Genomic DNA, 72,089 nt, shown 5'->3' with positions numbered 1-72,089 from the left:
CAATGGCGCTCACCAGTGCGACGTCGATGCATTTCAAGCATTCCTGCAATCAGTGCCGCAATTCAAACGGAGCACATTCCACAGTGACTTGCGGTCGTCGTGCAAACTTCGAAGGGCTCTCCTTTGGACCGCTGATTATAGATCACCCGTGTCCTGGACGTACCTCATCTACTGGCCAGTACACGACAGCTCGCTGCCCAAGTAGAGGTGAGATCATAGCCGTCGATGGTGCTTGTGCGCCTGCTGCCGATGGACACGGATAACTGGTCACTGTCAGTGCCTTCTAAATGGACAATGGCAAGCCTGCCGCCAGTACGGCACGTAGCAGTGGATGCTGACTTACGGTGGATACAGTGGAACTCCTACTCGATACTGGCTTGCCGTTCGCGGAAAAGGGGGAGTGTTATTGCAGCCTTGGAGGCCAGCAAATATAGTCTGTCTTTTTCTGCACTTATCTGGAAATAATGTACATCATACCTGATGCACGCTGGAGACACTGTCGGGCCTGGATTCTGTCTACATTCCAAAAATGTTACGCTACGCCCCTATGGCGGGCACATTGCATTTTGTTTCCCCAAAAGTCTAGGGGCATCCCTGCTCTGCGAGATGCATAGAATTTCGATCCTCGATGTCTCAGCATGCAGCGCAAGCTCCGTACCGTAAGCTATTGCCATCCAACAAGTCCGGAGGCAAAGAATGCTGCCTCTCGTTATGCCGAATACTTGAAGTTGAAAAATAATCATACATCCCGCCATCGCCGAACAGGACAACCTGCGGGCTTTTTATCCGCCATTTATCCTAATCATCAAACGCCAAGGCCAGGGCTGTTACCCGTAAGCATCTCACAGAGGCTTTTCACTGCCCGCCGGCGCCAAAGGACAAAGGGTAGCATCCAGGCTCTGTCCAGCTTTATGGGCGTATCAGAGGGTGTTTACCATCCGGACCACTTTGCTGGCGTAATTGTGTTAATTGAATGCTGTGCAACGGTGCATTCATCACATCCAGTTAGCCAGCTTAAAAGTCTGCATTGTCACTTGTTTGCTACGTCTTACCACGCTTATGAATTATCCTATTTCTCTTCCAGGAGATGGTTGCGCATACATTGGCCTTGAGACTGGTCATTTGAAAGAATGCACAGGCAAACGAGTCCGTAAGACAAGGTACCGAAGTAGTGTTATGCTAATGCATTGCGCTGCTCAACCAACATGAGCTTGTCCGCCAATGCCCAGCGGTATGACATAAAAAACTTTCGTACAAAGCGTATAGAAATTAAGGTTGCCGCCGTCCAAGGGCCGCTTCGATGTAAACCAATGCAGCGTTGCTGCCGAACTCCCGTTACTCCGGGAGCCGCGCCTGATCCCGAGCGGTGCTTGACCTTGTCCATCCAGGTCAAAGCCGGGCCGCCGACAGCCGGCACGGAGATCACACCGGGCGCATTCAGATCGGGTCAGCCTGGAGAGAGGTGGATGAAGACGAGCTTTGTCTGATGGCCGAGGCAGCGTGCCAGCGGACGCGAGGCTAGAAGTTGGCGTCCAGAAGCACTGCAGAAGCGCGCGCTTCTCAGAACTGGGTAGTGCGAGATTGGAACGGAGTATCTGGCCCTATCCCCGTCATGCTCATAAGCCGTGATCAAAGACCGGCGGCACCCTCTCTACAGCTCTGTGGTCCCCATGAATCTTTTCCTTATCTACATTTGCGATGGCCCGCTTGACAACGGCTGACGTTCTTTGGAGGTCGCTACTGTATCTGGTATTCGGTGGTCGTTATGTTGTCATTTCGCATTTATCAGCGTTGGACTCAGCCCCCGCTATCTCGGGCCATTGGGCGGAACAGGGACCGCCCCCGGGCTTAAACGTGTGGATTCGGGCCTCCCATGGCGTCTCAGGAGCCGTACAGAGGGGCACACTCCGCGTGAGGGATTATTCAACAGTCTTGGGCCTGGGCACACCGTCGGTACCCTATAAGCAGACACAGGCAGCTGTGTGCATATCCTAGACTGAGAGAGGCCAGAGAAAATATATCGTGCGTCACATCTCTCTTCGCGTTGCTGTGTACACTTTGTTTGATCCTAATCATTCCTTTGTTTCGTTGCCCTCCTCCTCCTCCTACCTCCTCCTCCTTCTCCTCCTCCTCCTCTCCTCTCTCCTCCTCCTCCTCCTCCTCCTCCTCCTTCTCTTCCTCCTCCTCCTCCTCCTCTTCCTCCTCCTTTGCCCTCGTCCTCCTTCCCCTCCTCATCCTCCTTATCTTCCTTCTCCTTCTTCTCTTTCTCCTTCTCCTTCCCTTCTTTTCCTTCTCCTTTCCTTCTTTTCCTCTCTCTCCTTTTCCCTCTCCTTTTCCCTTTCCTTGTCCTCCTCTTCCTCCACATTCTCTTCCTCCTCTTTCTCTGTCTCCTTCTCCTCTTCCCTCTCCTTCCTCTTCTTCTTTCTATTCTTCCTCCTCTCCTTTCTTCTCATCCTATTTCTTCTTCATCTTCCATCTTCCTCCTCAACCTCGTATTACTTTGTATTTCTCTCGCTCTCTCTCTCTCTCTCTCTCTCCTCTCTCTCTCTCTCTCTCTCTCTCTCTCTCTCTCTCTCTCTCTCTCTCTCTCTCTCTCTCTCTCTCTCTCTCTCTCTCTCTCTCTCTCTCTCGGCCACCGAGTCTCAGCGCCCCGCAGGTATGCCGCGCCGCCGCCGGGAGAAGGACGCCCGGCCAGCCGCGGGGCGTCATCGGCGGCGGACGGGGACGCCGTCGGAACGGAGCGGGGCCAGCCCTCACCCGCCGAGCCGACCCTAATCACCAGGAAGTGATACACACCCGGGTGTTAGCCGCTCCCGCTATATCCCGGTAGCTGTTCGCCAACGAACACTGATGCAAGGCCAAGCCATGTCGAGCAAGTGATGATTCACACGGCCCTAGTGGGGCTCACATCGTGGCGCCAGGTTGGGAAGAGTGCTCAATGCCGGCCCTTTGCGCTCCTAATGTTTTTATCGGCCACCCTTTTCAGCACAGAAGCTCTTAAGAATTTATCAACCGTGACAAAACATCAATAATGAAATGACATTTATTTGTATTCACATCTCTAAAGATGCGAATCGTTGCCATGTCCCTGTCACACTTGTTGAGGTAAATGAAATGAACGTACTACGGTCCTTTGACTCTGAGCAAACAGGTCAAACAACCTTCGCCAACCGCCGCCCATTTCATGGAATATTTACAAAGATTCCTGATGCTCAGTTGAAGAGTCTTCAGCCTTAATGTGTTTTGTATTGGCGCACTTGGATCGTAAGTTATCATTTGGCCTCATGCAATGAACAGTCATCGCACCATCATTGTAACTTGTTTGCTTTGGTTTGAAGGTTTTAAGCATAATTTTAATGGTACGCCAGCTCGCCTCTGCGTGTTCGTCCAACCCTGGAAAATTTTGTTATTCCCGTTTGGCTTCGTGTGACACATGAGCATATTTTCCCATGGACATCGGTTGAAGGGAGCGTTCAACATTTGTATGGGATTTTGAACTGAAACATCCATCTTGAAGATCGTGCGGTGCAGTTCACGACCCCGCCATTCTGAAGATCTAACCCGCTCCCTCTTGTTTTTGAGCTACACGTCCGCGTGCAGACTATTTCGTACAGACTACTTCAAGGAAACACAGGCAACCGTGTCACCATAACGATGTCATTCAAATTTTAGTATTCCATTGGCCATGCGGCGATTAAAGCCAAAGCAAATGTAATTGTCGAATCGTTCAAATCTGGCATCTGTGAGCCCGATTTCTGAGTATAACAGACGTCAATTGACTCCCAATCAATGTTGTGCAAGGTACGCTGACGCAGCCAAGCAGTCACATATGAGGAGCCTATGTACCAAATAGAGATATTGTGATGTCTAGAGCAGTCTTTTTCATTTAAAAGCACACCTTTAGCTATGAGTGAGCTTATTTCACGGGATCTCATGCTTATTTAATATCTTCAAATGTGGAGCATTCCCTTCAATATTAAAGACTGATTACGCTCTGCACATTCTCGCAATGCTAAAGGGGACGGTATGACGATACTAGCATGCTTTTCTTCGGGTCACTTATTAAACATCACTAGAATTTAGTTATTTTTTGACGGCTCTTGTAGATTTCATAAGTTAAGGTGGCCAACATGATAAGAACCTATTTATATTCCTACGTTGCCCTGAACACGGAGATGGAAGCAATGTAAGTAATGTACAGTGCGTCAGATCCATGCGGTGAGAGGTTACGACGCGAAGGTCACTTCCAATTCACGACATAAGATGCATAGTAATAAGCATGCGTTTAACTTGCGTCAGATTATTTCCTGGTCTTGAGGTCAGTGTTTTATGTCCGGAGATGATCAGGAACTAATGGCGTTTGGTGCAAATTACATCTACGTGACGTTAAACATTGTGAAACGCGCCGATTATATGCCCCCGTGGCAGTCACCGCGACCACAGAAGTACAGGAACCGTTTCCGACCAGAGCCGCACGTTCTTATCGTCCCCGCACGTTCACATGTACGTTCTTATTAACATGAAGGCAAATATTTTGTAACCACTGACCAGTCCTTGAACGTCCTAAACCCATACCGCGTGATGAGCCACTCGGGAGTTCATCCAAATCTAGTGGGCTGACCCGCTCCTCGACCTCGAGCCGCCGCCGCCTGCGGCTGGTCCGGCGGAGAGGTCACGCGACGGACCGACCCCCATCGCTCGCACCTCCGCGCCTCCCGAAAATGGCCGCCGGTAGCCGGCCGCGCGGGCCAGCGCGGTTTTTAACGACGACCGTGCCGCCTTCAGCGGCACCATAAATGGAGCGCGCGCGGACAACAGCGGGCCGCCGCGGCCGGAGATGCGCACGGGGCCGACCGCCGGCGGCAGCACCTTGTCCTCCGACCACGCGCCGGCCTTCGGTGCGTCGGACAGCGACGGAATGTGCGCTCGGCTCGCGCGGCACGCGGATCGGCGTCGGAAGGCCGGCGCCGTGACGCGTCGTCGCACGTGATGGGCGTGTGATCGGCCCGGCATGACGCACTGACCTGGGGCCCCTGCACGCTACGGTGTCGTTTGCCTGGCATGACGTGGCGTCATGCAGTGTTCACTTGGCAATCTTTGTTAACTGTATCACGTCCAGACAGACAGGCGGCTGGCGACCGATGTAGCCTGGTTTAAACAGTGACTGACTGGGGAACCCGGCAGCCCGACACGTCCGTGAGTGGGCCGGAAACCAGGGATCGTAGAAGTGGCCAATGTGTCAGTGGTGGCCTTGTTCTATGCTCCAGAGGTTTCGTCTGATAATCATAACTGTGACAGGTGTGGGTGGATTAGTACAATCGATGCCAATCAAACAGGGTGATGCTTCCGGTTGGTGTGCTACTCATGGAACAGGTAACGAATACTAGCAGTGTGCGCCCGGTAGGACAAGCTCTCACGTAATTTTAGGCGGTTTTATAGGTAGTTGTGATCACACAAGGAAAACGACACAACTTATACTTTTCTTACTGATCGGGAGTGTCCGCGCTCAAGGTGGACTTGTCGTCTAAACGCTTCATGAGCTGTGAGTTGTATGCGTCACGCGCACGGGCGGAACACCTGTTTCATCATGCCATCGGCACGGCACGGTATTTCTAACAAATGCTTCATCACCATACATCATGATAACAATGACAGCACCAGTCAAAATACCCGATAATCAGTTACATCGTTCTTCACTCTTTCCACTTCCTAAAGAAGGCCGTTTTTAACGTTATTGGATCTCCAAAGTATGTTATGGGTTGCGTAAGTGCAGGAAATTCGTGTCACATAAATGCACTTCTACATCGGTAGTGCGGCCCGTGAGATTTTACACGATACAGTATCACGTCATCATACACGAAGAACACAGGCGCCGCGGCCCCGGTGTCACGATGCACATAACCCTAACAGCCGTAATTTAGCCAAAGCGGCGACAGCCCCTGGCTCCCCACGGAAACAGGAGCAGGGCTCTAGGTCACCGCTGCCCGGTGCGGAAAAACCGTGCCGTTCGCTCCGGGCGCCCCTGCGGCAGCTGCGGTAGCCCCGGATCATTGGCTCGGGTGGGGCCGGTCGACACCTGAATACCGTACGTCAGCATCCGTCTCAGGCTGATGGACACTTACATCAGCGTCTGTCTCAGGTTGATTGACGCTAGAGACGGGTTTGCGAGTTTGTGCAGGATGATAGCATCGCTCTCACATAAATGACAAAGTCCATTTTCTGTTATTCAACTGGGCCAGCAGTGGTGTTGTTTGCATGTGTCCTGTGTGAGGAGACTGAAAGCATCTTTTCGCTGTAGTCCGAAGTTTTCTGGTCACGATCTGTACGCGTTTCGTTGCAAACGCCTCACGTCGATAAGCAATCGAAGATGTGCGTGAGCATTGACGACTCGACGACAAGCTGTCTAATCGAACCAGACAACTGGTGGAAAATTTGATGGGTCTGCAGCCGTGCTTTAAAAGTGCAAGGAGCAGGAAGTTAAGGCTCTAACTAGCAAGAAGACGTGGCCCTCCCACCACATACCTGGGTCCATCATACCCAGTAGTTTTATCTTCTGGACGAGTTCACTACAGCGTCACAAAACCCAACAACAAACTTAGAGACGCAATTTGTCGTTCAGCTCCTAGTGCAGTGTACTCAGTCTTCCTCGGTTTAGCTTAAGACGGGTTTGAATAAATTGTAGGTACGAGGTTCCCAACCATACTTTCTAAGTCAGGAGCTGGGCACCAAACCTGTTTTGAGTACAGCTATCTTAAGACTGATTGTCGTTCGTGTACATCACCAACTTCCTACAACGAACATGGCATGGGAGATCATCTGCAGAAATTTGAAAGCAAACTGGTCTAATGACGGTTCTCTGTACTGCTTGCAGCTTACGAAGCCGGGCATAATTTAAAGCCACACTGAACCACTTTACAGCAGTCACAAAGCCAGCCAGAAAGCCATCAAATACCACACCAGCCCACTGCTCCAGGAGCCGTTCATGCCCAACTCTGTCCAACTCTTTTCATGAGTCTATCTCCAAAACGGGGATTTCTGTCTCTCATCCGTATTGGAATAAATGTAGCCGACATCGCCATGGAAGGCCGACTCCGTAGTGCAAACCAGGTGGAAGACGTGATGCCCACGACAAAAATGTCGCATCTGATAAGATGCCGTGTCAGGTGGTATCATGCAACGGGTTCGGCAAGGTAAGACGCGGTATATGAAATGGACATGGACATGAACATGGTATGTAAAATGGACACATTAATTCTTCATGACAAAAATATTTTTATCTTTTACACGGGCGTCATCGAAGCGGCATTCAACCTCACAATTAGCTTTAGGGAAACAGGGTAAAGGAAAGGAAAAAAAGAAAAAGAAAGTGAGAAGGAAGAAAGAGAAAGAAAGGGGAGCAGAAGATATGTAAACATATAGAAATAAGATAATGGCAATGTCACAATCAGCATGACAGCAGCTATGCCACCAGCAGCTGGTGTGCTTCAGCGCACAGGAGTGTCCTGGGGTAGTGGCGGGCTCCGCCTCGAACACACCCTGTGACGAGCGCGGGGCTGACGAGATGACAGCTGTCCGCCGAGAGCAGCGGGGGCAGCCGCCGTACCCAGTGACGCGGCGTGACTGGGGAGACTGTGAGGCCGTACCCAGTGACGCGGCGTGACTGGGGAGACTGTAAGGCCGTACCCAGTGACGCGGCGTGACAGGGGAGACTGTGAGGCCGTACCCAGTGACGCGGCGTGACAGGGGAGACTGTGAAGCCGTACCCAGTGACGCGGCGTGTCAGGGGAGACTGTGAGGCCGGACCCAGTGACGCGGCGTGACAGGGGAGACTGTGAGGCCGTACCCAGTGACGCGGCGTGACAGGGGAGACTGTGAGAAGTGTCGGTTCAACTCTTCGGCCCATGCAACGGGGCGATCGGCGACAGGCGTCTCTCTAACAGCACTACTGCCCTTCGTTGAGGTCATGATACGTTTACGAATTCTTCCCTCCGAACTGGTTTTCGGCCATTTTTAAGATGGAGCTGAGCGCGCTTTGCGCTGGTCTGCCTCAACAGCGCTGCAACCTTGTCAGCAACGGTTCCTAATCCCTCCATACAGACCACGGTCAGTTTCGGCTCGGGCCAAGTCCCGCACGCTCCTGACATCCCTGACCTCAGGGTTATCTGTCCAGGGGCAGCGCGGGGCAAAGATTGACAGTTACAACGGGCACGCGTCTGTCCACGTTGAGACCCCACACAGCCGATAACCGCGTCATTTATCGTGCACCCCCGGATCTGCCAGCGCCGAGGTCCTATACGCAGTGATAATGTCGTAACGCAGAGGTCTGGGTCGAGCCGCCACATCGACCTAACGGTCCCTTCCGCCGACCAGTGACGCTCTGTTGGCAATGTCAACTTAAAAAGAGCAAGGCCGCTGTTCACTGGAGCGGAACGGCTCACGCAGGGCCGTGGTGGTTACGTCTGAATCAGGGGTCACAATGCGATCTTACGCCGCGCTGTCCCGACCCGTTCGGTACCCGATCGCTTGTGTAGAGGATAGGCCGCTGAGCAGCTCTAGATAGGTGGCTACGCCGGGGTTTTCGCGCCAGAAAAGGTCAGAGTTCACTTCACCGAGCCGATGTGCAGCATAACCGGGGCTTGCCACGCGCGCCAGCTGACTCCTCAGACGTTCAAGGCATAGCGATGCAGTTGGCACCTGCCGTGGCACTGGCAGGGTATGGAGAGGGGAATAGATTATGCCTTCCACAAAGCGGTGACTCGCGCTGAAACCCACATCGTCTCCAGCTGGGACTGGCGTCTCCATATGGGAACCATCCGTTAGTACCTGAGACAGAACACAGCCCTTCACGCTATAAAATGCACACTTCGCCACCCCATCCACAATCTACGATGCTTCCCAACTTCAGGACTTCCTGTGGAGCATCCTGGAGCCATGGTTGAGGCACAGGGGGCCTCTCCTTAACTCAGAAGCCTCGATCAATGTAAACCGCGGTTCCAAGCCTTGTTCCTACTCAGGAAAGGGGCTCTCAGGGCCCAGGCCGACACGGAGCCAGTTGATGGCTACTGGTGGTGCCTGGCTAACGTAGAGGCCCTCATCGATTCGGTGGTCGTTGGGGCCTCATCGATTTATGCCCTTCGAACCCTTAAATCGAGACCTTAATGGTCGATTCCGATTAATCTTAATTCCGATTCCGAGTAGATGTGCCGATTGATTTTAAAGTTTTGGAATTCCAAGCATTCCTTCAGTCCAATTCGGAAATTAAACTTAAAATGGCTAAACCTTGAACTTTTTTACAACCAACATCATTCTGTCGTGTCGCTAAGTGTCACGCATCTTAACTTATTCAATGCTGCTCCTTAAAAAAATGATTTTGGAACACAAGAAGTTGTTGACGATGCACACGAGCAAAAAGCTTATTCCTAAAACTGTGCTTTAACGTCCACCGTTAAGGCTGGAAGCGAGCGTGGGCTGAGGTGCGCAATGTACTGCGAGTCCGGCTGGCCACTGCAGAGGCCCTGTCCAGCCGCTGGTGGCCCGACGAGTCTGGCCCAGGGTCAGCCGGGGGCGGCCGCGCCAGACAGCGGGCACCGGGGACGGCGGCCCACCCGCCCCACGCCCAGGGGCGCGTCTCCGCTCGAACCGGTACATGTTCGACCATGCCAGGGGCGCGTCCAGCTGGTGAGGCACGCGATAACTAGGTGAAAGCTGTGACCATGTTACAGATGCTGACCGGGTCGCCGGTTGGCCGACCCAGCGGCCCTTCTGCTGCAGTCCTCCTCCTCCCTCAGCGATTGCTGGACCCGCCACTGCGCAGCCGCACGGGCCGTGCCACGGGCGCCGTGACCCAGTTCCGGTCAGCTTGGCCGGCCGGCCGGAGATTCCCTGTGGAGATGATGGCTGTCGACTTCCAGTGGCTTGGATCGGACTTCGAGACCGGTAGATCTCTCGGAAAAAAACTGAAGCGCAGGCTGTTCGAACGCGCTCCTTTTGTGATCTCAGCAGCTGCACAGTGAAAGTCGACTAACGAGTGCAGTTTATCGTGTACCAGACACTACTAGTACCACAGTTAACCGAGCACACTTTCAGTTATATCTGTGAAGCGGTCATAGCCAGCAGCCTACATGCATCATGGCTTTATCCACACAAGGATGCAGACTGCCGAGATAAGTTGTCAAGCTGGGTAACAAACCACCAAATCAAGTATCTGTCAACGAGCAAATTACAAAAGCATGGCCCCTTCAGTGAAAGACGGTGTGACTGCTACCACTCCTGCCTTGCAACACCCTCCAACCACGACTCTGCATGGTCTACAAGTTGCAGGCGTTACCTGAACCTGGTTTTGACCGCAAGTGAAAATGGTTTGAAGCAATCGAAGCTTCTCCCGGGACAGCCATACTTTTACCTAAGATCATTGAAATATTTTCTTTCCTGTTGCTGCCGACAACTAAGCCCGAGAATTATTGTTTGGTCGAATGCCAAGAAAGTTACGGCATGTGCTCATCCATCTGCATCTTTCTTAATGCCAGGGGTTTGCCCATGCTCTGCAAAGGAACACAGTTTTCGTTTTAGTGCCCACGGGTACTTCAGAAAGCGAGCGCCGCTTAGCGATGCCCGCAAATATGGCAGCACTTCAGGTCGTAACATTCGGAAAGGTCAGCTGATGAAGGAGCACGCAGCTGGAAATATATCTGTTGGTGGCCATTTGTTGGCGTCGAAAAGATAATTTGAGAGCTAAAATGTCGTGATTTGATGCATTTGAAAAACTCACGGTGGACGGAAGTTTAACTGCGGGCTCGAACCTCTGGGTACTCCCACGAACCAACACTCATCGTTCGGGGCGTGGTGCACCACAGACGCCGGACACGTCACGCCGAAAAGTTCTGTTCGTGGTTACCTATAGCCGCTTGTCCCGTTTGCTCGGCTTCTTCCGCCGGAAACGTCAGTTATGAAATCTACCAATGGATTTGTACTGTGTTTGGTGGATCTCTCGGCATACCGACATGCCTACATTAACAAGCAACATTCTTATTCCTTTTGCACATATGCGCCTGTCCAATGAGCTTTACGCCAGATTCCAGAGTCTTCCATGGGCTGCAAGACGACATTTCAACAGGTGTGGTATTTCCGTTACACGTCGTCACCGAGGTACGATGAAGCAAGGGACCTCCGTGCAGCGGATGGGGACGAAACAATGCTTTGTCTTGGAGGTTACATGGAAGCTTAAATGATAGTCAGGCTTTCCGCCTCGTCAATGCAAACACGATCTCATGACAGGCGCTGTCTAACGATAAAAAGCGTCCCCAACCGGTGGGAAAACACCCGGATGAAGCAATGCCGCGTTCTCAGTAAACGCCTCCACATCCGACGCAGTCACGAGCAGTCTCACCACGCCTGACTGCACCGCGCCGCTGCGACCCTCTGTCCGATGAGACACCACTCTCCCCTGGACGGTCCTGCTGGAGCCCTGCCTCTGCAGCCGACTCCATCGCTCTGCCCCGGACCGGGACGAGACAGCAGCGGCCTTGCGTCTGCCGGCTGAGGGACGCGCTTCGCCGCCGCCGCCGCCCGCTGGGGCGTGGCCCATGGTTGCGAGGACCTTCCCAGGCCGCAGGCAAGAGGAGCCTCCGTAAATTTGGGTCTTCCACCAGCGCGGTGCACCCAGACAAGCAGTTTCATCGACGACGATGTGCAATTTGCAGCAGGAGGTATCAGGATCTCCGCTGGCGATGTTATTAGTTGTTAGCTGGCGGTTCAGCGCCTCAGAAGGGCGTGGTGCCCAAGTCTGGGCGACACGGTGCAGAGTGTTGGTACATGGGCGTGGAAGTGTGCCACATCACAAAGGCGAATCGTCCTTGCCAAAGAGCAGGCTGATTGTCTGGTATAAAAAGGATCAGGTGCTCTGTGGCCCACATCACTTGCTCGCTTGTGTCTGCACACATTACACCCAGCCATGAAGTCCATCGTAAGTAGAAGCTCCAGCATGTTTTGCCATCAGACTTCGACTTCTGAGCGTGCAGATGTATACGGCAAAAAGGACATTTTACGTTCGGAATGCCTCCATAACCATGGCTCATACTTACAACGTTGCGCGGTTCGCGAATGCATTTCTTAACTGGTGCTTCCCGCCCACATCACAGGCTGCCTCGAACCAGTGCAGTACGACGTATGCGTTCTTAAGACAGTGTTCTTCCCGTGTATGCCACATCTCGCCAGTGCTTTCTTCAGCGCTCGTGCCGCATTCGAGGGTCGGTCTCCCCACATGCTCCCCTGACCGACTGCGGGTGGCCGTGCCGCAGTTCGTCATCAGCCTGCTGGTCGCCGCCGCCGCCGCCGAGGACATCCTCAGTTACGACGCGGGCGACCACAGCCACGTGGCCTCTGGCGACCCCGGCGCCAAGGTCACCGGCTCGTACTCACTGCAGACGCCCGAGGGCGAGACCATCACGGTCGAGTACGTGGCCGACGAGAACGGCTACGTGGCCACCTCGGACGCACTGCCCGTGGCGCCGGCGCTGCCCGACGTGCCCGATGTGCCGGTCGTGCCCGAGGTCAAGGCCGCCGAGGTCGAGGCCGCCGAGCCCGTCACCGCCGTGCACGCCCCCGTCGTCTACAGCACGCACCCGTTCGCGTACTCGGCCCTGCCGCACACCTACGCCGCCACCCCGTACGCCTTCGCTCCGCTGCCTTACGCCCACGGCTTGGCGCCGTACGCCGCTGGCCTCCGATTCATTTAGTTACTGACGGTTCCCGACGGCCGAAGCATGGCTCGACAGCCTGATGACCAGAAGAGGGAAGTTCACTGGCAAGCTCGACGCGCAGCTGACTCCGCGCGCCTCGAGCGCGGGCTCAAGGGCGTGTCAAGGGAGGACGCATGCTAATCAACCGCCGCTTGCGCCTCTTTGCGTGTTTCACACACCAAGCGAGTTAACAAATACAGCGAGCTCTGTTTGCCGGCTGTTTGTAGGGCTGCAAGGGATGCTGCGGCGCCGGCGAACAAGAGCGCCGCGCGTCGCGAACTGGTTCTGCGCGGAGAGAATGTCCCTTCGATGCAATCAGGCCGGAAACCGGCGGAGGCCACCCTCGAGCCCTAATTATCACCCGCCTCCGTTTTCGAGCCGGCGTGCAGGCCGCAACTGGAACTGGCGCATTCCTGGGGTGGGACACGGCCGGGCCAGCCCTGGACAGCGCCCCACCGCCGACCGGAATTTCCGAGGCGTCACCGGCGCGGGAGTGGGCGGGCGACTGCCGACGGCTCTCACGCCCACAAACCGGGTGATCGGCGCCGCAGGGCGTGTCCGTCGGCCCCAGTCCATCCATCGATGGCTGACGAGCTGACGCAGCCTCGGTGAAGGCCGCTGGGACAGTACTTTCACTGAAAAGGATGTGGTCGGTGTGAGCAGACGACCACAAAAGTCAGGAAAATGCTCGGACACCTACGCAGGTTGGTGAGTCATTTATTCGCTGATTAGCAATATGACCTAGGGTTGCACCGCATAATGAACATTTGCGCCGTCAGCAATTCGTTCAGATAACTTGTATTTCAGCGACACATGAAGTATATCCCTACGAGCACCAGTGCGTAGCCGGTAAGCGTGCAAAGATGTTGTGCTCTTCACGGTAAAAGCCAAGTCAATGCAAGTGTGCGGTGAGATCGGATAAGTAGGGAATGTGAAAGGGTGGTTGGAGGACATGGCAGTCTGCGTTAACAGTGAGGATCCGAATATTTTCTGATGTTACATGCTCACATGTGTGCTAATGTGATGCTAGGTGCCCACACATGAAAGCTCAAGTTACAAAAAAGAAAAATCTCAGAGCAAATGGCCTTCAAGCATTGGCTTTTGCGGGATGTAGACCTAGCCGGCACCTCAGACGTCGGAACTCAGGGCACCCAACAAAGCCTTCGTTGGCCAGGGGAAGGTATCCAATAGTGTCCTTATATCGACAGGAAACCTCACACCTTACTCTGGATCAGACCATATTCTGTAATGTGCCAAACGCATGTACGCGAGGTTACGCTTTGATCCTTTTGCGATCAGAATCACACCAATTGCCAGTTTCTGTAATGAGGAATTTACGCTATGCTTGCCGTCTCTAAGCTACTAGATGGAAATAATTGTTGATCCGATCAGCATCAACGACATTATCGGTTCTTCTGCTTGAGAATAACCGGCCTGTAATAGACCAGGAGATAATGGTCCATCGACGCTGTCAACTACTGTGTTGGAAAACTGGTCATCTGCTAGCTATATTCTAATCAGAAAATTGCATTCATATGACAATGGCTGACCCGCTGCCACACGCACAATTTCGGCGAGATCAGTTGACAATCTTTTCCATTGTTCTCACATGATTCCTAACACAAGCTCAATTTAATTCAAAGTGCCTTAGCGGCAACCAATTCATAAGCCACATAAGACTGAGAAACAAGAGGTGCTAGGCTTGAACAGGCTGTCAAGGTAATGCTTTACACGGCGCGATGCATTTGCTCTCCAAAACACAAAATCGTTGTGCTAAAATAAATCTTTAGTAGACCATCTCAAAAATCAATTCTTTAAAGAAAAGAGTTTGCGAGCAATAGTGAGTTGCCGTGCCTGTAAACTATTTTGAGGCTTTTGACGGAGGCCTCAATCAGTAATGTAACCATTTGTGAAGTGCGAACGATTTTAAAATGGTCTAGTTAGCCCGTTTCGCGTTCCAGAATTCGTTGAAATCCGATTGGAATTGAAAAAATGCACTAATAATTAAGTCAATGAGTTTGTTCGACTATGATAATGACCACAACATGATACTTTCATTCATGACAAACGGAGGACTAAGTGCAACGTAGTTGTAACACACGCTATCCTTACTCTGGATATCTGCGTCTAATAGGTTTGGGGTTAAATCTCAGCAGCGATCATGCTCCGCCTGGCGTTATCGGCCATGATTTATCCGAAAGTAAACAAGATCTGGTCCATGGGCTTGGGATCATGCTCAAAGTCATTTCCCGTTCTTACGATCTGAACTCAAAATGTCTCCGCTGATAATTCAATAACCGTTGCCGATGATACGCGAGGTAAAAAGCATACGAAACATATTTGTACAGCGACCATATATTCTGCTTGTGCATCCGTCAGAAACCAAGAAGCGAATCGTTGAGAAGGAGAGGTTCGACTACCACGTCAAACGGCTTTGAAAACGTTTAACCCTTCCTACCTCTTCGGCACTGGTTACGCTGGGCGAAACCTGCATTTCCCTTGATTACGTCGTGTTAACTGCAACGTGTCAAAAGTAACGTCGATTTGTCATCTATTTGAGCTAGAGATGCAAAACAAATAAAAGACGGCCAGCGTCATGTACCTATAAGGTTTTGTCGTTTTAAAAGATTTTACCGCTCTTTGCAGCCACGCTAACGTAAGTTACTCGTAGCGCAAGGCTGTCTAACGTCTTCCTCCCTCACTCGTTACTCTTCTGTTACGCCCTCCTTTTCCCACTCCATACATAACACAGTCCACCTCATTCTCCCACTCCATATATAGCATAATTCACCTCATTCTCCCACTCCGTGCATAACATGATTCACCTCATTCTCCTACTCCATACATAACATAATTCACCTCATTCTCCCACTCAATGCATAACATAATTCATCTCATTCCCCCACTCCATGCATAGCATAATTCATGAGAGAAAAGGCAGTAACGGTGGCACATCTACCTACAAATGGAGTGGGTTAAAGCAACTGCTCCGTATTTGTATGGAGTTTTCAACTGAAAATCATCTTGCATATCATTTGGTGCAGTTTACAGCCGTGCCCTTCTTAAGACCTAAACCCTGCTAGTTTTTTAGCTACACGCCCACAAAGATGTGCAGACTTTTTTAGGAGACTAGTTCAGGGTCACTTCGAAATCCATGGCACCATAATAACACCATTTAAATCCTGCCATTCCATTGGCCTTGTGGCGATCAAGGCCAAGAAAAATATAATTGTCGAGTAATTCATATCTGGCGTTCGTGAGTGTGCTTTTCAGATATAACGACTGTCAGTTGGCTCTGAATCAATGTTGTGCAAGGCATGTTGACGTAATCAAACAATGACGTACTGAGCAGCATATTTACAGAACAAAGAGATCGTATTGTCTAGGGCACCGTTTCCCACTTAAAAACATACCAATAGTTAGAACTGAGATTATTTCATCACATCTGATGCTTGCTTCAGTGTCTTCAAGCTTGGAACATTCCACTTAACCTGCGCCCGGCCGGGGGCCTGAGACAACAGCGTCCGGCCGGTGGTGGAAGTTGGCGTCCCTGAGACATCCAACTTCCAGACACCGTATGACGAAACAAGGACACTGTTGTGAAGGTCTCGCCAAATCACTGATGAATGACACACCAATTTTTATCTTAGATCACATGTGAGGTCACTAGAGATCACCCAGGGTCAGATATGAATATCAGACCAATGCCAAAATCAACCTGTTTTATTAATATAAGGCTTGCTGTTAGGGTAGTTTCTGGGGCCCATTTCGAATTTATTGATGACGGGAATCGTATTAGACATCTTCCATGAACCTATTATAGGTCACAAAAGGTCACCGACCTAAAATGACCCAGATCAATATTTCGTTTTCTAGGAGCATACTGTCTAGCTTAATCTTTGTCGCGTATTCAAATGCAAAACTCAGAGCAGTATTCGATGGCTTTGGTCATCATGATCTTCTTAAGGTCAACCAAGGTCACTGACCTTGAATAAACATGCGACTTTTTGTTTGGACCAGGTATCTAGGTTCTGAGGACACTTTGGAAACCAACTTGGAGTTTTACTTTTTTATCCCTGATTGACCCGAAGGTCATGACCTAAGAGACTCAAACTTTGGCCTAAGTGAGTTCACACACAGGTCAATACACCCTGTAAATTTGGTGTGCCCGGACCTCTTAATTCCTGAGATGTCCGGGGAGTCAAATTAACCCCCACCCGATCGAAGGGTATCCAACCGGCCATCCGGGGACGCGTTATAGCTCCGCGCCCGTTCCGTATTTGCTTGAGTTTGTTCTATTGTCTTTCGTCCCGTATGCTACAGATTTCAACTAAACGACATATCATCTATAGTTGACCAAAGTGTGGTTTCGTACTATTGTTGGAGCGTTTTGGTATTATTCAGCGGTGTTTAAGGTTACAGACCGTAGCAAATTACCTTGTTTGTTACGCTTATCGGAAAATGAAACAAAGCGTTATAAAGGCAATAGCCGTCACAGTCAGAGAATCCTTGAAATGTGTCGACCTTCGCTTCGACATGAATATTCGATGAAGCAGTTGCAAGAACCTGACGATCGACACCAGCCGACCAAACCGATAGCGGTAATCGTCCGGCCATGACCACCAGCACAAGCCGTGTCGAGCATGCCTATTGGGAGTGACGCGCCTGCACCCCTGCCTTGCGGCAATAAGCGGGAATTTCCATGGCAGACATCATAAGTCGCGCAACTCAACCTGCACTATTTGCTCCCGAAGCCGTATACGTCCAACAACGTCTGAAGCCACATCACATCGACTCTACTGTCCATTACCGGAACCTGGTTTTGACGATCGACACCAAAAAATTGAGTCAAATCCCGGAGGAAACCTATTTTTTAGTGTCTTTGGCGAAGTTTTTTTTCCCGCTCAGCCTCACCAATCCTATTTTGCGAAACTCATTTCTATGGTAGAGTCTTAACGACCGTGACACGTGAAAGATTTGTCACCAGATTATACACCGGGTTCAGGTCTGGGACTTTGGGCCCATTTCCCAAGCAAAAAACAAAGCCGAGATCTGCGATTCACATAGGTCAGGGTCCTTACGTCAATGGGTGGCTCCTGCGTCAGTCAGGGGACCACAGCGCCTAACAAAATACAGTATCGACAAGGAGCTCAGATTCGGTCCGGGACAGTGTTCGAGGGGCCAGCAGAGAAGTCGAAGCGTCCCTCGGGACCGCTGATCAAGTACCTGATTGGAGGGCACGAAACAGGGTCGGGTCATTAAATGTCAGTTAGAAGGCTTCTTGCACCGATTGAGGACACTCTAAGACAATGCGGGTCTCTATTTCAGTCTTAGACTGTCAACACCGAATAGTCGGTTCCGTGTCGGTGTGAGCCCTGGGGGCCCATTTCCTAAGCATGGAAGATGTGGGAACCCGTTATTTGAATTGGTCGGGACCTTTGTTTGCAAGGGGCCTCGAGTCGGCCAGGGCACCATCAGTTGAAGAGGGACAGGGGCAGGACCCTGAAAGCCAGGGACCTCTTGCGTTGGTCGAGGCCCTCTGACGATGAAAGTGGAGATGGGACCTAAAGATGCGAGCCCACAGCGTGATAATGGAAGGCCCGTTGTCAGGCAGAGCACCGACACCGAACCGAGGGCTCTCCATCCCAACTGAGCCAGGGGTCTGTTGTGTCGAACGGTAGTATCCATGCCAATATTGGACACTTGCGAAAATAAGGGATCCTCTGTATCAATGGGAGCCCCTGTGTCTATTTGGGTACAATCTGCCGGATCAGGGGGCTCCCGACGTCAGAAAAGCGACCAGTGCATGATATATCCCTCTAAGGGTTTCCGTATCGACCGGGCGATCCTGCCCCTGTGTCACCAGCATGACTGCAAGCAGGCACCCTACGCTGTAACGGATTGGCCCTGCAGCCCCTGGCCGATAAATAGAATGTGCCATTTTTGGTCTACCCACTGGATTCATGACCCGGAGAAGAGAAGGGGGTTCCTTTGTGTTCAACAGGACGAACCAAACGAGGTCAAAAATGAAAAAGCAAACACAAACGAGGCGTCCATCGTTGTTCGGGATCATCATGTGAAACGAATTGCATAAAATAGTTTTGGGCCTGAGTGCTCACGCTCTTAGGGGCGAGAGCACCAATGGCCTGGGTTTCATTTTCCATGAGGCCGAGCGGCATTGGCCAGTGCAGCTGCCACCGGGTGGTGGGGTGGGCGCTTGGCGCCCGAGAACAGCCATCGTGAAATAATGCTATCAAAAGCCTTTTAAAATCAATTCGTACCGTTAAGAAATTGGACAGCGGCGTATATTCAGCTTGAATCATTTTGATCTTATCCCCTGAAGGAATAATCACCGACAGCAACACGAAAGTGGAAATTCTACCTCTACTTGTCTAGTTATACTATAAAATTCTTGGAACGGCTCGCGGTGTTGTGAATGCTAATCCGATCATATTAAAATTATAAGAATTGCACAGATAAAATATACTCTGGCAACAACTTCCAAGCGTTCCAATTGGCATCCTAAAGCGTTCAAAGATACGTCCTTCAGAAACGTTGTCGTTTTCATCCGCCCGTTAGCCACGACCTAATGTTAGGCACGGGACCGACGCGGCACGGCCCCTAGAGGCCGCAACGCCGGGCGTCGTGGTTTTTGTTGGAAGACTCGCGAGCGCGCATGGCCAAAACTGGGTCATTTAATTCTTCCGCTACTTGGTAGCGAACAAAGTCGAGCATTCTGTGATCAAAACAGGTTGATGTGAATGCAAATTTACGACCTTATTTCGATCCAAGATATACGTATACGCTGTCCCTGTACAACCCAGAAAAATTCTGGTACAGTCCGTGAGTGTTATCAGCTTAGGAAGGGTTCGCTGTAACAGCATGAAATGAATAACACCAGTGTATTTTCTTCAGTTTATCGACTTCAAGACACAAACAGTATCTTTTGGTGACTCATGGCTCTTAAGAAGGGCAGAAAATCAAGGAATCCCCGGGAATTCTGGGAACCAAGTGGGCCCTATCCGATGACTTCTTTTTTGGGGTAGGGGCCTACCCCAGGGGGAGGGAGGGCTTGGGTTCACCCAGCGCCCCACCTCACAAATGCCAAGACTCTGGCTGCGGCCCTCCGTCGGCGTGCTTATTGGGCATCGGGTATGCGTATTTAAATATCATCCCATGGTAGCGGGAAAGCCAGCTTAACTAGTAACGTTGTTGCAATCAACCTGCATTAAGCACAACATTGATATGACGGGTATTTCATTTTTCACACGCTCGAAGTGAAACGGGTGAGGGTTGCTTTCCCTTCAGAGGTACAATAGTTTGGAATATTGTCCCATAGACGCATAGCTGGCGTGCATTTCGTGTTTATTGAAAAGAGCGGAGGAAAAGGGATTCTTAGCAGGAGGATATCTGCCTAAATGCACTTTCGGAAAGGTTGAAAAACATGCTCTTAACTTATGCGTGGAAAGAGCATTAATAGCAGCACACATGAATTTGTTAACATTGACGTTTACTAAAATGCATATGCTGCATCGAAATTTTTTGGGCGCATTGAGAACCTGCACATAAATGGGTTATGATAGCCACATATATTGTGAACACTAGACGATTTTTGTGAACGGATGCATGAAAACAAAACAAAAAGTCCTAAGCACATGATGACAAATTATACTCTAATTTATTTTTTCCGTACGCAGGAGAGAACTGTAACTGCATCCATTCACCTTAAAGGAACAGGCATCTTTATAAGAAGCAGATGCAATCTGCGAGGCTCCCATGCGTGATAGTTGTGGCAACGCACATACGCTTAAAAAATATATCTAAGCATGGTATATATATATATATATATACGCATATAAATGTATATGTATATATATACATATAAATACATAAATAAATACATATATATATATATATATATATATATATATATATATATATAACTGACAACCAGAACATTCGGCACGAAATACGATTTTTTTACCCTGTCCCCCTTTGACGACTTCTACGAACCTGGCAACCTCAATCATTTTCAAAAATCGACACCCATGTTTGTGGCTGCATGTTTACGTAAAATATTCCATTGAAAACGATAATGGATCTGATCGAAACGTTGAGCGAATAGATGAGCTTCGGTAACATTCTGTATCGACACGGCGAAAACTAAAAATATACCATACAAAGACTTGGACAAACGGCCAAGAATGTCATATCCGTGAAATATGCTGTGGTGTACAACCAACATTGTATATATATATATATATATATATATATATATATATATATATATATACGCGTGTTTATGTATATGTATGCATATATGGGCATGCATATAACCATGTACAAATATGTAGCAAGTGAATGACAATGAAATTTACTTTCACTTACCTACACACTAGTCCTTTGATGCTGTTATGTGACGGCGAATGCAATAAAAAAAGGATATGAATGAACTGCGCCATTGATGTCTACCATGGTCTCCTCCAGCCTCCTCCGAAAAGCTTTTATAAAAGGGGAAGTAAGAAGAGGTTGAAGGCGAGTTGTGAGGAGCTTTGGGAGATCGGATGGGACACGGAACGATCACATTAGACTGGAGTAGCCATGCGCTTAGAAGAGTGGCAGGAGCAGACCCAGTGTCTCTCGCATCATGATGGATAACTATCTCAGAAAAAATAAGTTTCATGCAAATTATAATTAGACGAGGTCACCGTACATTTGTATACTCCATTTCACTGCCAATGGAACCACTTGCATGCTCGCTAACATACTGTCCCACGTCTAATGGTGTCCTGATACCATAGCCTATCGACGTGCGATTATCACGTTACACAGATGATCTTATTGTTTTAAGCAGATTGAACGGTTGCCTCGGTGATGAGAGTACTCAGTAAAAGCCAAAGATTTATTAAATTTCAGGTTGAACATGAAATGAAGAAAAAAACTAAATGTAGTCTTATAGGGACGTAGCCAAACACACCAGATCTTAGTCCTGCCTCGCTTGGCATTCGCTTGTTGACGAAATAAATACATTGAAAATAGCATACAGTGCCACGAAGGGAAATATAACCGCAACAAAAGTATGGAAACCTCGCTTTGAGCTACCTCAAAAGGAATAGCCCAATAAATGCGTCAACATCTGACGTCATTAGGAAGTATGACTTTCATCAACTAATTACTTTTGTCCAAACTCGTTCGCTTGTTTTTACCATTGTCTAACCTACAGTCAATAAAGGTTATCCATATTAAAAGCATGCTGCATGCATTTGTTTGGAACGCAAAAACTGAAAGGGTAAAACAATGTAAAAAAGCACAAAGATATCAGCAAGACGGCCAAGGAATGACAGATGACATTGGGTCATCGTTGGATCATTCATCAAAAGCACGGAAGCATCCTGGCCACAGTTACTTCGTAAAGGAAACGGTATCTGAATTAAAACGGCGAAAATAATCATTCCCGACTTTGAGGACTTAATTTGTTACTGTTCTTATAAACTAAAAAAAACGTAACAGATTTTATAAGAGCTCATTCTGGAAAGACGTCGTCTACTCTTGAGCCAAGTTTGGCGAGGCTTGAAAACACGACAATAATGAAATGGTGACAGAAAGCCATGGTTTTCAGACCTAGTTAAATGAGAAAAGCGTAGTAAAACGCCAAGACCAAAAATGAATTGTTTCTTTGCAGATGCAACAGATACAGAAAGGGAAGTCTTACATGAAAAAAAATATCAGTTAAAGAGCAAATTAGGATCAAAATTATTGATTTGTGTCATTCATTATTGCTGAAAAGATTATCATATTATGCCAACGAATAGAGTTCAAGCCAAACATAAGACCACGAGTATTTTCTTACCAGCTAGTATTAATAAATGGCGACATAACATATCCAGAATTGTACGTTCAACAATGCTATCATATTTGCACAGGAAACAAAGTCAAGCACTTAACAAAACAGAGAACAAATGGTTACGTGACATTGAGTTTATGATGACGGCGCGATGCCCGATATGCATGTGATAGCAAAAAACACGCTCTTCCAATCCATTCTTTTCAGTCTAATCTAACGAGTTATTGCAATTTATGTGTTCTTAAATACAGCTGATATCTCGGAGAACTCAACGTGTCATTTTTCATCTGCGTGTCGAGAGCATTGTACACCTTTTTGTAGCTGTGCCAGCATTCAACCATGCATCGATGCAAAACAACCCAATCTCTCCCAAACATTTACCGTTAAGTTGAACTTGAGTTTCTTCTAGCTTTACGCACCCTCAAAAAGATTGGCATTGGCATTATCACCATTACCAAGCTGGTCATCTACGGAGCAACATTAAGGAAACATATACCAACATTCAAACACTTTCTGGGCGCCACATGCCTCAAGCCCCAAAAAGGAGCATAGACTAACGATTATACGCAGTAAAGCTGATAAGTTTAAGGTGAGACTGGTCTGGACTGCTTTTAAGGTACCACAAGAAAACGCGTCATAACTACGCGCAGCTGCAAACACAGATAACCGTACAAAACATGCAATGCACACACACACACACACACACACACACACACACACACACACACACACACACACACACACACACACACACACACACACACACACACACACACACACACACACACACACACACACACACACACACACACACACACACACACACACACACACACACACACACACACACACACACGCACACAAACACACACCACACACACACACACACACACACACACACACACACACACACACACACACACACACACACACACACACACACACACACACACACAAACACGAGTACATGCAGATCATGTGCAGGTTGCGAATGCTGCGCAGATGTTTCTTTGTTTGTGTTTCTCCATTGATGTGCTGAGTACCAATGCATTGCCCAGATGGATGAGTGCCTGACATAGACCGTCTTGACCCATGCCGACCTGTTATGTGCATTAAACGTCTTCATGCCGAAAAATACCCCACGGAGTCCTATGGACATTGTATGAGGTGGGCAATTTAAATGATGCTCAGGCTACATATGCTATTAATTTTGGCCCCATAAAAAACAAAATACTCTCTTTTTGTCGATTTGTGCATCGCTTTGCATTGGAAATTTAGGTAATGCACCCTCACCGTCGCCACTTTGGTGTTATGTAGCTTGCTCTCCAATAGGTAGTCGCTGGCCCCTGGAGGGTCGAGCACCGAGCTTGTGATACTTTGCTCATCGGCCATGTACCGAATCAGTAGGGTGGGTTCAACGTCAAAAACGCCGTTAAACATTGCAGTTGGGTATTGGGCCCCACAGTCGTAATTCTTGCATGGCGCGTTGATGAACGCTCATTGTTACGCAACATCAGTAAGGAGTCAATGTTGCAAAGCAATAACGATAACCATCAAGCGCGCAATAATCTATCACGCGTTCTTTCCACGATTCCGTTACTAGTGTCCATGTTGGGCTGCCATGATGCGGCCAGCATGCCGCTGGTAAGTAAAACGTCACAAGCTCATTCTGTGTCAACGACAGGATTTTTATAGCAGTGTTTGCTAAGCCCTACTTCTTGCGGAGATCCTGAACCCAGCACAACAGGGCAATGCCACTTCGATCGACAGTTTTTGCCGACGAGTTCTAACGCGTTACCTAATGGCATGGTACCGTTGGCGCGGTTGCCGCCCGTCTCGACTAGTTCTCATTGGCTGTCAAAGACCAACTACGCTAGTTTTGAGTGGCATGGAGTAATGAAATAGCAAAACCTGGATCTGTGGACCAAACCGGCGTAGTCCGCCACGCGTTGTTTAGTGTCATGCCATCATTCAACTTAGCCACGGGCTTCGGGACGTTAACACGCATAAAATTTTATCATGTGTGGCGTTGGAAGCACTTGATAAACATGCACTGTATGCAGCCTAACTCGCGTTTTCGACAGCTCTTAAATTCCAACACGGACACAAGTGTTTTTAACATCGATCGTGGATGGCGGTCGTTCAAAAACAATGCAGTAATCGGGCTGATCATGACAAATATTTGCAACCTTGAAGCCTGATGAAATGACGTGTCAGAAATGACACGAAAGCTTGGACGCTCAATCGATGCTTATAACATCACGATGATGAGAGGGCAAATATCTCTCAGTCGTCCCCATCCAAATGGCCTTCTCCGAAACTGCGGCGGAACCCCCGCTGTATCTCTTTGGCGAGGACAAAACTGTCACGCTGGGCGACAAATCGACTCTGAAATCAGGGATTGACGGGCCGAGATTCTCCGTCATGTTTGAAGGCGTGACCATGGTCAGTGGTGTCACGCTGGAACGTGGTCCCGTTGTGGTTCGTGCGGCCCGGCGTGTATCTGACTGAAAGCAGATTCGTGGCCCTTGGACGTGTCTGCGGCTTATGTGTTCGGAACATTGTCGTTCAAACAGGACATGGTGCCTGGGACGTCAGCACAGTCAGCGACAGCTCGATTCATAGTTCGTCCCTCGCGGAAGCAAGTGTCGGCAGTGCGCAGAAAGATGTCCCTTTGACCGATACGCGGTGTGCTTACGTGATCGTGAACATGCCGTCAGACTGCCCGCAACACCTGCAAGCGCGTGCACGCTGTAGCGCTGTTGTCGCGGTCCAATAAAGCGTCGGGCGAAGGCCGCCTGGGTCGGGTTGTTGTGCCGCATGAACAGCATGTGCGGTGCAGAAATGTCCGTTGATGATAATGCAGCCAGCCGAGGATCTGGGGAGGCGTCAGGATACGGTACGTGAAGCTCCTCCGCAGGCTTTGGCCGAAGTGGACGGGTGTGCCGCAAATAAACAGGTCAAGACGGCTCAGGAAAATGCTGAACAGGTGATGGCCTCTCGGAAATTATTGAATAGCACACGACATCAACCGTTTGATAACGCTGTTGGTTCGCTGACACCGGCGAGAAAAATGTCCTTAGAAAGCCAGACTTTTACCTGCGAATAGAAAACACCCAAGGGGAATGAGACAAGACCATCCAAAGAAACACAGCCGTAGTACCAGCAAGCTTAGGTGCATGCATAAATGGGCAGGAGCTCTGACGATAACTTTGTGCACAGCATGCCGAGCATTAGTACGTCAGAGGCCATTGCGGACCGCCCATGCCGAAAGCAATACAAAGGTTCTTGTCACAACGCAAGTGCCTCGATTCCCCAACGATTTCCAAATGGTTTATTGGTTTACTCCACGCCCGAATACTATGTATGTAGTGTCGTCGCTGTGTATACATGCTGACATCTGATATCTTTACCCATCAAATATATATATATATATATATATATATATATATATATGACATTTAAGGACGGTTTGTTTCGTATTCGGGGCTTTGGTGATCTCATTATGTTGGGTAGGAGCTCTGTGTGCTGTCTAGCCTGCACGACTTACACGATGAGCGCGAACCTCCCAAAAACCCAAGGTGTCAGTACTGTAAAACTGGAAAATGAACACTCGCAAGGTAAACAAGCAGAATTCCCAAGCCTCCGGGCATCCGCCACGGAACAAGATAATTATCCGCAACGGCTGCAAAATCAGTGCACGGATCATCGCTATCATGCCTCCGGACAGTACAAATGAAATAAAGATTCAGACCCTGTATTATGTTAGTAGCCTTGAGTGATACATGATGCGGGTACAGACGATTTAGTGCGGCCGGCTCGGAATACTGATGAGAGCCGGCTGACCAGGCGGACCTCCAAGGTCGGTATATGAGGCAGAATTGTGAATGCCGAGATGAAAAGATAGCATCTGCTTTCCAGTTTGTCGTATCGCAACATCAAAATCAAAGCACACAAATACGCTATTTGCATAACACGTGACACACATCCGTCATGCCCGCAACTTTGTATAGCTTTCACAGGCAGCCGTGGCTGTCAAGAATGCTGTTTGGCGTTTTTAGGTTACCACGATCAGCATTATTTTCACTTTACCAGCAATGATGTTCGGAGGCCAGGTCGATGGTATGGTTCTTTACCTGTAACGCTCAGCATCTAGGGCGTTATTTCATGCATAACTCTCCAAATCAACGTAGTGTAGTGACTTTATTGATCTTACGATGTTAAATAAATTTGAAAACCATCGATGTTAACACGATGCGACAGCATCGCCATTCACTATTGCAGTACACCATGTTTTTTTTTCACAGTGCTGTGGTATTCGGTGATAACCTGTTACAAGTGTGCTACTTTAGCGAAGGTCTGAATCGTCACAACAAAAGATTGTCCGATAAACATCCCAGACGTTCCGCAAAAAGTAGACCAGGTTCAAATGCACTGATATCTCAGTTTACAAACACGTCTGCAGCGCTATCAGAGGTCTTAAGACGCGTCAAAAATCACAGTATCCATCTGCAGGCCATAACAATGATGCATCGATTGCTTGCTCTGTAAATGATAAGGTCGAGATACTTCATATCCTTTTTTGGTCTCATCTGGTTGCTCGCAACTGTGCTCTTTATGGTAAACTAAATCTTAATCTAAACCTTAAATATTAATTATAACTTTATGGAGAAGGTCTAAATCTTTTGCTTCCGGGAAAAGCTTAAAATTGATTTATTGCTGGATATTGGCTACTCCTCACCTGCATACAGACTGCATACAAAAGCTCTGGTTTCCAATGTAAGCGAATGGGTTTTTAATGCTAGATCACGTCGCATCAAGGTTAATGTGATACAGTGTTTTTTTAGAGACAATTACAAGTTATTTGTTTCTGTACTTAATCGTGTTGTGTTAGAAGCAGCTCTTGCACAGCTACTCGATTAGTCATACAGTAAAAGGTATTGCAAATATTTGTATCTTGCCTTCACTATGTTTGCTGACGACAAAATCACGTGCGTATTTTCTGCAGATTTCTTTACCTTTTGTAGCGCATTCTTCTCTGTGACATTGACGCCAATGCGGAAAGAATCGTGGTCCCCGTCGTTTGGTACTTCAGTGGAATAGAATATATGACTCCAATTAGAACTTGTAATGACTGCGGAATATTCGACACAGTCTAGCATGCATGTAACACCGCGTCTGTTGACGTACGCGTGCCACAGTGTAGCCGCACCCATTGAGTTCAGCATTTCCATGTTCAAGGCATCACCCAAGCTAGCCGGTCTTCAACATGACCTACCGAATATAGGTGGGAATGGGACTTGACTTCCAAGGCATCCATGGCCGGATCCCTCCAATATCAGTCATTCCACCCATTTGACTCCCGCGATGAACGATGAATGGTTAAAACATGAAAGCGTGAAATTATCCGTCGCGTGAGCGGGGAGAGAGAGAGAGAGAGAGAGAGAGAGAGAGAGAGAGAGAGAGAGAGAGAGAGAGAGAGGAGAGAGAGAGAGAGAGAGAGAGAGCAGAGAGAGAGAGAGAGGAGAGAGAGAGAGGAGAGAGAGAGAGAGAGAGAGAAGAGAGAGAGAGAGAGAGAGAGAGAGGAGAGAGAGAGAGAGAGAGAGAGAGAGAGCCTGTAGCGAACGCATTCTATTTTGCGCTGAAGTATTTAAAGGCATAACAGTAGATCAAAGTAGCTTCTTGAGACCCAGTTTTGTCCCCACAGTTCTCCGGTCATGAGCATCTGAAATTCTTTCCGAAAATGGAAAACTTTTTTAATTGAAATTCCAAGACCAGTTCCCGAGCACCCCTTGTTTTAAGCTGTCTGAGTGATGCTGGAAAGGCGTCTTTGGCAAGGGGCGTTTAAGCCTCTAAACATATCTAAACAAGCACCGTGCTTCAATAAGCATCTTATGACGCTTCAGAAAAAACGCCTATGATGCTTTCCTATCTGCACACCTGGGGTGCTATCCAAAAACTAGGTCTCCTAGGACGCTCAAATTTAAGCAATATGTCCTGGCACCAAACCATAGCACTCAGCAGGGAGCTTCTGATAAGCACGTTGCATTATCAGTGTAAACAGGACACGGCGGCTGAAGTGTTGACATCCATCACAAGCATATTGCGTGAGCTCAATACATGAATGCTTGCCACTGATTTTGACGTTAATCAGTCCAACTTTCTGCCAGCAGATGATGAAATGAAATAAAAACTTCTTTGCAGTTTTTTTTTTAGAATTCCTCAAAGCTGAACAAAAAGAAAAACACCTTGATCCGTATTCGCGGCGGCCGGAACTCCCTCACTTCAGCGCGGCCGACCAGCCGCTCTGGCACCGGCGACACCGGAAGCACGCCCCGGCCACGCTCGACGTAACGTGGTCAGCCCGCACCGTCTGGCCCAGCCGGCGGTGGCATCAGCAGCCAACCCGGCAGTCAAGTGACCGCGCTGACACCATCGGCGGCCACACACACAGACACAGTCCATCTCTCTCTCTCTCTCTCTCTCTCTCTCTCTCTCTCTCTCTCTCTCTCTCTCTCTCCTCTCTCTCTCTCTCTCTCTCTCTCTCTCTCTCTCTCTCTCTCTCTCTCTCTCTCTCTCTCTCTCTCTCTCTCTCTGCCTGTCGGCCTTGGTGCCGGCGGCGCCTGGACGCTGCGCGTCGCGCCACATTTATCACAGCCTGAGGTTCAGGGTCCCAGCCTGAGGTTCAGGTCCCAGCCTGAGGTATCACAGCCTGAGGTTCAGGGTCCCTATCGAAATTTAAGACCCTTCCGGGCACGCAACAGTCACCATCTATCCTTAGCATGTAATGCTGCACATACACCACCAAGGCGTTTCGGTTTTCGGGAAACGTAAAGTTGGAGATCGAATATGCTACTACGAATCGCAGCAGATGCTCCACAATAACATCGGTCTAAGCAATCGGCATTACGCCGGCAGCGACCTTGCTCTCCTCAATGGAAGATGCGGTGCTATCGGAGGGCTCCGTTGCCAGGACGAATCTCGGGTCGGTTCGCCCCAAATGTTTCACCATCTGGCGGATGGCCTCATTTGCGATTACGGAACCCACTGTCATGAAAAAGTCTCAATGGCGTACGTGACGGGACACAGAAACGGGATTCCAGAAGTGGCATAATTACTTAATCAGTTGTCGGTCTGGAATTTATTCGCCTCAACTTCTAGGATGGACTTTGCTGGAATGGCTTGTGGCAGCAGAACATAAGAGTTTGTTCAGGCCCCATACATGGTCTATGTCACTGCAGAAGTTCTACGCCCATAACCGTACAATCGTAGGACGTTAGATATGACCTGTGCAACGCACCGACATTTCGCCAAGACCGCATGCCAGTACACTGAGACAGCCTTGCCTGAAATATAGGAAAACAACTTTAACCTGAACACTCCGACCTTACCAGACCAGGACTGACTGAAGAGTGCGTACTGTATGTGGAGTGGGGGAGGGGGTGCTTGGACAGAAGTCCTTATAGGCACGTTACAAGTGGGCCGATACGTGCATATGAGTGTGCGTGCCTCTGTGTGCGTGTACGGGAGGGTGTACTATCTAATCCTGAAGATCATGGCCGAATGTTTTAACGCAAGCTTGACAGTGTAGACTGCAGCGATTACAATCATCGATGGACGAATTTCATGCCAACGCCTATGCCCGACACGCGTTCGACAGGTGACAGCATGACTTCACGTCAAGGTCAATAAATGTTTTCATATTCAGATCACTTGTGTTGTCCTTAAGATCTCTTTTAGAACCCCAATATTAAGAATATATATATATATATATATATATATATATATATATGCATCGGAATTGATAATCTTCTCTAAAAAACAAGGCAAAGGCTCTGCAAGTCAAATTAATATTTGGTTTCACTGTCTGAGAAATTACAACCCTTCAATTTCAGGTTAATACAAGTAAGGGTGGAACGATCCGTGAACTTGCATTCGTATGGAGCTTGGTGATTCACTGTACCTCTGTCCGCACACTCCGGGGCACGACTAAGGTTGTCGAGTTGTCTGAGACGGTTGCTACCTTCGACTTGAAAAAGTCCGGAACATCCCCATCCTATCCACCTCTCAGTAGCACTGAAAACGTGTGCCAGCTATTATACACGAAAGCCTAGACTGTGGCCCAATCTGAGATTGGGGAAAACGTTGGCCAGCATATGGTGGACACTTGGCCTGCTCAAATGAACTTAGTTATATCTGGGAATATTATTTTACATTTTAAGAGTACGGATCAGGCATGGGCGAGTCAAGAAACTTTAGTCAAAGTCCGGGTCCGGTTCAAGGCGTCCAAAGCCTGAGTCTGAGTCCATTGTTCTAAAATCTGCGAGTCCGTCTGCTTTTTCAACTGGCATTGTAATCACCGTTAAAAAGAAAAAGTCAGAGCTGCATTCCGGATCTGGCCGAGATCAGAGCTCTAAGTTGGGCGTTTCAACGGGACTTAACTCACGCGCCGTGGTTGGAATTCCGTTTTAACACTCGCTCTGGTTCGCCGTTATTCCTAACTGAACGGAAGGGGTTTGGGGATCCATGAGACCCCCTGCCGTTTCCAAACTAAAAATGACAGAGCCCCGCGACTTGGTGCAAGGAATATCAAAAAATGAAGACAAAAGAAAATGGTGGATGGGTCACACAAGCTCTCATTTTATTCCGTTAGCTTCAGGATGATTAAAAACACTTTAACACGCGCTCGGGCGGGGGTGGGGTCAGATTGCCCACCCAAAGGTTTGTCCCGAATGGTTTCCGAACATCGCAGCGTAGCCACACCGAATTTTGCCTAGCTGTAGACTATTAAATAGCAGATCGTCTGGCATCAATGAATTAGATACACCTTTAACGCTGCTAAACTATGGCAGGTCAAAGTCAGGCCATGGTTTCAGCGAAGGCAATTTCTGGGGAATCGTTCAATCTGATCCAACAACGGAGTTTTAGACGGAGCCACACATCTCTGAGATACTTTCTGGGGCAACACAACAATTGAATGAACAAATTGCATTGACCTAGGGTCAGGTATGAAGGTCAGACCAAGGTCAGAACCAGCCTGTATTATCACTCTAGGGCTTGCTGTATAGGGTAGTTTCTGGCGCCCATTTAGAATCTATTGGCAACAGGACCGCATTATATGAACCGCATGGTCAGAATAGGTCACTGACCTAAAATGACCCCAGAGAACACTTGTTTTTAGGAACATATAGCGTAGCGTAATCTTTGCCGATTATTCAAATGCAAAACTCAAAGCCAGTCTTGTACGATTTTGGTCACCATGGCCTTCAAAAGGTCAAACAAGGTAACTGACCTTTAATGAGCATAAGCCATTTTGCTTAGAGCAGCTATTTAGGTTCTAGGAACTTTTTTGAGACCAACCTGAAATTTGGCATTGTTTGGCCTTATTTGATCTGAAGGCAATGACCTAGAAAACTCATACTTTAATCTCAGTGATTTTACGTGCAGGTCAACACACCCTGTGAATTCGATGTCTCTAGCTCTCTTAGTTCCTGAGATCTCAGCAGGGGTCAAACTAACCCCCACCCGAGCGAAGGGCATACAACCGGCCACTCGGGCGCGTGTTAAAGCGTAATGGGGGGGGGGGGGGGGAGGACTTCACCGATTTTCTGATTCACGGACCGCAGAAGGCAAACATGCTTAGCAGGAGAGCGTATCATGTATCACGGAACAGCAAGGTAATCGAATGAGACCGGGCAGAGGCACTGCTGGGCTCTGCGGACGTGCGACGGGCGCCAGTAGCAGTGCGTGTAGAACAACGTGCAACACAGGTCGACTTTACAAAAATTGTGACCACGCCATCGCTATCTTTCTTCCACGAGATTACCGCCGTGTCATAAGGGCTTTATGGCGCACTCATCTGCCGGAGCTATATGGCGCTGCCAGCCTCTCACCCTGGTGGGAAGGGCGGGCACCATGGGGAATCGAACCCGAGTTTCCCAGAATCGCACCTGTAGTTTCCCAGGCGCGCAATGGTTAACGCAGGCGCGTGAACCACTACACTGTCAGCACCCGACGCGCAAGCTCAAACATTTCGATGGCATTTGTTTCAGTAGTCGATTCTGCAAAATATTGAATGTTCTCAGGGAACATGGGATGGCCTTGTGCGCTTTGAACTCATTTCAACCCACCTCATTCAGCATTAATGAGACCATTATTTCCGGTAAGGGGCCCACTTGAGCACAGCACTACGGGGCACATTGCTGTTCCCGGTAGAAGTTAGAACTGAAGGGCTATTCTGCCCCACCGCGGTGCATTTTCCGACCGTCATTCTGGTGACACGGGGCGACATCCACTGGCCGATTCGGAGGCCGTCTGAGGGACACATCATATCACACTGGTCCGCTCCCTGACGCGGGAAGCCTTCTGACCCGCGCAGTTGACCCTGGATTGACGCATGACCGTTATTAACGGAACAACATCCTTGTTCACCGCAGGTGGTCAAGTAATTGTCGCAAAGACGCCAGCTAGGTTTAACAGACCCATGCTAGAAAAGTGTTGGAGGGCCCACCATTCGGTACTGGGAACACTGACTGGCACAGAGCATTTCCATCACCTCAATGTGAGCGCTCATCATAGTCCTTGATTTCTGCAGTTGTCAGAGGGCTCCGATCAACGCGAGAGACCCCCTGCCGCTCGGGCTCCCGTTCCCGTCCCCGTTGAGCACATCTTTCCTGGCCGATTCGAGGCCCCTTGTTGACGCAGAGCGGCCGCGTTAGGCACTGTGGGCCCCTGAACGATACAGGAGCCCGGCCGATGTCAATCGCGGGCCTGGCCTTGTCCCTACTTGGGAAATGGGCCCAGAACTCGGACCAACTCGGAGATGATTGCTCGTTGCTCGTGATCTCTAGTAGAGGTAGAGGAACGCTCTGTCTCAGGGATCCCTTTCGGTGCAAGAAATCATCTTACTGACTTTTAAGATCACGGCCCTACCGGCCGAGATTCTTTATGTGACTTACCGCCGGTCCTTCGGGCCCTTGTGCCCTCTAACCGGGCCTTTGGTAGTCGGTTCCGGTGGGCCACCCGGACCCCTCTTCGGGCCTCATCAAACACTTTCCTTGGTTGGCTCGAGGCCCTTACAAGCACAGGGCCCTCTGTTCGACACTGTGGGCCCATGACAAATACAAGGCTCCCGACCGGCGTATATCACTGGCCCGGGCTTTTTAGCTGATTGTGAAGTGGGTCCTCAGGCCCATGCCGACACCGAGCCGACAATGTGGTACGGTGGTACATAACCGACATATAGGCTCATATCGACTCAGAGGGTCTCCGATCGGCGCAAAGAGCCCTCTGACCGTTATTTGAAGGTCCGACTTCGCAGATCGGGGCCCCGAACAAGACCCCGACCAGCCCTTCATGCCCTTAAACACTCCAATCGGGCTCTTTATCGTCGGACCGGGTGGACCATCTAGGCTCTTTAGGCCTCCTCGAATACTGCCTCTGGTCGACTAGGGATCCCTTGTCAACACAGGGCCCCTGCTAGGCGCCGATGGCCCCAGCAATGTAAATCGCTGGCTTCGGCTTAGCCCGTGCTTGAGAAATGGGCCCTTAGGCCCATGCCGCCACGGAGCCGACTGTGCATTACTGGTGGTGTCTGACCGAAATAGAGACCCTTTTGACTCAGTAGGCCCCTGATCAGCGCGCAGGAACCTCTGGCTGACAGTTGAATGCCCGGCCTTGCCTGCCAGGGCCCCTAAATGAGACCTTTGGATGGCTTTTCGGGCCCTTTGGGCCCTCAAAGCTGGCCCTTAATCGCAGATTTCGAGCGGACCTAAGCGAGGCGGGGGGGGAGGGAGGGGGCACGTGCCCCTTGTGCCTTCCCACCTTCGCTACTGCCTGGAGATATAACGTAATTTTTTGTTATGTTTTGCGGCATCTTTACACCTAACAGTGTCGTCACACATGTACCACCGTCAGCTGAGCTGCGTTCGGACCAATGGGCGATGTTATATTTTGTACCGCTGCATTACCTCAACCAATCGTATCCACCCAACCTCATTCTGTTCCAAAGGTGCAACGGGAACAGACCACGTCTTGTGTTGAAACTCAATGCGTCAAAGAGCCTAAGGGTCGTCCATAGACCTGTATTCTTAAGGCTTCCTACAGCTGTACAGAACACAGTGGGAGTAAAACCTACCCATTATTACAAGGATGAATGATGCCTGTGAGGGTGACAGCAAAGCGATCCATGTCAGTTTTCAAAACAACACCGATAAGCATCGTTACTTGTCAGCTCTTCTGTAATCGATCTCAGAAAAGGTTCGGGATAAAATCGCAGAACGCCTACAAATGACCTTCGGAGGTAACACGTGTCCTTCTTCAGAACTGCTGGCCTGTTTTATCCGACTTTTCATCAAAATAAAGCATAATTCAATGCAGAATATGAGTCAACTCTTCCAATGAGTGCGCACCATACCACTACCACATCAATCGAATATATATATATATATATATATATATATATGTATATAAATATATATATATATATATGTATATATATATGTATATAAATATATATATATATGTGTATATATATATAAATATATATATATATATATATATATATATATATATATATATATATATATTAGGATGCATCATCAGTAACAAAACTAAGTGAGACAAAGAAGGTACTTGGCGCAGGAGTCCAAAAATACACGGCGTGGTAAAAGCTCTTCCCAAAAACTTAATTCGTTAGGCGCGAGTCGATCGAAATATCACCGTAAAACGACGCCTGGCGCTGCAGTCACCCCATGCTATGCGGCGTCTGCCGCCGCAGGTAGCACCACGCCGTAGGCAGCAAGCGGCACAAAGTACCTTTGCGTATAGAAACGATACTACCGAGCGCTCCTTTAGCCGTCGTGCAATAATGGCCCGGTCTAAGGTCTAATATGCGGATGAGCGGATTAGACATTGCCCGATTGATTGCCATTTGGCGGAAACTTTATGTGCTGTTGAATATGAACTTGTAAGAGCATGCTGGTTAGTATTGCTTTAGACTGTCACTTCTCCGTTGCAACTCACGTGATGCAAACAAAATTATGTATGACATATGACTCAGAATATATTGTCCTGTGTACAAGTAATAAATACACCAAATTCTGCAGCCTGTGCCACGGACGTAGGGTGGCGGGAGGCGGTAAGGTGACCCCATGCACATCTTGCTCCTTGCCGGGCCTGTGTATTCGATGCACCGGCCCAAACAGCAATTACTCCCAGAAAGAAAACCTAAAACGTGTGTTGGCAGAGATCGCACGGTAGCAGAACTACCTTCGCAGATGGCCTCCACATATTGCCGCAGCTCCATCTCCAGCCGCAGACGTCCTCGGCGAAGAGGCGCTGCGTCGCACTCCTAGCGTGAACCAGATAGGGCAAGATGGCCAGCGGTGCCTGCACTTTGTTCCGCAGCTCGCAGTCACTGAGGTCTCGCAGTGGAGGCTGTGTGACTGGTCCGCGCCAGGGAATCAGTTCGGTGTACCTCGCGTCCCCGAAATTTACCGCTGAGATGACGAAGACCCTGGGCAGAAGACCCTCGGTTTGCTGCTCGCGAGCGGCGCGACGACCGGAACTACCTGTTCACGGACCATGTGGTTCTCATCCTACACCATGTCCAGCAGCAGCTGTTCCGGACGGACCCAGTACCCACTAAGCTGGAGGACTGGCTGCACCGTGGTCTATGTGTGCTGCGGCGGGTCGATGAGCAGCGCGATGCTCCGAAACAAGTTGCGTAAGCCAAAGTCGCAGCAGGTGTTTTGCCGGATGGCGGACCATACCGACACATAGTGGCCGATCGCGCACTAGACGAGGTCCTTGAGAGCGCTGCTGGAGGTCTCGATAGAGATGTGAACTAGGAGCAGACGAGCGGCCAGTGTCAACCATCTGAAAACAAAAGCGAATATATTACAACAATTCGCTACGAACTGAGCATTAGATCATACAAAAATCATTGCGCCTCTTTAGTGTATGTAATCATGCTGATATTCAGACTCCTTAAATGTGACGGAATGCATATAAACAAAATTTGCTAGTAAACATGAGCCAACCAGCAAATGATGCGACATACTACGGCACAAGGTATGATAATAAGAAAATGCTCAACAGCGAGCACATGAAATATAAATTGATACTTGATGAACTTTAAACACTCATTGCTATAAATCCAAAGATAATGCGTGTTCCTATTTACCTGACATGGTTCGATGGTCCGATTCGCCGCTGAGCTGCCACGTTTCGAACAGATCCGTTTTGAACGCTGGAGGCCAAAAGGTACAGGAGCTGCTGTTTGGTGTTCAGCCGCTGAATCAGGTCGCCCGGCAGGTTTGGCACGTGCCCCGACCTAGGCTTGAATGCCACAACGTCCCTTTCCCAGATCTCTCCGGCACAGGTCTTGCCGATGAGTCCAGAAAATTTTGGATCCCGTGGTCGTGCCGTCCAAGCTAAGCAGCAGATGGAGGAGGTTCAGCTTGTTGCCGTGCAGCTGGCAGATAAACCAGTGTACGGGTGACTCGGTGGCCAGCTCAAACAGTCGGAACACGTCGCCTATCGTTTCGGTGTTGACTGCCGGGCCATCGCAACCGAGCACATTGATGTTACCGTCGCACTGCGGGCTCATGGAGTGTAGCCCGTTGAACAAGTGCAGGGCGCGGCCGAACTCGGACGTAAAATGAGTCACGTAGCGGCTGCCTGCCCCAGTGATATCACGTGGCGGCTGCCTGGCTCAGTGATGACAACCGCGTGTTTTTCGACGGCATTCGTCTGGCTCCGTTTGGCTCATATAGCCCCTGCCTTCGCTGCCGTCGGAGCAGAAGATGGTCAATCCTGTCTGGCGGGTTACTTCCAAATTTAACGAGCCATCTCCTTTCTCGCTCTGTCTCTTGAGGAGTAGATCTTCTTAGAATCTACTATATTTGATTTCAATCAGCCAGTCCGTCTCTGCTGTCTTCTCAAAAAGCATTGATGATAGCAGCAGCGGCCCGGTTCGAGCCACCGCAGCTGTCAACCGCCAGAGCGGTGTTAGTCAGATCGTAGACGTTATACTCAACAGTGACAGTGGTCTCAACCGGAACGAACAATCGGCGTCGTCTCCACCTTCTACCATGTACGAAACCGTGTAATAATCCGTGCTCTCGGCTGGCTCGCCAGCGATGAGACCACTTGGTCCAAGAGTAGGCTCGGAGTAAGCACCAGCAACCAGCGCTGGCTCAGCAGGCGGCGCAGGCTCAGCAGTCGGCGGGGAAGACGATTCAGGTTCAGCAACAGACACCGCCTCAATGGTGAACGAGCCACGACGCCCCTGGAGTTGTCTGGCCATACTCCGCACGTCGCGAATTTCCCTAATCACAATCGTATCCCGGTCATATGACTCCATGGTAATCTTCCGGTGCCTGCACTGGTCCTTCATGGCAGCATCCTCATACATTGTGCAGGCAACTGGGCATGGAAAGCTGCACTGAGGCTTGCACTTGCATTTCGCGACATCAAGAAGCTTGTTGAATTTCACGGCTGCTGTGCCACTCTCTTTCTCTCTTTGATTTCTTGCTGATACCTCTGTTGAGATAATATCAATTCCTCTCGATCAATTTTGTCACGTATTTTAGATCATGAACAGTGATCGCTCCCTTGGTCCACAGTACCCTGATTTCTATCGTCGCGGTCTTGAAGAAAGTATTAGTGAGCTTCCTCTTCGATTCGCTCAGCCACCTGCTTTAGCTCAATGCTTTTTTGTAGTCGGCAGTTGGTGGTGGGACAGTAGAGCCGGGTGGCCTATCACAAAATATGTTGTGCGCAACCGTGTGGCCCCCGGTGTGATTATACAAGTAATTGCTGGAAAGAAATGTTTCAGTACCGGCAAAACTTAACTAATAAACCCATATCTCTCGCACAAAAAGCAAGTTAATTGCAAACCAACATCACATTGATGCGTTAATAATAGCAAATTTGACCTAACCCGGTCTAGTGAAGCATTCTTATAACTGCACAACTTGGGTTTTACCAAAAATTAATGTTATTTTAGTTAAAAGTCAGTATAAGAGCTGTTTGGCAATGTTTTGCAGCTGCTCTTTATTATATCTATTTCATACTTAATCCACCAACTACCAGTAGTGTGGAAAGTGGCAGCTTTGGGGTTTGTTGGAGGTTGATCCCAGTGTGTAAAATAGGTGGCGCTAGCATCGCATACGGTTTTCTTGGCCTCTCACAGAAAAACTGCTCTCGTCTCACGAATATCAACATCGGTGCGGTGCGACAGACCTGAAAGTTTATCATTGATCCGTGTGCCAAGGAAAAACTTTGTCTCAGCTGATTCCAAGAGATTTACCCCCTCGATGACACACCCTTATATATATATATATATATATATATATATATATATATATATATATATATATAGAGAGAGAGAGAGAGAGAGAGAGAGAGAGAGAGAGAGAGAGAGAGAGAGATATATATATATATATATATATATATATATATATATATATATATATATATATATATATATGTATATATACATATCACCACGTATAGTGCCACATCAATGGTATGCAAAATACGGGAATATGGAAGACATAGAATATGTGCAAAACATGAAGCAATGCAAGATCTCAACCAACCCTTCCCATAAGCGCGTTGGCCAATGCCGACGAGAACGCCAGCTCCAACGACATGATGGTGTTGTTGGGCCTTCTCCTGTTCCGGTAGCGATCTCCCAGGCTAGACAGGGTGATATGTAAGTTATTCAATCTCATCTGCGTCCTTCACTTGTTTTACTGGCGTTCATTTATCGCGTGGTGACGTAGGCGAGCACATCATTCCATTTGGTCCGTTCCGGCCTTGATCATTTTTTATCCGATGTTTCGTGTCCTGTGTCATGGCCCTCCAAACTGGCCACATACGTCAGGTCTTTTTTCCCGCCCTGGCAGCTGTCGCCCGTACCTGGGGCCTCCGCAGGCCATCCGGGTACGGTCCGTCGTCCTCCCATCCCCCGCCCGCGGGCGGAGAGTGCCCCCCCCCCGCGCTCCTCCTCCCTCTTCCCGGCCGCCAGCAGTAACTGTAACATCCCGCTCAAGGTCCTGACCGCGGGCGGCTGGAGCGGTCCTCTCCCGACTCCTCCCCTCCCCCCGCGCCGGGTGCCGCGTCCGGCCGGCCCTCGGCCGCCCATGACGCGCCCGGGGCGGTCTGACGACTCTTGCAGCCCTGGCCGGGCGTCAGCGGGCCCGCCCAGCGGCGCCGCGGGCCGTCCGCGCCGGAATGCCGCCGCTCGTGCTCCATTGACATGCGGACGCCGTGCCGGGTGATGGCGCCTATTCAGCCATTCACGCCCAGGGCGATGTGTTTGAGCGCGCTGACCTTGCTTCACATCTTTCTATCGGGATTTTTTGTCGGCGCGCGGATCAAGAACTGGTCGCATGGATGGGAAGATTAGTCCCCTCGGAGTCGGTAATAGCCTTCGGGTTTGGTCAGAGTCACGATTCCGGCACCGGCTGGCGAGAGTCCAGCTGACCAGCAACACCGATTTCATGCGACTGGCCGGGTGCCGCCGATGGCTCAATGGGTAGGGTTAAAAATGGCTGAACAAAATTGTGTAAGGTTGCCACTTAAAGGCAGCAGCACCGTGCCCGTGATTTGCGCAGTCGATTCTGGGAGTACGGAATATTTGGAAGCTTTTCAAGAAGACCATTTAAGGATAGCATTATACGTTTACTGGAGTCAGGGAAAAAGGAACAAGACAGCAATTATTTGGCTATCGGCAAGGAGAGTGGAATTGGAGAGTAGAGCCGGTAAGTCTTTCGCTATAAGGCCAACAGCTTACAGGTTTTGCTCGACTGAAAAAACAAATCCAATATGCTAGGAAAATCCTACTACTTGCATCGCTTTAGAATTAAAAGGGATGCTTCATTTATGCACGGTGTTTTGAAATGAGGTGACAATATTGCTCAATGCGGTCAAATCCAAACTTAGAAGATAGCTCCCAAATGCAAAAATCGTTCTTCCCTTTTGGGCGTACGCAGGCTCGACATATATTTCTGTTCGAGTGAATAAGATGAACTAAATGGCTGGATTTACCGGTCCCAAAGCGGTTTTCTCGCCATCCGACGTGTGACAAGATCCCTCAACCACCCGGTAATACCGGTAATCCGGCCGGGTTGCCAAATAGTATAAACTCGCTTTTTCTACTTTGTGATTTGCAATACACACATCTGTGCTTACACGCATCTCTTTTTATACAGCAAAAGCACTGCAAAATGCTGACTTTCTGCCATCATGGTAGAGTCATCAGGGATGTCGGCACAGGAAGAAACACTGTTGTTGTCAAACAGGATCAGGCGCTAGAATATGCAGTTTTCTAAATCTCCTTATTTGAAGTGAGTTGGTATAACAAGACAAACTCTTCGGCAAGACAGCCTTTGGAAGGAGTCGTGCACCTTGCATAGGTCTTTGGGATAAACAGACTTGTTTAAAAGCCTCAATCGATCCTATTGCGACTGAAAAACTGTCCCCTGTAACTGTAATGACTGTAATGAGATCACAGGATGTGGGAAGAAGTGCCCAGTATGGATTTCAAGACTTACGGCCTCTCGACTCAAATAAAAGTTACCGAAGAGATAATGAAAATGAGTTATGGCCCATGGATCAAGCTTGAATGCTCTGCGAGTCATTGCTCTAGTCTTACAATATGTGCGTTGTCGGTTTATCTTTCAGTTCTTTTTGTTTTTGATAGGCTGAACAAATGTGATCATCAGCAGATGTCTTATTATGTGCTGCACTTTTTGCTACAGTTCCTCACATTAGCAGACCCCTGACTCTTGATCATCCTTTCCACTCCTTTTGATGATTGTTACGACCATTCATTAAGGAAAAGCTTCTCTTTGGCTGTTGGAATAAACACCTGTATCGATCCGCGAACAAAACCGATTGTCATGTTTACCGCGACACAGCTGTAATGTGCCATGAAATGTCACGACGTTCGGTACAAACGCTGATGGCTACAGTTACGAGGTGGCTTACGTGGACCCAACCGCAGCATCGCTCTACGTATATTATGCAATGATTTCTAAAAACTCGAAGCATTCGACTCAGGCCATTTCTCACCGCACGCTCCAGCGATCGAGCCAGTCGCACCCGCCGCCCCGACACCGATACGACGAACCGCCGCTGGCCTCTCACCGCACGCTCCAGCGGTCGAGCCAGTCGCACCCGTCGCCCCGACACCCGATACGACGAACCGCCGTTGGCCTCTCACTGCACGCTCCAGCGGTCGAGCCAGTCGCACCCGTCGCCCCGACACTTGTATCTTTTACCTCCATAATTTTGAGATTGTCCTCTGAACAGACAAAAAAATACAGCAACACCCAAAATTAGAGATTCGCCTTTCATTCTTCAAATTTCACCAACAGACTCCATCTCCAGCTCACGGCGCTGCCTGAGTACTAGTCCATTCCTAATATCAATCTAAAAATATAACAGGTGTGAAGTATATGCCCAGGCTGCATTCTAAAGATAGGAGTTGATGAATCAGAGTGCCCACAGATGCTTACTTCAGCTGCGCTATCATTTTCCTCCGCCCGATGGTCGCCGTCTAGTGTAAGTCGCAGAGTGAGTGACATGCGACCGAAGGGGACTGCAACGCAGGTAATAGGGGTTTTTGTTTCTAAGATTCGCGAGCGCCTTTGTTAAAAACTATGCTAATAATTGTTCTCACAAATCAATTCTGAATGAAAACTTAATGTTCCGAAAATAACATGGGTAGGCCGCGCTGATACAAATTTCTGACCTAATTTCATCAGCAATATGCGTATACGATTGTCTAGGTTTCACTATACCATATCCACAATATACCCAGTAAAACCTAGGCATTCCTGGAAAAGTCACTAAGTTCAATCGGCTTAGAACGATTTCTCGGAGCCATTGTAAATAGAAAAGGATCGGCGGATTATTTCATCCCGTAATTGAACACCCGCATTCACTGCATTGACTTAAAAATGCAAACATAATTGCATCTGCAGGCATCTCTGGCTTTGGTTCGAGTCGAAAGATGTAAAAATCAAAATAAAACGAAGAAAAGCGTGTCCTTCACCATCAGGGAGCTGTTTGTCAACCTTATTCCACCATATTACCAAGAATGTGGCTACGGCCCTGGCAGCGACCACGCAGGTCCGCGGACAGAAGCCGATCGGCTGTGACGGAGTGTACCGGCGGCGTACGCGGTGGATGCGTGAGAGAGCGCGGCACCCTCAGCGATACCGGATAGCCATCGTGCCACTACGTGCAAACTCGTGAATGAAGAGGGCCAGACGGACACCGGAAGCATCGACTCTCACCCATGACAAATAGGTCGCTGGCCGCATCAAACTGTTCTTGCCTATAAGCTACGAGCTGCATCAGCTGAAAGGCATCCATTCCACAACCATAAAATGTGCACGCAATGCGGGCCTGTCCGACTGGAGGCTCTCGACTGCCTCCGTTCGTTCATCCAGACGAAGTGGTGGTGTGGAACACCGGGCGTCATCGCTTCTTCCGTTCTCGGATATCTGCAGCGCGACCCAAAAGAGAGCGCAGTACAAACAATGCCAGAAAACGGCTCCCTCACAGCCCAGCGAACTCATGTTCGACCCACCATGCCTGAATTCGTGGTTCATCGTATCGGTGTCGGGGCGACGGGTGCGACTGGCTCGACCGCTGGAGCGTGCGGCGAGACGCCAGCGGCGGCTCGTCGTATCGGGTGTTGGGGCGACGGGTGCGACTGGCTCGACCGCTGGAGCGTGCGGTGAGAGGCCAACGGCGGTTCGTCGTATCGGGTGTCGGGGCGACGGGTGCGACTGGCTCGACCGCTGGAGCGTGCGGCGAGAGGCCAGCGGCGGTTCGTCGTCGGCCAGTGCTTCTTGCCGTGCTCGGCGATCTGTATGGCCTGTAAAAACTGGAATTGTCTAGAAACCAAAGAATAAGGATTAGACACGGACATTCATTGATTTTTGGTAATCCGGGCTGCAAATATTTACGATCATTCATGTTTGAAGAACGCCGTTTCCGTAGTTTGCTGAGCTGGGTTCAATGACCTCAACATGAGTTCCGTGGGCTGCCGCTGAAAGGTCGCGTAGCATTTCTTTGGACCGAGGACGGGACCACACCTCGTCGGCTTTGGTCGTCCTGGACTGTCTGAGAACGTGCCATTGGCTCCGGTACACGCGGACTGCGGCCGCTACTATCTCAGCCAGTCGCCCCGCTTCACCTAGCTCATTCACGCCACAGTTCCCCGCTGATGGGCCAACTGATCCCCCAGCTCTCGCCTGCATACGACGAGGACCTCATTGCGAATCTGGCCGCCTGGAGCAGTGTCGGTCGCCGGCCTCACAGCGGTCCCACTGAAACGGGAAGAGGTGCCAGTCTTCAACGCTGGGCTCACAGCAGTCCCACCGAAACGGGAAGAAGTGCCAGTCTTCAACGCTGGCCTCACAGCAGTCCCACCGAAACGGGAAGAGGTACCAGTCTTCAACGCCGGCGTCAGAGCAGTCCTACTGAGACGGGAACAGGCGTCAGTGTTCAACGCTGGGGTCCAGGAGACGTTTAGCGCGTAGACTGTTCGCCCTGGTCCATGCCGCTGGGCTTGGAGCAACATGTAAATTGACTCTTTGTCAGGGCGATCTGCACAGTGACACTTATACTTTCAGTTGTGGTGTGCTGTTGACCACGTTGATCCAATCAGGGTAATCTACACAGTAGTACTCGCATTTTCCGTTGTAGTGTGCTGTTGACCACGTAGATCCAACGACCACGCCATGCCCGCTTATGGTTTGGGACAGCCCATGTAACGGACGGTGCTGCATAACCATGGAATAAGCAGCTGCATTGAACCGTGAACAAGGTTAATTATAATCTTCACCAAACGCTGTCATGATTTGCTGTGATCAGTTAGCGCGTTCAGCACACGCGCCGACTATACAAGTTCCCTCGCACATCCCATCCATCACCCTCTTGGGCGAAGCCCTGTATAGATCAGCGGCCTCGGACGTCCAAAAACCCATCCCGTCCCCGGTATTAAGCGCCGGACCGCTGCGTCAGCGTGCCGTCACTCGGTCAGGTGGGTCCCGCGGGAAGGTTTGGTGTTTACGCAAGGTGCCTGCCCGGCAGGTGACGATGAGCTCTTTCGTCCCAGGATGCGAACACTTACAGACGATCCTCTGCACCCTGACTTCGTGAGCTTTATGGGGCTTTCAGTTGTACTTTAACTGCATCAGCAGTGTACTTGCTGTGATGGATTATCAACAACGTGGTGAAAATACGACCCACAGTCGAAAGATTCATGGTTAAAAAACAAGCTCTCATTTGGAAAGCATTCGCATTTGAATGTCTCCCATTCCTTACTCGCAAATTTCAGCCCAATCAGCCCGAAATCACTGCTTTGAGGATGCATTCATAAAGATGCTGGTACGCTTGATGAGGTGAATATACGGACTCAAAATAGTATCGCTTTTAGGAAAGAGCTAGCAACATTTAACAGCCCTTCGTCTCCGGTCTGGTGCACACGCTCGTCTACACTCTTGCATCCCCCTGTTTCCACTCGTTCATTCCCGACAGCATCCGTGCAGAAGGCATTCACTGCCGTCCTTACGTTAGCCCATTTTCATTTATTGAACTGGAAGTGCCGAGGTGAGCTAAATACACGTCTGGCGTAGCCTCCCCTTCGGCGAGCCAGACAAAGTAACATCGGCAGTTCCACCAGCAAGCATACGATAAGACCACTCAGGAGGCCGATTTGCACCGTAATCAGCGTCATAAGCATACGTCGACCGACCTTGTGGTGATTGGGCATTGTCAAGGTGTTTATCTTTTCTTCTCATCTGTCCTCCATTACGTCAGCTGTATAGCGAACACATGCTTGCACGGGTTTTCCACTGTATGTTGCACGAACTACCGTTAGGGATAATTGAATAGGTCTTATTATTATTTGTGGCGTTTTAATTGCGGCTTAGTTATTGCGTAATAACATGCGCATTGCTTACTTTTGGTTGCTCGCTTTTAATTATGGAATTAGGGAACCAGGTAACAACAAACGGCATAGTTTCTGACAAGTCCGTCATAAAGAATGTAGGCCAGCATTAGCAGTAACATTCGCCAAGCGCAGCTTTGCAAAATTCTCGGAACTCAATATCACTAACGACTTACCCGGACGCTCATTGATTAACGTTTCAACAGCATTTAGACTGAATGCAATGCATAAGTGAATAATGAGTTCATCCATCCTGATAGCTCAGTTGGTTAAAGCGCCTGCCTTCCGATCTACCTACACATGGCGGGGTAAGTTTGAGTCGCTTTATACGATTGCTATTTGCCTCTGATAGGGATGGCCTGCGACCTTTGACAGCGGCCCCACTAAAGGTCAGGTGACGTCAGAGGGCTGGATGGGCCGTACCGAGAACTGCCAAGTGTTTCATTTTTACCACAAAACTATGATGCTGACCTAGTATGCCGCGATCGGATGATAGGGTTCAGGACTCTGGCAACAAACACGGCTTGGCGTGACCTCCAAAGTCAATATTTCGGCCCCATACTCAAAACCGTTTAGAAGTGAAGGACATGAGAACTGTGAACAACCTCACCGAGCATGGTGTTGCTCTCGTGCAGGATTTCAACAAGGCCCCCACCAAAAAGGAGGGCCCGGGACAACTCTTCTAATAAGCTTGTAGCAGGGGCTTAGGAAATACTTGAAGCAGCGGCTTAGGATGCGGACCTGAACCGGAACCATCGCCACCTGCCTAACGCCTGCAAGTTCAGAGTGATTGCCGCGAAGTAGGCGACTATGAGCGAGGAGAATGGATGCCAATGAGATCCTTCCACGAAGACTAATATTCGGTGAGGGTGCGACCTAGCACGCATACGCTACAATGTGGTGTACAGCATACTGGGCGTCCATTTTGAGCTCGAGAGTACTTGAGTTGGAAAAGAACAAGAATCCTACCAAGCATGCCACTGTTGGGTATAACACGAGCTACGTAATGAAAATTTAAGACCTCTGCGCGTTGTACAATTGTTATATTTGTAACAAATGCACCAGCCGTTTTTTGACCGACGTTACATTTTTTGGAAGTCCAAAACAATTTTGTAAATTTAATATTTACAGCCTGTATAAGTGTCACACCCATATGGTGATAGGGCATTCATCGTTCCATCTGTATCATGGGAAGTACTGCACTAATCCTGGGAAAATATCGCGACACAAAGCTGTGATGCCTTACGTCAGCGGCATTTGTGACATCAAGTTGGTCGCCTTTGTCAGAAACAAGTGCCCTGGATGAATGATATTTGAGCTCGAAAGTACTTGAGTTGGAAAAGAACAAGAATCCTACCAAGCATGCCACTGTTAGGTATAACATGAGCTACGCAATGAAAATTTAAGACCTCTGCGCGTTGTACAATTGTTATATTTGTGACAAATGCACCGGCCGTTTTTTTTTTTGACCGATATAACATTACTTGGAAATCCAAAACAATTTTGCAACTTTAATATTTACAGCCTATATAAGTGTCACACCCATATGGTGATAGGGCATTCATCGTTCCATCTTTATCATGGGAAGTACTGCACTAATCCTGGGAAAATATCGCGACACAAAGCTGTGATGCCTTACGTCAGCGGCATTTGTGACATGAAGTTGGTCGCCTTTGTCAGAAACAAGTGCCCTGGATGAATGATATACACAATATGACACGTATTCAAATGCACTGAAGGCAGCAAAACCTATCTCGTGTCTGTCTCCACGATGCCGGGTCCCCGAACCTCGCCTAAGGCGTCATCAAATCACAAGGCTTGCTACAGAAGGAGCAACGTTTAATCGCATACGCACAGGCACGCACGCTGGTCTGCTTGTATTCCGGTTAATCAGCATCAAAATTTTGTCAGTTAAACTCTTTGTAATTTGTGGCATGTTCGAGACGAATAAATTAGTACCCAAAGCCTTCTCTCGCTTCTAACTTATGCGTTACTAAGCCGTGGTTGAGATGACGGTAGCACTGTTAGATGGCGGTGAGGGCATCTTCTTAGCGACCACGCCGTGTGTGGCGTGCTCATCAAAGGCCCAGTGGGATACACTTTGGCAGCAAATCCAGCGTGTGGCCGGCTCTAGACATTACAAGGTCATCAGTCCTTTCCGGACTGAGGAGGTGGGCCGCACAGGGACACGGTTTCGAAGAAATGGTTCCCAGGTGGGGCCCACCGTACGGGCTTTGACCCTCAGACATGCTCCGATGGGTGACCTTGACGTGGGATAGTATTCTCGATCCTTCGCAAACCCGGGATACGGGCACACTGGGCGCTGATACAGATCAAGTGTAGGACGACCTTTTTCAATGACATGGGACGCCAGCCAATGAAGGGAGAAGCCGGGCTGTGGAGGAACGACCGCGTGTGATTGTTAGAAACGTGCACTCAGGCTCAAATTGAATAGATTTCCCGCGATGTCCCCCATGAGCCATATGCTGAATCGCTGGAATGTGTGCTTGTTTGGCCTAGTGATGCTCATAGCTTACAGCTTACATAACTCTTCACAATCGCATGGAACAGATTTTACATGCTTGCTATGTCTAACGTTCACGGACTTCAATCTTGAAGCTATGGATCCAGTATGCTAACGACCCTGTGCGCGTAACTGTAGGCCCCACAATATTCCAGCCATGCACTTTTGGATGACTTATTTTCTCTTCCTGCCTGTTACCCTTTTTCTTTCTCCTGTTTCCGTCTGTTTTTGTTTCTTCGCTTGACGGAACATCTATCTAACTTCTTCTCCGCACTGTCTCCATGCATTCCCGAACCTGTTTTGAAGACTACTAAATATATTAGATCCCGACGAGCGTGCGAAACGAAACGTTCAGTACAACAGACAGTTTCTTTATTTGGATGTTTCGCGCTCAAACAAGACTGTTGTTCATGTTAAGCCGCTTCTTCCCCGTTTCGGTGACAACTTTGGAGCGAACTACCTGGTATGGCTCTAATGTTTACAGCGGACATTTCGCACAATTTTCTCATTTTCATCATCAAGATTTATTGACTGGACTTATGGCCCCGGCTGAACCACAGGTTACACCTGGCCTGACAGTTTTTGAAATGCATTCTGCATTAATGTCGGTGATTCCAGTGGAGAGCCTGATTCCCACGCGTAGAAATGTAATATAATAATGAATATAATGGTAGTTGCTCGAAATGAATTATTTATTTCACTGGTTCTTAGGTGTCCAGAGTTTTTCTTGTAGCTGCAGCGGTACAGAAGTCGCGACATGAATTATTTTCTGATGCCCTTTAGACAGCTAACACGTGCTCGGGTGGGGGCCAAATTGACCCCCCGAAGGTTTTTCCAGAATGTTTTTCCGGACGGCACGGCGTAGGCGCGCTAAATTTTGCATAGCTATAGACGACTTAATAGCAAATTGTTTGGCATCACCAATTTAGATGTACCTTGTAAGGTCGCTGACCTATGGCGGGTCAAAGTCAGACCATGGTTTCAGCGAAGGCAATTTCTAGGGATTCGTCCAATCTGATCCAACAACGGAGTGTTAGATGAAGCCATATATCCCCGAGATACTTTCTTAGGCAACACAACAATTGAATGAACAAATTATGTTAACCTAAGGTGAGGCGTGAAGGTCAGACCAAGGTCAAAACCAGTCTGTTTATTACTGTAGCGCTTGCTGTATGGGGTAGTTCCTGGTGTTCATTTCGAATCTGTTGATAACAGGAACCGCATTATACACCTTCCATAGATTTTTCGAAGGTCAGAATAAGTCATTAATCTAGAATAGCCCAGGTCAACATTGTGTGTTTTGTAACATACTGCCTAGCGTAATCTTTGTCGCTTGATTAAGGCCACCGTGACCTTCAAAAAGCCGAACAAGGTCGCTGACTTCGGATGGGCGTGTGACCTTTTACTTAAAGCAGTTATCTAGGTTCTAGGGGTCCTTAGGAGACCACCCTGGAACTTTGCCTTGCTTGACTTTATTTGCCCTGAAGGTCATGACCTAGGAACCTCAACTTTGACCTAAATTAGTTTACGCGCAGGTTAACACATCCTGTCAGTTTGGTGTCAATTTGGTGTCAATTTGGTGTCTTTAGTCCCCTTAGTTCCTGAGATCTCAGGGGGTCAACTTGACCTGCACCCGAGCGAGGGGTATCCCAGAGGCCACCCGGGCGCGTGTCATGGGCCGCGCACGCCATTGAGCCAACTTCTGAAGTTCCGCGACCGCTGCATGGGTCCAACTGACCGACCACGGTCAGTCAACGCCGGGTCAGAGGCCAGACAGGACAGAGATGGTTTTGATGTTAGAGCACGATGTGAGCCTTCACCCACCACAACTTTTCCGGTACGGTTTTTATCATTATGAGTACAGAGGTGACCACAGAGATCCCACACACAACAATGACCACAATGGAGACCAGGCCCCTGAGCTTTGCTAGATGTTAACAGACCTTAAGGAGGAAGCCATCCAGTGCCCAAAAGCTTTTTTGCCGGATGGAGCGTTCTAACTGTCGCCGAAAAACGGAGCCTCAGGCGGTTTAGCTCTGAGAGTAACACTCGGTTGATCTTCTCAGCTTAAATCCTGACTGGCAGAGTTCTGTTCCTCAACAAATTTTTTTCTAACCGGTAGTCAATCTGGCAATTTCTGCACAATCAGCAGATCTGCTTACCTCTGCGCACCACGCAAGTGCATAATGACCCGAACAATACATGCCATGTCATGTCCGCCCGGAGGTGCAGAGAGCTGAGAGCAAATTGTGCAGTGTGCTCATTACCTGCAGCGTCAGGATCTCAGCTCTTCGCTTATGACTCACACTTCGCCAGCGGCAGTTCGTCCATGGGGAGGAAGGATGTCATCACTGCGAACAGGGTATTGTCTCTCGACAAAGATGGCCGCGATGGAGACCATGCCTCCACGGTTCTCCTAAATCTCTGAAAGAGCGGCGTTTGGAGAAATGCTTTGGAAATTAGTGACGAAAGACGGGAGTGGCACACTGCAAGAGCCCTGTTTTTGCTTGCATGCATCTGGCCACTTGACTGAGAAGCGTCCTCCGGCGGCGGACCGCGACGCTGGAGCGCCGCATGTCGTGTTGCAGTATGGCGTTCGGCGGTGCAGTCTACATTGCTACTCGCAGGGGCCGCTTTGCCTCGGACATGGATGGACGCGGTAGACCTTTCTCTGCTCCAGAGCTCTGCATCGCGATAGAGGAAGACAAGCATCGATAAGTCCAACGTAATTTCAAGGACGCTGGACTAGCACGGGGATGGTAACGGATTTGGACAGTTACAGGACCCGGAGGTGGTCTTGAGGGGGTGGGACGAATGGTTTCGGAAATGCCAGACAGTCGCGGGGAAATTCCTCCGAGCACTGCGGTAACTGATGCTTAAAATATGCGAGGCGTGTAATTATTCATAACAGACATTACAGTCGCTAGAACTCTACGTTGCATGGCGGTCCATGGAGTCGGTTAAAAATGACGGCAAGGGAACACCAATTAGTTTAGTAACGGACTTCTTCGTTGTAGTTGCACGCTGCTGGACGTCAAGATAATCCTACGCTTAGCGTAGTATAATCAATATTTGCCACAGAGAGAAGATTTGAAGACGGCAAATGGTAGGCAATCCCACACTAGTGGCGGAAATAAAGTCAAAATAGATGTGAAACGCGCGCTAAACCAACGAATTTGGAGAATTAAGGCGACTTCTGACGCAATGCGTGGGTGAGTCAAGTTCCGGGACAGATGAATAGCATCATGACAGGTTGCGCAAAGCGTAAGGCATCTTTTTGATTGAATTATGGCCAAGGCATGTGGTGTTTGGTAATATATCGAAGAAGCACGCAGCAATTGCTATTTATATATTATTTTTGGAAGTAATTCAGCCCATCGGATTGCATTTCCCGACGGCAAGCTATTTGCTTGGTCGAGCCTAAGGAGATATGAAGTAATTATCATGTTTTTATGAGGATGAGTCTGCTTTCGGACGAAGTAATCGAGGTAGATTTGTTGCTTTATTTTCACCACGTTAAAAATACGCCAATTGAAATTACTTTATTCAAGCGGGAGAAGCATCTAGCAGCTTACAAAGCCACAAAATGATGAGTTCCACCAACACATCATGCGGCCTTCGAGGCACATCGGTAGCTCTTTCTTGTCAGCTATATGAACAAAGGCTCGCATTAACTAGTGACGGTGTTGCACTCATGCACACGCACGGATCAAAGACCCCGCGGCCAGTAGCTATGAAAAACATTTTTATTTTCTAGTCTTCAGAATTTGCGGTAAGATCATTTTTAAATTCTTTGTCTTGTCGCTCATATTTGTTCTGCGACGTCATCCAAAACTCCGCCAGTTTAAGAAGGAAATAGTTGTAATCTGGCATAGCAAAAGCCGGTTTACTCACGCAGGTCCATTACGTCGCATAGCTATATTTGCAATAAGCTAAACTGCCATCGTACAAGCTACTGCCCCAGGTTTACAAAGACACCGGAAGTCTCAAGGAGCAACGTATAAAAATAGCGCATCTGTTCATCACAAATAAAATGGAAAAAATTACAGAACCGTTAAAAATACAAAGGTTAGCATTTTCAAGCCAAACCAGGTTTGTCACACATGCCAGCATGCAATAAGCTACATTTCACACATTAATGATCAACCCAAAATTTGCACTTGTTGTTTCGTAATCTGTTACTTTTTTTAAAAAAAAAATTCACGGTGGGCAAAAGGACATGCACGAAGACGGGGAAACCAAAAGGTCAAAGCAAATAAAGCTTAGATGGACAAGGTATTTCTATAATGATCGGTACATCGCCCCAGGCCATTTCCTGGCACACACACACACACACACACACACACACACACACACACACACACACACACACACACACACACACACACACACACACACACAGACAAGCGGTGTTATGCCCACAACAGTTTAGAGTGTGGCCCGAGAAGAAAGGTTGGTGGAAGCCAGTGGGTCGAGATATTCGTGAAGATTCCGAAGGCACTGGTACTACATTGGTTTAGCACATCGGTAGCACCGTGTTCCCTCCCCTCCCCCCCCCCCCCCCCCAACAGTCCGCGTTATGGAAAACGGTGGATCAGGGCAGGACTTAGAATGGAATAATTTCCGAAGTCAAATTCCGAAAGTCAATGTGTGAGTCAAAAGTCTGTCTATCATACTGCCTAGCAGTAAACTGATCGGTAGTTCATGTCGAGGTTTGGTGCTCCTATGTATGTTATGAGTGCACCAGTCCATCGGGGCATACATCCTGAAGGAGGGTTTGTTTCGCAGGTGCATACCAATTAGTGCATTAACTGTCACAGGGACGGCCTTGTGTTTATTCGAGCTCACCTCATTATAGCTCTATTGTTCCATCGCATTCACTGCAGTTCGTGGAGTCGCTTACCAGGCCCATCATGGTAATTATATTAGTTATATCGTCTCCTCCAACCGCACCCGCAAGGCAGTTATGCCAAGCGATGCGTGCAATAATACGCCATTTGTGCTGTTCTTGAATATCTACTATGATGACTGACAGGGAGAGGACTGGGCACGTCGCCACATCGACACTCCGTTCTGCTAAAATAAGCTTACGTGGGAACGGCAAGGAAAAGACAACACAGCCCCAAAAGACATGAAGCGCCTCCCTGCAGAGCCCCCGAGCCCCCTTAGCCGGCCCCTTCCTATCCTCGACGCCGGAGTCCGACCGTCACGTCCCGGCGCCGTCTGTGGAGGGAGTTCGAGTGGTCACGTGTCGCCCCCAGCGCGCGGCCTGGTAACTGGTGCAGCGAGGCACCGTCCGGCCGGTCCGGTCCGCCGCTCCACTAACCGTCCTTGACAGGGAGGAATACTCCTCGGCACGGCGCCGCGGGGCACGGCGCCGGGCCGCGCGCTATATAAGCGGCGCCGGGCGCACCTCGGCATCACACACTAGTCACACGATGGCGTCCGCACGTCTGGTGAGTGACGACGGGCGGCGATACTGTGCTGCCGGGCAGCCAACAGCTCGCCGGGCTGCTGATACCGTCGGAAGACGGTTCCAGTGATCTCCGCCCATTGCTTGCGTTTCAGCTCTCTTTAATTTTGTACCATGTGAAAATATTTAGTACCTCTCTGGGCTGTTACTTCAGTGACATTTGCGTGCTTGGGTATTAAAATGTTGTGCATCATGTAAATCAGCTGTTGAACTTAAGAGGGCTGTCTTGATAAGTTCGAACTTTTTTATTCCACTTTCCATGGCATCTTGCCATTGGAGTCGGCCTGACCCTTCCCTGCTGTTTGTACTGATGTTAGGATAAACACACCGAGCTGGGTGCTCATCACATATATGTCAACCACTGCCTGGTAGGTTTGAATTTTACTGTATTAATCAAAGTATGACGGATTGTTTCAATAGTCCACCGGTTTGTTTGTCAGAAAATGTGCCACTGCTGTACAATGCTTTTGAAAGTGTCCTCGAAAACACAAGATAAGGAGGCGTAATGGCATATTACAACATCAGTCCTCAAAGGCATTGTATAAATACATGCCTTGAAGTCAGAGTGCTGCCCCAGTTTTTAACTGAGCAGCATAACATTTCGTTCTGTTGGGGAAAGATGCGTTCGCCGGTGTCAGCGTTTTAGCGAAGGCCAGTGCCAGTGGTCGTGCTAAAATTCAGGATGAACAAGAAGCTGCGTCGGTTGCCTGTGGTTCTAAGCTCACATCGAAGGCTGATGACTCTGCCGTCTGTTCTCAGGTTGTACTGGCGCTCCTGGTCGCTGGCTGCCAGAGCTGGAAGCTGCCGCTCGTCAATCAAGGACGGCGTGCCCAGTTCTACACGCAGCAGAGCGACGGCGCCTACAAGTACGGCTTCGACAGCGCGGAGGGCCTCTTCCAGGTGCAGGAGGGTAGCCCGGCCAACGAGGTGCGCGGTGAGTTCGGCGCCGATGGCGGCAAGACCGAGTACACCGCAGGCGTCGACGGCTTCGTGGTGACCTCACTCAAGAAACCGACGGCTGGCGCTGCCACCAGGACGTACACTCAGGCGCACACCAACGCTGCCGCTGTCCGGTTCGCCACGCTGGAGGAGCTCAGCACCCCTCCCAAGCCGGTGGCAGACACCGCCGAGGTTGCTGCCGCTAAGAAGGCCTTCGAGGCCGCTTATGACGCCGCCGCCGCCGCCGCCGAGGCTGCCCCCGACACCGACATCATCACTGGCCCCGCGCCCGTGGTGAAGGCCGCCGCCCCTGCCGGCTACAGCTACAACACTCCTGCCCTTCGCGCCACCTACCTGGCCCCGGCTGTGTCCGTCGTGCCCGCCGGCCCCGTGGTCACCCTGGACGCCGAGGGTCGTGTGGAGGACACCGCCGCGGTCAAGGCCGCCAAGCAGGCGTTCCAGGCCGCCTATGACGCCGCCGCCGCCGCCGCCGATGCCGCCCCCGACACCAACATCATCACGGCCTCGGTCGAGCAGCCGTCCGGCCTGTACATCGCGCCGGCCGTCACCCGGGTGCAGACCTCCCAGCTTGTCCAGCCGGCCGCCACCTACGTCCAGAGCACCAAGCCCGTGGAGGTCGCCCACGTGCGCGCCTCTCAGAGCGAGGACGGGTCGTACCAGTTCTCGTACGAGACCAGCGATAGCTCCCGTCACGAGTCGGCCGACAGTGCCAACAACGTCCAGGGCAACTTCGAGTTCGTTGCTGACGACGCCCAGCGCCGGCGCGTGGATTACAAGGCGGGCGCCGAGACCGGCTTCATCGCCACAGGAGCCCACCTGCCCGTGTCCGTAAAGGACACCGCCGACGTGGCCGCCGCCAAGGCCTCCTTCAAGAGCGCGTTCGAGTCTGCCGCCGCCGCCGCCGAGGCCGCCGCCGATGATCCCATCACGTACTCGGCCCCGGTGGTCGTTCCCGTGTCGCAGACGTACTTGGCTCCTGCCCCTCAGGCCGTTGTCACCACCACCTACACCGCCTCGCAGCCGGCCGAGATCGCCGACTTCCGCTCGACCTCCAACACCGACGGATCGTACGAGTTCTCGTACAGCACCAGCGACAGCGCCCGCCACGAGTCGGCCGACAGCGCCAACAACGTTCAGGGCAACTTCGAGTTCGTCGCTGACGACGCCCAGCGCCGGCGCGTGGATTACAAGGCGGGCGCCGAGACCGGCTTCATCGCCTCGGGAGCCCACCTGCCCGTGTCCGTGAAGGACACCGCCGACGTGGCCGCTGCCAAGGCCTCCTTCAAGAGCGCGTTCGAGTCTGCTGCTGCCGCTGCCGCCGCCGCCCCGGACAACAGCGCGATCTATGTCGCGCCTCCCGTCTACAGCGCCCCGGCCCCGGCCGCCGTTATCGCCCCCCAGCCCGTGACTGTGGTCCGCTACGCCACGCTGGAGGAGCTCAGCACCCCTCCCAAGCCGGTGGCAGACACCGCCGAGGTTGCTGCCGCCAAGCAGGCCTTCAAGATCGCTTATGACGCCGCCGCCGCCGCCGCCGAGGCTGCCCCCGACACCGACATCATCACTGGCCCCGCGCCCGTGGTGAAGGCCGCCGCCCCTGCCGGCTACAGCTACAGCGCTCCCGCCCTTCGCACCACCTACCTGGCCCCGGCTGTGTCCGTCGTGCCCGCCGGCCCCGTGGTCACCCTGGACGCCGAGGGTCGTGTGGAGGACACCGCCGCGGTCAAGGCCGCCAAGCAGGCGTTCCAGGCCGCCTACGATGCCGCCGCTGCCGCCGCTGCCGCTGCCCCCGACACTGACATCATCACGGCCCCGGTTGCCCCCGTCAAAGTCTACACCGCTTCGAGCGGTGCCACCCACCAGACCAAGGCGGCCCACCACGGCGACACCCTGACCTACAGCTTTGACGGCATCACGGTGATGCAGGCGGACGGTGCCAGCTCCCCCGCCAAGTTCGGATACACTTACGAATAAGATGCCGCCGAGCTGATCGGATGGCGCTGTATGGCATTATTCGTGGCTGTGCTGTCGACTGCCCCGTGCTCGTCCCTGGTGGCTCTGCATCGTGCCGTGTCCTGTCCGTCCCGTCTGTCCCTTGTTCCAACTGTTCCCGGACGAGTGATGTCGTCGCTTTGAAGTGTGTGTGATCATGTCTGTACTCGACAAGTGCACCGCGTAGAACAGGACGATCCCATCACTTCCTGGACGTCTGATCCCATACAGGTGTAGTGTCCTTGCAGCAGCGTTATTGACATTGACCCCTGGGACCCGCGTGGAGTGGACCCTGATCCGCGATTCCCGTAATCTGCGTTACTGTCCGGTATTGTCTCATAGATCATGCCCATTCTGTGTGTAGATATGTGCGGAGTTCATGCAATATGGCAATAAAAAATTGCATCATATAACCACATTTGACATTTATTGAATGATGGGAATTAGGCATGAACATACCGGTGTTGAATGACTGATCGAAGTTGCATAGACAGTCACGTTGGTCGAAACGGTACGTTGCGGCCAAAAGCATTAGGTAAACAGCATGTGGTGCTGGGAACTGATGTATAACGACTGTGCACTGACTATGCAAGATCACTATCACTCTAGAGGCAGAAAACCAACTCAAATTTCAAAGTTAGGGCTGCATCTCTTCTGAAACACTGCTGATCAAGCATTGACCTGACCCGCTGACGTAATTATCTGGCTGTGCAACATGGACGAAGTTTTCGACAGAAAAAATTCAATCCGGCCTTAGCCCGCAGTGCATGGGATTTATTTCGACTCTCGCTGCCAGCAACTGAATGACACTTTAGATGGACTCTTGTTTGGATTCCAGGTAGTCTAGGAGACAAGCAGAGCGGGTTCATTTTTGTAATTGACTCGGATGAAGCTGATTTCGTGACGACAAACATAAAGTAGAGTACTTCGGCTCTTTAACACGCGGCCGGGTGGCCGGCTAGATACCCTTCGCTCCGGTGAGGGGGGGGGGGGGGGGGCAATTTGATCCCCTGAGATCTCGGGAACTAAAAAAGGCAAGAGACATCAAATTTACAGGGTGTGTTGATCTGTACGTGAACTCACTTAGGTCAAAGTTTCAGGTTCCTAAATGATGACTTTCGGGTCACAAAAGGTAAAAAAAAGATCAAGTTCCAGGTTGGTCTCCAAAGTGCCCCCAGAACCTAGATAACCGTTTCTAAGCAAAAGGCCACGTGCTCATTCAAGGTCAGTGACCTTTTTTGACCTTTCGAAGGTCAAGGTGACCAAAATCATACAAAATTGCTTTGAGTTCTGTATTTGACTAAGCAACAGAGAATACGCTAAGCAGAGTATTCCTAAAACAGGATGTTGACCTGGACCATTTTAGGTCAATGATCTATTTTGACCTCTAAGAAGCTCATGGAAGATGCATAATGCGGTTCCTGCTATCAATAAATCATAAATGAGCACCAGAAACTATTCCATACAGCAAGCCCTAGAGTAACAAAACAGGTTGGTTTTGACCTTGGTGTGACCTTCATACCTGACCTTAGGTCAAATTAATTTGCTCATTCAACTGTTGTGCTGCCTAAGAAAGCATCTCAGAGATGCATGGCTTTGTCTAACACTCCGTTGTTGGATCAGATCGAAGGATTCGCTGAAATTGAATCGCTAGAAATTGCATTCGCTGAAACCATGGTCTGATTTTGACCTGCCATAGATCAGCGACCTTGCAGGTTGCATCTAAATGTTTGATTCCAAACGATCTGCTATTCAATTGTCTACAACTGAGTAAAATTTGAGACGGCTACGCCGCGCCGTTCAGAAACCATTCCGGAAAAACCTTTGAGCTGGAAATTGACCTCCACCCGGACGCGCCTTAAATTTTGTCCTTTAATACGCTCTCGGGTGGGGGTCAACTTGACCCCCCCCCAAAGGTTTTCTAGAATGGTTTCCGAACGGCGCGGTGTAGCCACACCACATTTTGCGTACCTGTAGACACTGAATAGCGGATCGTTTGGCATCAACAAAACGATCTGCTATTTGTATCTTGATGTATCCTTGTATCTTGATTGATGTATCTTGTAACGTCGCCGACCTATGGCAGGTCAGTCCGGCTATGGTTTCAGAGAAGGTAATTTCTAGGGAATCCTTCAATCTCAGCCAACAACAGAGTGATGGACGAAGCCATACATCTCTGAGATGCTTTCTTAGGTAACACAACAGTTGAATGGGCAAATTATATTGACCCTAGGTCAGGTATGAATGTCGCACCGAGGCCAAAAACAAACTGTTTTGTTTCTCTAGGGCATCCTGTATGGAATAGTTTCTGGTGCTCATTTCGAATTTATTGATGGTAGGAACCGCATTATACATCATCCATGGACTTCTCAGACGTCAGAATAGGTCATTGACCTAATATGACCCAGTTCAACTTTTCGTTTTAGAAACATACTGCCTAGCCTAATCTTCGTCGCTTAGTCAAAAGCAAAACTCAAAGCAATCTTGTTTGATTTTGGTCGCCTTGATCCTCAAAAGGCCACACAAGGTCACTGAGCCTAAATGAGCACGTGACCTTTTACTTAGAAACGGTTATCTAAATTCTGAGGGAACTTTGGGGGCAAACGTGAAAGTTGATCTTCATTGACTTGTTTTGACCCGAAGGTCAAACAAGGTCTTCTAAGCAGTACAAAGATGGGTTTCACAGAAGAAATATGCCACGTTTTTCGGACGAAGCTAGAGTCACCAAATTTTTAGGGTGTATTAACCTGTACCTGAACTCACTCAACCCAAAGTTTAAGGTTCCTCCATCATGACCTTCCTATCAAATAAGGTCAACCTACGAACCTGAAACTTAGAACTTTAACCTAAGTGAGTTCACGTAGCGGCCAACACATCTAGTAAATTTGGTGTCTCTAGCTTTCTTAGTTTCCAAGATCTCAGGGGGGTCAAGCTGACTTACCCCACCCAAGCGAAGGGTATCTAGCTGGCCAGCTGGCCGCGTGTTAACTCGACGCCGGTGGAAGGCTTGGCGTCGAGACAGCATAACGTGGACAACGGTATAACAAGAATTCAGCACGTGCGTCACTGTTACTGCTTTACAATTCATTTAGCCAGAATGCTTATCTTCTAAGCAGTACAAAGATGGGTTTCACAGAAGAAATATGCCACGTTTTTCGGACAAAGCTAGAGTCACCAAATTTTTAGGGTGTATTAACCTGTACCTGAACTCACTCAACCCAAACTTTAAGGTTCCTTCATCATGACCTTCCTATCAAATAAGGTCAAGCAAGGTCAATCTCCAGTTTGGTCTCCAAAGTGCCCGGAACCTAGATAACTGTTCTAAGCAAAAATTCACATGATCACTTATGATCGCCGTGACTATTTTTGACCTTGAGAAGGTCATGGTTACCAAAATTAAACAAGACTGCTTTTAGCTTTGCATCCAAATAAGCCACAAAGATTACACTAGGCAGTACGTTCCTAAAAAATGTGACCTAGGTTGTTTTGTGTCAGTGACCTATTCTCACCGTTGAGAAGTGCATGGAAGATGCATAATGCGGTTCCTGTTATCAATAAATTCGAAATGAGCACCACAAACTACCCAATACAGCAAGCCCCACAATTTTAAAACGGGCGGTTTTGACCTTAGCCTGCCCTTCAATACTGGCCTCAGGTCAATTGAACTTGTTCGTTTTATTGTTGTTGCCTAAGAAAGCATCTCAAAGACGATGGTCTTGTTTAACACTCTGTTGTTGCATCAGGTTAAGCGATTACCTAGAAACTGACTTCGCAGAATCCATGGGCTGATTTGACCTGCCGTAGGTCAGCGACCACACAAGATACATCTAAATGTTTAATACCAAACGATTTGTTATTTCATTGTCTACAGCTAAGCAAAATCTGGAGCGGCACAGCCGCGCCAAAGAACGGCGTCAAAGAACGGCGCTGCTCTGCTGCGCCGTTCGGAAACCATTCTGGAAAACCCCTGGGGAGTCAATCTGGCCCCACCAAAGCACGTGTTAAAGTGCAATAAACCGGCGCTGTTTACTATTTTGGTGGTCGGGGGGGGGGGGGGAACTTTGGGGACGGGGGGATTTGTGCCTCACGTCAATATATAAGTACAATAACCTTTTGACCGCTTTATGATTTGATGACCACAAAAAGCGTTGAGAATCCACCTATAACTTATGCTGTGTATAAATATATATATATATATATATATATATATATATATATATATATATACAGATATGTATAACGAAACGTTGGAACTGAGATATCTGATCAGGCTCTGCCTGATCAGATATCACAGGCGCATTCAACACATTACTGGCTATTTGTGTGGCCAGCCTACTCAAATTCCATAGAATCCGCTCTTGAGTTTTCCCAAAGATAAAGGTCATCATTTTCATGGATCTGCAGCTCCGATGCAAGGACCACACTGGGCATCTAAATCAGTTTTTAACGTGACTCTGCCTGCAGTACAGTCACGCTCGTCATGGAAATAGCATGTCAAATTGTATCCTCGGCCGTCAACTGTACGGTCAACCAGGCCCGTTGTGTGTACACTCTGAACGTTCAAAACACAGATAAACCCGCGCCCGCCTGGTTCATTCAGGAATGGGAAGAATAACGGTCCAGCCCCAAGTTTCTTACACACAAAAAATGGCTACCCACACACCCAACTGTGGATCTCTTTATGCGGTTTTGCCTAATTGCAAAATGCTTTTTTTCAGCCTCCGGCGAGGTCACAAAATAAACGACGTTGGTAAGGGCCTGCGCGGGAATTTCGGTACGCAAAAATTTGTAGTTTTCATTCCTGCTTCCAACTGTTTGTTCACTGCCTTAAGTCCCAGTCCTGGTCAGCTGTACTAAGCTATGCCATATGAGATCACGAAGAGAGATCACGTAATTTTCTTCTAGAGGCACTGCACCACAATGGTTAGCGGAATACATTTTTCATAAGTAAACCGTTGCAATCGCCAGGATTCTAAGACAACGTATATATACAGCGCAAACGTAGCTGGACGGAAAGCGAATAATATTCAAAGCATGTTGAGCTAACCTGCAATAGCAAAAAGTGGCAGGACAAAAAGGCCTCAGGCAGGGCCAAACGGCCACAGGCAGCCAAAATTTGTCATTAAATACCAAGGTAGCTATGAGGCTGGCTCGTGACGGCATAGGAACTGGGGATAAGTAGCGATCGCCATCTTTGAGCTCTTTTAGTCCCTTCTGAAGGATTTCAAGAATGTTCCACCTTCATATGGGATTTTGAACTGAAACAGGCATCTTGAGGACCTTTTGCTGCAGTTCACAGTCACGCAATTTTAAGACTTAAAGCCTACTGAGTCACACGTCCGCAAAAATTGGAAAGGGTTTATTGGGAGAATGTTTGAAAGTCAAGTTGGCAGTGATGTCGTCATAGAAACGTCATATGATCGCCGTCATATTGCACGCTGTTTCTGCTAAACAAAAAACGGCATTGCCGCTGATACATTTGCAAAAGCGATGACGCAGCACAAATGATACAATCCGCGGAAGCTGATTGGCTGTTAGTAAGATTTCGCTGCTGAATGCGTGTCGCGGACGTGAGCGTGAGCACTTTCAGGTTGTGCGGCACTCGTCGTCAACGGGGCATTTTTCCTTATTTCTGGACCATGGGCCGATGTTATAAAAAAGAATGTCGCTGTCTGCAAAAAAGCACGGCACCGAAAAAAACGCCACTCTCCTAAATGTTATACAGAAGAAGACGCGACGGCAAATCTGCCTCTTTTCTCCTTCTCGTGGTTTTCTTTTTCTACTGATGCATTTCTTGCACACAGCTCTGTTAACGCATTCGTGCACGGAAACAAAGAACCTTGCACGGGTTATGGGTAAGCAAAACATGATAAAATTAGGGAAATTTTATATGTATTGTTTATTATGTAATAATATATAATAAATATATGTAATAAATCATTTTAAAAAATATATGTAATAAATTGTATATATAAAAATAATACAGCAATTGCAGGTGGATGGTGTCCTAAATATCTAACACCTCGTATGCCAAATGTAAATCTTAAACAAAAAATTGTGTCCTACAAGTAAAACCTCTTGAGTTGCATTATCACCCCGTTAAGATTATGTGTTGGATGGAACTCATGGTACAATGCGGCGCCATAACCGAAAACCTTTGCGGAACTTATGAGAAAGCCTGCAATTTGCTAGCCCCGTGGGCTGTGCAAGTGTGGGATCACACTTATTTGACATAAGTGTGTGAATAAAGTGCTTGAAATGGGTGTGAACACTGGTGGTGTGTGCCAGTAGTTTGTATTGATCTTGATGCGATGGGGAATGTGCCTGAGAGCTTTGTACGTCTAAGAGAGGACATTGTTTTGGGCATTCTTCAACTCTGATGACTCCCAATAAAGTGGGATACATCGACAACTGCCTCAATCTTTATGTTTTCGCTTGAACATGACAAAAAGAAGATGCCAGCAAACCGAAACAAACACTGGCGTTGCTTATGCTGCAGGGGTGTATAGTGGCAATTTTCCACTTCATTACGATCTTGTCAACATGTTTAATCTATTGCGGTATTACAGCATGTTGTCTATCCATTGCACGCCTTTATATTAGTAATTCACTTTGGCTATAGGGGCAGGCTCGTGCAGCTTATTAATGCGCATGCTTGGTATAAGCTTACATGACACAGTTTTGCAAAATTGTCTTTCCCTTAACAATCATGAAAATGTGGTGCTGCATTATTATGGATGTACATACTACTGTCAAAACAAATTTTGTATGCAGGCAAACATTATTTGTGAGACACCAATGTCACAGTCACTGCAGGTTGTGCGAGATGCTGGGTGCTGGGAAAGGTGGAAAAGTATTGCTGTTGGTTTCTCGGATAGTAATTAACACTATTTTATCATGAGCCTTGTGTGCACTGTCAGCTTCTTCACTTCCTGGCATTTGGTCCATTCAAGCAAAACTGCATGCACTTGCAGGAATGTCAATTTTTTGTAAATTTTTGGGGGTAGCCGAACCGAAGGCTCGACAACTTACCCCCACCCCATTTTCTTTTTCTCACCGGATTTAGCCCACTTTGCTTTGATTAAACGCTATATATATATATATATATATATATATATATATATATATACATGTGTGTGTTAAATATTCGTATAATTCATTAAAAATTTAATATAAGCATTACAGAAGTCATGCAGGGTTGGATCCAGGGAGCAGGCAATGCACGCACGCGTCTCTTCTGGTTGGCACGTGAAGGCGCCCCTTTATAGGCCACTTTAGGGCGCTGATGGCGCTCTTCCATTGCGGTCATGGGAGGCGGCGCGCATTTTGGTTGTGGGGGACGGGACGAGGTTAGCCACGAAGGAATAGCCCCGTCCCATATTCCAGAGCTTTTCATTTTAACTTCACAAAACATGGCACTAGGTATGATCGAAAAAGATAGTCTGCGTTATGTTCATCTGGTACCTACGTTATTTTTTGTAGTAGTCCAGCCAAAAACATTGGGAGCCAAGCCAACAATGGGGGGGGGGGGAGCCCAACTCAGCATTGAGGGGACCAGGTCCTCACAAAAGAATACAAATTGACACCCGTGTGCACTTGTTATGTCTCCAGCCTTTTGCAAGGTCTACATCATGCATCATGCATCATGTTGCATGGCTGTGAAAGCAGAAGACGTGTTTACGTTTTTGTCACTTCCGTTTCCCGGATTCCCAAAATAGGCCAAGTAATTGATTTCACTTATTGGTAGTGTGCTTTTCTGAAATTGATTTGTATGTTGTATCGTGTGTTTTTGGCCCGTCATATGTCAGGTGCAGAGTTAATGCAAGTACGCACGCTTGGCGCATCTTCTGTGGTGGAGAATATTATGAGAGCAGCAGGGATTGCAGTACAAAGACCGTATTATTGCTCATAATACCATGCTGGAGTACTGAGGTAGCGCCACCATGACACTGTTGACCTGTGTCATTACACAATTTAACCCATTGGTTGACTAGTCTTTGTCAAGCCGATGAGATAACAGTTTATAGTCTATAAACGACTGGAAACAATTGATCTAAAACTGCCACAGGGTTGTGAATACCAACGAGAATGTTGTTGCACCACAATGGTTTTATTAGGGTAACTAGCGATTGCATAAATCAACCGGAGCAAGAAAAACATTCTTGGTAACTCAACCTTACCATCTTTGCCATAGTAATAACAATACTTTAGCGATTAATTCTTAGCAATGTTACAGATTTATTGTTAGTTTTCCATGTGACCACATTTCCAGTTCAAAGTAATAAAGAATGTAGCTTTTGTGCGTATCACAATATAACAATGTCATGACTACAGCACTACAGGCAAGCATAGGTCCACAGTACAGTATTGACATCCTTAACAGTCATTGGCAGGTTTCGGTGAGAGATTCATGACACTATATGCCAGTTTTCAGAGCATATCGTGCTTTGATATTGATAATTTGCCACAAAAGCTGGCGATCGCTACGTTGCGTATGCCAAACAGTCCACCCAAGCTTTTCCTAAGACCAGTACCAAGACGAAAAGTCCACATACAAGCCATCCAACAATCCGCTGCCCGACACAGCACTCGCGGCGAAAATGTATATGGCCGGCTGGCGTCAGCTTTCGTGTGTTTTGAGGTATGCTTTAGATCTGACTGTCAGATGCTGCCAAATGATGCTGTCGTCACAAAACGATTCCATGACGCCATCAAACGATGACGTAGTGGGACGCATTTTTGCACACTTGGAGATTCTGTAACTTGGGTCGTTTTTGAACCTTGAAAGCTTACCAATAGTCACAAATTAGCTTCTCCCATCACATTTGATGCTTTCCTCGATATCTTCAAACGTGGAACATTCCTTTAAAGAGTGCATTTGATTTGCTGTGCATACCAGGAAACCATTTCATCTCGTTCCGGGGATTATTTTTTTTCACTCGCTTCTTGCACAATGCATAAATATGCGATAACTGTTCAACGCGGGTCAAGGCTTGTGCGTTGAGCTATTCTTCTCTTGTAAGAATGTGATTGCTCCTCTCTTGTTTTGAACTCTTCGATGTCGTGTATTACTTGGTCCTGTCGCACTGGCTAGGGGTCCAGTACCAACTGCTCAAGGCCATGCAATAACGCCGAGGGAGCCAACACACCCGGAATGGACAAGTTCTATAGACCCAAATCATAGGCCTACCTAAATAAGTGAAGCATCCTTCGGTCAACTAATACACTTACGATGTATACATATCTGCACCGGTCGCATGTCCTTAGACACGGCCAACGGCAGGTATACAAACAAGGAATGACAGCAGATTTAGAGGCTAGAGGCTAGCGTGCGTCTAGCACGTCTTCCGGCCGGGATCCAGCCGGGAACGTAGTCCGTGCGAGCATGTGTAGGCACGTGCGTTTTTAAGACGAAATAATGGCTGATAAACGATGTTTCCAGCTCATCATGATTATTTTGCTTTGCGGGCTTCATGTTTTTCACAACAACTCACAATTTCGTGTTTAAGGGAGTTTAAGGTTTAATGGAGTGTGGGAGTGTAACGTTTAAGGGAGTGTTCAACGCTTTATGGATTTGGAACTGAAAAAGCCATCTTGAAGATCATCCGGTGCTGTTCTCAGCTCTGCTCATCTTAAGACATAAAACACCTCTAGCTTCCGAGGCCTACGCCCGCGACGATGTATAGCCTGTTTCGTGCAAGCTATTTCAAGGTCACCCAGGCACCCATGACGCAATAATCACGTCATTCAAATTCTGTCATTCCTTTCGGCCATGCGGCGATCAGGGCCCATACAAAAGTAATTGTCGAGTCGTTCATATCTGGCGTTCATGAGCACGATTTCCAGATATGACGTCCGTCAATTGGCTGTTAATGTTGTGTCAGGTAACATGACGCAATCAAACAATGACGTATTAGGAAGTTTATTTACTTGATGGAGGACTTGTGTTGTCTAGAACGTTATTTGCACTCACAAGTCTGCACATATTTATACGTGAGCTTGTTTCAGCGTACCTGATGCTTGTATCTTCGGACACGGAGCATTCCCTTTAATAAAATTATTCTACCTTTTTGCATTTTTCAGTTATCATTACATCAGATGTGTACTATCTAATCAGTAAATATTTTCCCAATCCTTTTCAATAGCTCGGAATTTCTATTTGAAATAGCTGAATCTGCGGAACAAATTTCATTTAGCTCCAACCTTATCAGTATGAAAGTAATACATTGCGTTTGTCCTGCTTTTCCAACGTGCGTCCTCTCACGTTTGCAGCAAACTGTTGTGTGAATGTTTGTGTAATAAATGCTGCGAAAGCTTGAAAAAAATCAATTGGGATCAATTCGACTCTTCTTTGGTTTTGGAGGTTGCCTCTCCGGCATGTTCTGCAATTGTGACCACATTTTCGGTATCCTATGGGAAATCAAATGCACGTATTTCGACGCCGAAAACGTACTTCTAGCTTTCTGGTTTCAGAGCAGCGGCGGTTTTTGAGGAACACTGCACGGCGATCTACGGCTGGCGCGGGCGGCGGGCGGCAACCGACGATACGGCGTAGGGCGCGTGGCGGGCCGACATTGTCACCTGACGGAACCATATGAAATAGAAATATCCTTAAAACACCTAAACTTATGCAACATTGTACGAAGAATTGAACGAGGAACATATCAGTTTAAGTTTTGTGTCGCTACGAAGTATCGGCTAGCATGTATAATGCAAATCTGAAAAATTGGGATTTTCTGGAATATTTTCCTTTGACCTGGGATATTGGTGCCAAATACTGACCTTCAAACATTAACACTAATACCAACCCCGAGATCTTATTTCCATGACCAATCCAAAGCTGCTTTCTGCTCAGTTCGACCAGTGGAGGCGAGGGTTAATAGCATCGTTTGTGACAGTGTGCACACCACTCGTTGCTACACGCCAAACCTTTTGTGGGTGGCTAAACAAAATCGAAAACACAATTGGATGACCTGGTCTCATAATGCCATCTTTAGTGATAAGAACGTACGGTAAGATGAATATTCCCGAATATCTAATTGCATTTTGTGACACAATGGACACACCATGTCGTTATGTCAGGATCAGCACAAGAAATGGTCTAATACTAACAATAACTGTAACCGTGACAAGCAGCAACACATCCTCCCCGCCCAACCACGCTGCCAGCTTAACAGCGTACTAGACTACCTCCCACAACCAACCGCCGCGCGAAAGGTCGCGACCTGTCCGCTTTCCGCTAACGAACAACTCCGACATCCTAGAACATTCCCACGGATCGATAAGTACAGTCTCGTACAACGCCAGACCGTTCCCACGCGCAAGACGACGCGCGCGTTGAGGCGAGCGAGAACGGCGCGAACGACCAGATGATCGGCAAACGCAGCCGCTTATGGCAGCCAAGTAACAATAACGGTGTTTAACCGTATACCATGCGGCAGGAAGTGGCGCCGCGGTTCGAAGTGCCGCTCTGTTATGCATAAGGGCAAAACACCATACGCTAGCGGACACTTGTGAAACCTTTTGTGGACGCTATGACCTGTAGACATTATGACCTGTGAACATGATGACATGTGGACATTGTGAGCTGTGGACATTTCGAACTGGACATTACAAACTGTGGACATCTCGAAGTGTGGACATTATGATACGGCGCCGGTGAGGCGATTCACCGTCCGGACAGGCCGGTCGGCCGCTCCACTTACCGTCCTTGACAGAGGGAAACACTCGACGACAACGAGCCGCGGGGCACGGCGCCGGGCCGCGCGCTATATAAACGGCGCCGGGCGCACCTCGGCATCACACACTAGTCACACGATGGCGTCCGCACGTCTGGTGAGTGACGACGGGCGGCGATACTGTGCTGCCGGGCAGCCAACAGCTCGCCGGGTTACTGATACCGTCGGAAGACGGTCCCAGTGAACTCTGCCTGCTGGCTGCGTTTCAGCTCTCTTTAATTTCGTACCCTGTGAAAACATTAAGTACATTTCCGGACCATAATTGATTAATTTTGAATGGTAGGTTATCACTATTTTGTTTGTCGTGTCAATCCGTAGGTTATGCGTTAAACTAGGCAGGACTTCCTTGATGATAAGTACGAAACTTTTTAGTGTACTCTGCATGGTGTCATGCTATTGGTTGTATTCCGCGTGACCCCTTTCTGCCGTTTGCACTGATGCTAGCATAAATAAACCGAGCTGACTGGTCATCACAGTGTATCAAGCCTCCATGGGCAGTTATGGATTTTGTTGTATTTACCAAGTTATTACGGATAGCTTAAGAGCTGATTGGTTTGCCTGCCAGCAAAGGTACAATTGCTGTGCAGTGTTTTTGAAAGCTTCCTCGAGTGCACACGACAAGGAGGCGTAGTGGTGTGTTTAAACGTTAATCTTCGAAGGCATTGTATAAGCGCATGCGTTGAAGCCAGAACTCTGTCCCGTTTTCAGCTTAGCAGCATAACATTTTCTGTCTGTAGGGGAAGCATGTGTTCGCTAATACCAGTGTTCATGCCTTATCCTAGGATGCACAAAAAGCTGCGTCGGGTGACCCGTGATTCTAAGCTCTATTTCTGAGAATGAAGACAATGTCGTTTGTTCTCAGGTTGTACTGGCGCTCTTGGTCGCTGGCTGTCAGAGCTGGAAGCTGCCGCTCGTCAATCAGGGACGGCGTGCCCAGTTCTACACGCAGCAGAGCGACGGCGCCTACAAGTACGGCTTCGACAGCGCGGAGGGCCTCTTCCAGGTGCAGGAGGGCAGCCCGGCCAACGAGGTGCGCGGCGAGTTCGGCGCCGATGGCGGCAAGACCGAGTACACCGCGGGCGTCGGCGGCTTCGTGGTGACCTCGCACAAGAAGCCGACGGGTGGCGCTGCCACCAGGACGTACACTCAGGCGCACACCAACGCTGCCGCTGTCCGGTTCGCCACGCTGGAGGAGCTTAACACCGCTCCCAAGCCGGTGGCAGACACCGCCGAGGTTGCTGCCGCCAAGCAGGCCTTCAAGATCGCTTATGACGCTGCCGCCGCCGCCGCCGAGGCTGCCCCCGACACCGACATCATCACTGGCCCCGCGCCCGTGGTGAAGGCCGCCGCCCCTGACGGCTACAGCTACAGCGCTCCTGCCCTTCGCACCACCTACCTGGCCCCGGCTGTGTCCGTCGTGCCCGCCGGCCCCGTGGTCACCCTGGACGCCGAGGGCCGTGTGGAGGACACCGCCGAGGTCAAGGCCGCCAAGCAGGCGTTCCAGGCCGCCTATGACGCCGCCGCCGCCGCCGCCGATGCCGCCCCCGACACCAACATCATCACGGCCTCGGTCGAGCAGCCGTCCGGCCTGTACATCGCGCCGGCCGTCACCCGGGTGCAGACCTCCCAGCCTGTCCAGCCGGCCGCCACCTACGTCCAGAGCTCCAAGCCCGTGGAGGTCGCCCACGTGCGCGCCTCTCAGAGCGAGGACGGGTCGTACCAGTTCTCGTACGAGACCAGCGACAGCGCCCGCCACGAGTCGGCCGATAGCGCCAACAACGTCCAGGGCAACTTCGAGTTCGTTGCTGACGACGCCCAGCGCCGGCGCGTGGATTACAAGGCGGGCGCCGACACTGGCTTCATCGCCACAGGAGCCCACCTGCCCGTGCCTGTGAAGGACACCGCCGAGGTGGTCGCCGCCAAGGCGTCCTTCAAGAGCGCGTTCGAGTCTGCCGCCGCCGCCGCCGAGGCCGCCGCCGATGATCCCATCACGTACTCGGCCCCGGTGGTCGTTCCCGTGTCGCAGACGTACTTGGCTCCTGCCCCTCAGGCCGTTGTCACCACCACCTACACCGCCTCGCAGCCGGCCGAGATAGCCGACTTCCGCTCGACCTCCAGCACCGACGGATCGTACGAGTTCTCGTACAGCACCAGCGACAGCGCCCGCCACGAGTCGGCCGACAGCGCCAACAACGTTCAGGGCAACTTCGAGTTCGTCGCTGACGACGCCCAGCGCCGGCGCGTGGATTACAAGGCGGGCGCCGAGACCGGCTTCATCGCCACAGGAGCCCACCTGCCCGTGTCCGTGAAGGACACCGCCGACGTGGCCGCCGCCAAGGCGTCCTTCAAGAGCGCGTTCGAGTCTGCCGCTGCCGCTGCTGCCGCTGCCCCGGACAACGCGGTGTATTTCGCGCCTCCCGTTTACAGCGCCCCGGCCCCGGCCGCCGTTATCGCCCCCCAGCCCGTGACTGCGGTCCGCTACGCCACGCTGGAGGAGCTCAGCACCCCTCCCAAGCCGGTGGCAGACACTCCCGAAGTTGCTGCCGCTAAGAAGGCCTTCGAGGCCGCTTATGACGCCGCCGCTGCCGCTGCCGAGGCTGCCCCCGACACCGACATCATCACTGGCCCCGCGCCCGTGGTGAAGGCCGCCGCCCCTGCCGGCTACAGCTACAGCGCTCCCGCCCTTCGCACCACCTACCTGGCCCCGGCTGTGTCCGTCGTGCCCGCCGGCCCCGTGGTCACCCTGGACGCCGAGGGCCGTGTGGAGGACACTGCCGAGGTCAAGGCCGCCAAGCAGGCGTTCCAGGCCGCCTATGATGCCGCCGCTGCCGCCGCTGCCGCTGCCCCCGACACTGACATCATCACGGCCCCGGTTGCCCCCGTCAAAGTCTACACCACTTCGAGCGGTGCCACCCACCAGACCAAGGCGGCCCACCACGGCGACACCCTGACCTACAGCTTTGACGGCATCACGGTGATGCAGGCGGACGGCGCCAGCTCCCCCGCCAAGTTCGGATACACTTACGAATAATATGCCGCCGAGCTGATCGGATGGCGCTGTATGGCATTATTCGTGGCTGTGCTGTCGACTGCCCCGTGCTCGTCCCTGGTGGCTCTGCATCGTGCCGTGTCCTGTCCGTCCCGTCTGTCCCTTGTTCCAACTGTTCCCGGACGAGTGATGTCGTCGCTTTGAAGTGTGTGTGATCATGTCTGTACTCGACAAGTGCACCGCGTAGAACAGGACGATCCCATCACTTCCTGGACGTCTTATCCCATACAGGTGTAGTGTTCGTGCAGCAGCATTATTGGCATTGACCCCTGCGACCCGCGTGAAATGGATCCCGATCCACAGGTCCCGTAATCTGCGTTAATGTCCGGTATTGTCTCATAAATCATCCCCATTCCGTGTATAGATACATGCAGAGTTCATGCAATATGGCAATAAAAGATTGCATCACATAACGCTCTGTGGCATTTATTGAATGATGGGAATTAGGTATGAACATACCGGAGATGAATGACTGATCGACTGGCAAAGTGGCGCAGACAGTCACGTTGATCGAAACGACTCGTAGCGGAAAAATCATTAGGCAAACACCATGTGGTGCTGCGAACTGAGACAAAACGGCTGTGCACTAATTACCCGAGATCGGCATTATGATGGAAGCACGTAACCAACCCGAACTTAAAAACTAGAGCTGCATCTTTCTTGAAGCACTGCAGATCAGTTATCGAGAGGCGTGGGGGGGGGGGGGCATGTTATAGGCAGAGAGTGGGTGAAATGCCCGGGGATTTTCTGTATTTTCCGAACTTGCATCCATTTACGTCATTTGTCGGTATTTT

The 72,089-nt window shown here is 49.6% G+C and overlaps 2 protein-coding genes across 2 annotated transcripts; both read left to right on the top strand.

The window, feature by feature from the left end:
• The first annotated feature begins 11,872 nt into the window (after nt 1-11,872).
• On the top strand, nt 11,873-12,949 carry LOC119101418 (cuticle protein 7). Its single transcript, XM_037224751.1, has 2 exons — nt 11,873-11,962; nt 12,297-12,949. Exons 1-2 carry the CDS (start codon nt 11,951-11,953, stop codon nt 12,732-12,734), a joined length of 450 nt encoding a protein of 149 aa, XP_037080646.1. The 5' UTR covers nt 11,873-11,950; the 3' UTR covers nt 12,735-12,949.
• Nucleotides 12,950-53,511: 40,562 nt separating this feature from the next.
• Nucleotides 53,512-71,713, top strand: LOC119100674 (uncharacterized). The gene is made up of 4 exons (XM_037223750.1): nt 53,512-53,542; nt 54,319-56,486; nt 68,226-68,343; nt 69,109-71,713. The coding sequence occupies exons 1-4, from the start codon at nt 53,525-53,527 to the stop codon at nt 71,275-71,277; spliced, it is 4,473 nt and encodes a 1,490-aa protein (XP_037079645.1). The 5' UTR covers nt 53,512-53,524; the 3' UTR covers nt 71,278-71,713.
• The last annotated feature ends 376 nt before the right edge of the window (nt 71,714-72,089 follow it).

This window comes from Pollicipes pollicipes, unplaced genomic scaffold (genome assembly GCF_011947565.3).
Source record: "Pollicipes pollicipes isolate AB1234 unplaced genomic scaffold, Ppol_2.1 Scaffold_4881;HRSCAF=5763_pilon_pilon_pilon, whole genome shotgun sequence".
NCBI classification, from domain to species: Eukaryota; Metazoa; Arthropoda; class Thecostraca; order Pollicipedomorpha; family Pollicipedidae; genus Pollicipes; species Pollicipes pollicipes.
Note: the sequence above shows the minus strand (reverse complement) of the source record. Positions and strands in the feature narration are given on the sequence as shown.

What these genes read in the sequence shown, in the direction of transcription:
- LOC119100674 (XM_037223750.1), top strand. An exon ending in AAGTTCGGATACACTTACGA is followed by an intron (nt 56,487 to 68,225) that starts ATAAGATGCCGC and finishes CGTCCTTGACAG; the next exon opens with AGGGAAACACTCGACGACAA. An exon ending in CGATGGCGTCCGCACGTCTG is followed by an intron (nt 68,344 to 69,108) that starts GTGAGTGACGAC and finishes GTTTGTTCTCAG; the next exon opens with GTTGTACTGGCGCTCTTGGT.